The sequence below is a fragment of the Alosa alosa genome, chromosome 7 (assembly GCF_017589495.1).
Source record: "Alosa alosa isolate M-15738 ecotype Scorff River chromosome 7, AALO_Geno_1.1, whole genome shotgun sequence".
In the NCBI taxonomy this organism is placed as follows: domain Eukaryota; kingdom Metazoa; phylum Chordata; class Actinopteri; order Clupeiformes; family Clupeidae; genus Alosa; species Alosa alosa.
This window is the reverse complement of record NC_063195.1, coordinates 3,072,344-3,131,871: the sequence shown is the minus strand read 5'-3', so window position 1 is coordinate 3,131,871 and position 59,528 is coordinate 3,072,344. Positions and strand designations below refer to the sequence as shown.

Genomic DNA, 59,528 nt, shown 5'->3' with positions numbered 1-59,528 from the left:
ATGGACTAACATCACAAAGTTTCACTCTTCACCGGGGAACTAGACAGGTGCCCCCTCTCCCCCTCACTATTTACAATCTTCATTGAACCCTAGCAGCTGCCATCCGTCAGAACCCCCTCATCAAAGGTGTCCAGACTCCATATATGCATCACAAAATCAGCCTTTATGCTGACGACATTCTTCTCTTTCTTCAAGACCCCACAACATCAGTAGAAGAAACCATCAAACTCATTGACACATTCTCTAAAATTTCTGAATACTCAATCAATTGGAATAAATCTGAAGTTCTCCCATTACATCCCAACAGCTGGGATGTGACAATAACTCTTCACCTATCCCCTCTGCACTAACTATATCACTTACTTAGGGATAAAAGTCTCCCCCAGGCTGTCAGACTTATTTAGCCTAAATTATTCCCCTCTACTCACTTCAATAGATGATGACCTTCAACGCTGGAAGAACCTCCCATTATCCATCATGGGCAGAATCTCAGTAATCAAAATGACAATACTGCCCAAAATAAACTATCTATTCTCTATGATTCCAACCCAGCCCACCACCCTCTGGTTTAAGTCTCTCGATTCATTAATCACTAAATTCTACTGGAAAGATAAGACCCCAAGGATCAAACTCGCCACTCTCCAAAAACCAAAAGCAATGGGAGGACTAGAGGCCCCACACTTCCAGCACTATGCCCTGGCCAACCAGCTCCACTTCATCCACAAATGGCTACACCCCACCCCCTCAGACAACACCTGGTTAGACCTAGAACAAACAATCTGTAAAGAAATTAAAATCTCAGATCTCCCTTTCTGCAGTCAGTCGGTCAAAAAACATCCATCCTTCAAAGCCCCAACAATTTCAGCTACTCTGACAGCCTGGTGGAGATTCTACCACATCACTGATTCACCTATAGCACCATCAATTCGCACCCCGATTTGGAATAACCCAGATTTCACCGTCAATAAAAAAACACTTAACTTTCACACATGGATGGGAAAGGGCATCACTCACCTTCAACACATTCTTCAAGACAATAATCTGGCCTCATTTTCCTGTTTGGTCCAGAAGCCGCGGCATCGAGTAAACACTTCTTACAATACCTGCAAATTAAATCATCTATCCTAGGAAAATTAACATCAGACAGCTAACCTTGACATTCCCCCACCAATCTCAGAGCTGCTTAATATTCCCTCTCCCAAAAAAATACTCTCCCAAATTTACAAAATTATATCTTGTTCAGAAAAAACAATTGGCCTGCCATATCACAAATGGGAATCAGACTTATCAATTACTCCCGGTGCCGACTTCTGGACCAAAATGTGCAAAAACATCTACCTCATGACAAAGAATAGTAATCTACAACTAATACAATACAAGGTTCTTCACAGATTCCACTACACTGCACATAAATTGGCAAAAATGGGGTTTGGCTCGGATCTTTGCACTCACTGCACACAAAATAACCCAGATACATACATTCATGCGGTTTGGCATTGCACTCCAATCAACCACTTCTGGGTGAGTGTCACAAAATCTCTCTCTTCCATCTTTGGCTGTCACATCCCAGCATCCCCTTCCTTATGCATACTTGGTGATACATCCACAGTCAATTTAAGCAACTCCGGCAATAAAACACTACTGGTAGCGCTGACTATCGCCAAGAAAACAATCCTCATGAACTGGAAATCTAGGAAAAAAGCTCACATCACTCATTGGAAAAACTTGTTAACAGACTATATATCATTAGAAAACCTATCAACTACAAACTTAATCAATACTCAGGATACAACCTCTCCTTGGTACCCCTTTATCACCTACTTACAGTCCTGACCCTCTTTGCCTGAGTTCCATCTCCACACGATCATAACACACTTCATCAACAGATACACATATCATCGAACACTAGGCAGGGGAGGGTAGCTGGAACTATTATTGTTATTATTATTATTATTATTATTATTATTAGTAGTAATATAAATAGCATCCCCTTCTTTCCCTCCCCCTTTTATTTACATTCTCTGATAACTTTACTAATTTCACTCTTTCTCTCTGCCTCTCCCATCGTTATTCTGCGGGGCCCCATTGGATGGCTTGGGAGACTTCGGTCCTGTGGGTCGCTGTGTGGTTTTGGCATTGGTTGGGTCCTGTGGGTTATCTATTGGCCCTGGGCCCCGGTGTGCACCCTCCTCATGCGGCTCATGCACACACCTTGTCCTGGAAGCACACAGCACGCTTTACTCTCTTTTAATCGCACTACATGTTAGGTGACATACATAAACAAAAACTACAAAACAGGCTAGGGTAAGAGTGGAGTGCAGGTAGATGCCTCATCAGGTGTCTATCTGCATGCCTCACTTATTTTAATGCACACATTGTTGAGGCATACATCTTACACAGGGTAAGTGTGGTGTGCATGGGGAAATCCTGACAGATATTCACCATGCATGCCCACTTCTTTTAATGCTACATTCTAGATAGACCCCTCAACCTAGCCATTCACATACTGTACATATTTAGGTCAAGAGTGGCGTGTTGGGTGAAGGTCTGGGGGCGAGGTGTGGTTGGTCGTGGTAGTGGGGGATGTGTGCATATGCTGGGGGCCTGAGGCGATGGGTGGCACGCAGGTCCTCCCCTCTGTCAGCTCGTCGCAGTATAACTGCAGGGGCTGGGTGGAACTGTGGCCATTAATGGGTGCCCAGGTTGGCAATCAGTCAGGCAATCAACCAGGCAATCAGTTATTCCTGTTATTATACTTATCATTAATAGAATAATTACAACTCCTCTCCTGAAACCCTCCCTCTCTATGTTCCAGCTTCTCTCCTCCTGGCCCAACAGCAAACCAGCCTTATACATATCTTGCACACACACACACACACACACACACACACACATACATCCTCACATACTCACTACCCCTCACCCCCATCCCCACCCCCATCCCAACACCACCTCATTCACACTCTTAGAGCTACCATCCGCCCCCCCCCCCCCCCATCCCCCCTTCTTTTCATTCCGGTCATCAATTTCATCCCTGATAATCATATCTGTAATCATCCTGGACATAAAATCATCCTTAGCCTTTCTGTTATTAATGTTATGTTGTGTTATGTTTGTGGAAGCCAAGTCAATGTGATGTCTTGTTAAGTTACAGTATGTGTTTATGTAATGTACGTCTGTTTGTAGGTATGTAGTATTCATGTGCATGTCGTAGTGTTGCATTTTCTGTAATGTCAATGATGTTTGCAAATAAAAAAAAAAAAAAAAAAAAAAAATGTGAATAAATATTTACAAAGTAACTTATGAATACTTTCTTGAAGAGGACGGGTATTTTGGGTTTCCAACATCCAACTTTACATTTAAAATGTGAATAAATACTTACAAATTAAAAAAGTATATTGTTTAATAGAACAATTAGGCCCAGGGGCGGAGCTTGAGGGGGTGCGGACGGTGCGGCACGCCCCCGGCCCGGGACCCGCAGGGGCCCGGTGCGAGGGCGCCCCTCCCCCACCTCCGGGTAAGGTGGGACGGGCCTCTCCCACGGCACAAGGCCGGAGGAGTTAAGATCCTGCAAACGGTTTCTTTTCAATCATTTTCATCAGAGTGGGACGTATTAGGCTTATAGGTTGCCCCAGTCAGGACGAGTTATGACTCACGGTTGCTGAAAAGTTTTGAAATTTACTTTGATGATTTAGTAGGTGTAAAATATTGAATAAAATGTTCTGCTGTTTGACTGGCTTTATTTTAACTCTCATATTGAACTTTACGACGTGCAAATTTACAAAATTGGATCAACGATATTGTCTCCTACAGGCGTCAATGAGAGAACACTTGTACATGATTTTGGTTTCAATTTTCTAATTGGAGTAAGTCTTTGTGACAACACGTCATGATACATTTGATAATGTTTCATCATTGTTTTGGTATGAAGCATCTTATACGTAACCTAATGAATGTGCTCTAGAAAGTGAAAATAGCCTAACCTAGGCCTATATGCGCTCTGTGTCTGAGCTGTCTGTGCACGTCCGCAATTGATTACGTTCCTCAAATGGAGAACACATCAATCATTTTTTGCCCTAAAATGCATGAAACATGCAAGTTCAAAATCCCGCCGGTAGCCACGTTACATCTCCGTTTCATATTTGCCTAGTCTACTAGCCTACAATAAATGAATTGAACGAACTCAACTGACAACAGGTATATCTACTGATTCGGTCATTGAGACTACAGAATACAGTACAACTCTGAAGTTCTGAAGTTTATTTTTGTATTCCGGGGTACAGTAGCCTAATTGCCTAATGTCTTGCCGCTCTGAACTTTCCTGCCAGGTTTATGACGTAAACCGCTACATCTCGTCCTAAACTCATCGTGTGGGAAATCAGATTATCTGTCAATATTGGGCTTTGAAAGTAAGTGATATTTGCTCAGTAATAGTAGGCTACATTTTGTAACATTTATAGAGAAACCGAGGGGAAGTTACATTAGAAAGAATCGTTGGAAATTGAAAACACATACAAAAAAAAGATTCGGGGGTTTTGAAAAGAGATTCGGGGCTTGAGCCCCCGAAGCCACCCCCCCGCTCCGCCAATGCAACCACCCAGCAGTAACTTCTGCATTCAGTGAGATTTGCACCGGCCTAATTTTATTTTTGACTCTTCCCGTCACCGTTGCAACCTCTGAGCGCTCATTCTCCAAGTTAAAGATCATTAAAAACCACTTGAGGAGCACAGTGGGACAGGAGAGACTGAGTGGACTTGCCATGTTGTCCATAGAGAATGAGAGAGCAAAGAAAATGGACATAGGCCTACACAGAGCATCGTGGACGAGTTGGCGGAGCGCAGGGCTCGTCGTGTGCTGCGTATTATTGTTGATTTATTATTAGGGGCAGGGGCGGACTGGGACCAAAAATTTGGCCCAAGCGGCCCTCAAATCGGTCGGGCACACCTAATTAAATACAAAATCTTTGCATTACCCGTAAATATGCATATATTTCCAACTGTCATGGAGCACTGAAAGTGATGTAGGCCTCATTGGCTATCACTCTGACTGATCAGAGCCATGGAGCACATGATCTCCATATTCAAGTAGGCTACAAGCAATTATTAAAGAGTTTCTGCTTGAATTCAAAGTATCATTTCAAATAATTCAATGGGCTACATTTAAACTATACAATGCTCAATTGATAGGAGCACCAAATTACTGAAGCCTACGTGTAAAGAGCTAAATTACTTAGATTGTCATAGACATTAATGTAATTTAGCTATCACTGTAGGACAACTGAAACAACACAAAATAAACAGGGCTGGAAATATTTTATTCCTGTAGGCTATACTACCTACCTACATTGCTGGTACATTTTGGAACAGTATAGCTACATGAACTAATTATCTTTAATGTCTTCCAGTAGCCTAGGTTATATAGTTTGCTTGTGCATGAATAGGACTTGACGTTTCGTAGCCTTCATTTCCGTCAGTCTACAGTCTTTTAGATAATCTTTACCATGATAACCCAGATAGAACCCAACGCTCTACTTTGAGAGACCAACCAGCACTCATGCCATCGATGTTGAATTTTGGGCGTCTGTATGCTACAATATCGCAATTAATAAGTCATCATAATCATCATCGTCAGCATGGCATCATACATAGCCTACCTGCTCCACCACTGAGTTGTTATCATGTAGCTCTACACTCCACCACCTGCTCAATGTCCCTCTGCTCTGTATGCTTGCTTACATCTCCTCGTTCAAACTCAACGAACTTCAACATGTTGCTGACATATGCTAGCCTACTTGCAATATTGTATTTTTGATATATGATATTGTAGCTTCTACATTGGTGTTATTTTGCACAATTGTCACTACCGGCAACTGCCGCAATTTCGTGTAGGCTACTTCGATTAACTTTTGATGCGCGCACAGAATCCTGGCTCTAAACCAAAATGGGAGGGGTGGGGCCCAGGGGCGCCTGCAGAAATTAATGCTATGGTATGCACCTTCTCTCTCTCCTGCTCAAACAAAATGTGTGCGCGTTCATTTTGTTAACGTGTTCACTAACTTCAATAGAAAATTGTAAATTGTAGCCTGATGGCATGCATGTGGGATAATGGGATACTGTCCATAGTTGGGAAGGTATGGTGGGCCAAAACACACACACACACACACACAGGAAATTTTCTTTTGTTGAGTAGCCTGATGGTACGCACAGTGCGTACGGACGTACACCTGCAGGCGCGCCTAGTGGGGCCTGACGTTAGCTGTTATTGGATCAGTCTAGTGTCAATATGGAAATGTAACCAATGGGCTGCTGATTGTCCTTCTCTTGGGCCGATCGTTGGCCAAAAGTATTAAATTATAGCATATTCTATCAGCCCAAAAGGTGCGTCGGCCCACCGGGAAAATGCCCGGTATGCCAGATGGCCAGTCCGCCCATGATTAGGGGTCATGTAGCCTAATGTTTTTTGTTGTTGTTCTCTTGGTTACACTTCATGTACGTTCGATGGACTTCAAAATTAGCCTACATAGTTGCTCTCCGTGGCGCTGACGCTTGTAAGACCCGCTGTTGCGGGCATGTTTATGTTGTAAAATTATGTTATGATGAGTTTAATAAAGGGCCCCGCCCCCGGCCCGGCTCTGACTTGTTCCGCCACTGATTAGGCCCAACACATTTGTCAATAATGTATTCACTTTAATCTACTATTTATTCATTAAAATGAGTATTTTACCTGGTTGAACCACCTGACAATGCGGTTGTACCACCAGGTGTTGTGGTCATTTGTCTGGGGTGCGGCGTTGGTGAGGGTGTAGGTGGACTCCTCCTGGTCCTTATCACAGGTGTTGTGGTCATTTGTCTGGGTGTTGGCGTTGGTGTGGGTGTAGGTGGACTCCTCCTGGTCCTTATCACAGGTGTTGTGGTCATTTGTCTGGGGTGCGGCGTTGGTGAGGGTGTAGGTGGACTCCTCCTGGTCCTTATCACAGGTGTTGTGGTCATTTGTCTGGGTGCGGCGTTGGTGAGGGTGTAGGTGGACTCCTCCTGGTCCTTATCACAGGTGTTGTCTTCATTTGTCTGGGGTGCGGCGTTGGTGAGGGTGTAGGTGGACTCCTCCTGGTCCTTATCACAGGTGTTGTGGTCATTTGTCTGGGGTGCGGCGTTGGTGAGGGTGTAGGTGGACTCCTCCTGGTCCTTATCACAGGTGTTGTGGTCATTTGTCTGGGGTGCGGCGTTGGTGAGGGTGTAGGTGGACTCCTCCTGGTCCTTATCACAGGTGTTGTGGTCATTTGTCTGGGTGCGGCGTTGGTGAGGGTGTAGGTGGACTCCTCCTGGTCCTTATCACAGGTGTTGTGGTCATTTGTCTGGGTGCGGCGTTGGTGAGAGTGTAGGTGGACTCCTCCTGGTCCTTATCACAGGTGTTGTGGTCATTTGTCTGGGGTGCGGCGTTGGTGAGAGTGTAGGTGGACTCCTCCTGGTCCTTATCACAGGTGTTGTGGTCATTTGTCTGGGTGTTGGCGTTGGTGAGGGTGTAGGTGGACTCCTCCTGGTCCTTATCACAGGTGTTGTGGTCATTTGTCTGGGTGCGGCGTTGGTGAGGGTGTAGGTGGACTCCTCCTGGTCCTTATCACAGGTGTTGTGGTCATTTGTCTGGGGTGCGGCGTTGGTGAGAGTGTAGGTGGACTCCTCCTGGTCCTTATCACAGGTGTTGTGGTCATTTGTCTGGGGTGCGGCGTTGGTGAGAGTGTAGGTGGACTCCTCCTGGTCCTTATCACAGGTGTTGTCTTCATTTGTCTATGCTGGTTGCTAGGGTAATTTCACAATCAGGGTGTGTGCTTTGTTTCAAAAGGGTCAAAAATGAAACCATCTAAAAATGGAATTTTTGGGGTTTTACACATTCCATATATGTCTGTAGAAGGGTATAAAAGTTGTTTTCAAGGCATATGCACATGGATAGCTTTAGTAAAAACACTCAATAAGGGATGATATTGGGAAAAACTTATAAAAAATCAAAGTATTAGATTATCTGTCTACATGAGTAAATATCCCATCTGAAGCATTTTAAATCTTACTTATGGGTAGTACACAGTCTGTCCTGCAATGCATATTAGTATTTTTTATGTGAATATGCCGTAAAATATGCATAATTAAGGTTTTTGTGGCAAATACACCATTTTTATAAATATTCTTGTGTAATTTGTTTTGCACTGAATAGCCATACCACTTTTAAATGATTACTTGTCTCTTATTCGAAAGCTTCTGGGGCCGTATTCACAAAGAATTTTAAGGCTAAAAGTAGACAGCTTAAAAGAAGTCGAGAGGACTCCTAACTCACTAAGACCTATTCACAAACTGCTTTTTGTGGCATTTCGCGACGCAATGTTTTGAAATCCTATGCGGCTACAGGAGCTTCCAATCGCGAGGGAACAATTTTGCATTGTAGGCATAACTAATGGATGTAATAGCACCACCAACAACCAAAACTGCTCATTGTCAACATGTAAATTAAATGTAATGTCTCATTGTGAATCAAATTAAAATGTTCTCCTCTTTGCAAACATAGGCATATGGTGACAGATTCATTTAATAATGTTGCAAAGATACTGCATCAATCCGTAGGCCTATGTTTTATTAGGCTACTAGGCTATTTGTTTTGCCTTACTCTTTATTCATCTAGGCCTTTTTATTCAGTTCAGTTTGTTCATCATCTTCCGTCCTTCGCACTACTTGTAAGGATGCTGAACTCTCTCCCTCCTCTCCCCCCTCCACCCTCAGCTACATAACATCCTGGACATTGGACCCACAATGGCCGCCTGCACTACTCCACTTGCACACTTGAACACTTGCACACTTGTACACTTTACAACTTGGTGTTGTTGTCCTGAAAACACAACACTTCTGCTGCTCTTACATAACTTGCACCACTATGCCACTTTCTTTATTACTTAGGTCAAACAGAACTACCCAAGCCTTTTATTGGCCTGACTTTGCACTAGTATTTTATTGACTGTCTATGCACAATTTCAACCACATTTTGCTGCTCTTATTTTTTTCATTATTATATGTGCCCTCTTATTTACTTATTTACTTACTTTTTTGTTTACTTGAATGTTATGTTTGTCTGTGGACTTAAATTGGCAAAATATGTCTTGTCTTCACCGTGGGATAGTGAGAAACGTAATTTCGATCTCTTTGTATGTCTGGAACATGTGAAGAAATTGACAATAAAGCTGACTTTGACTTTGACTTTGACTTGTGTAGCGCACGCATTCTCAGACCTGTAACCTATCACTCATCATCATAAGGATTCCCGCGTTACAATCATCAGCCAATCAAGGTGGTCACTTCAGTCAAGCTCGTGCATGAGTAATGACGTCATCCATAGCAACGAAGACTCACTCTTAGTTTAGGAGTTGTCATTTTTCCTTACTAAGAGTAGGTCTGAAAGGCTTTGTGAATAACTTTTAAGAGAAAACTCCTAGCTAAAATCTTTTAGTGCAATTTAGGAGTACTCCTAGTGGTAAGATAAAAGGCTTTGTGAATACGGCCCCTGATGTTGTTAGACAACAGTAAAAAAAAAAAATCGATATATCTTGATTGAGCTGTGTCTGATTGAGCTAGGTGATCCAAGATGGCGGCGCGTACACACACAGCGACCTCTCTCTGTCCCAACCGTCTGATGGACTGTCAAACATTTGAGTTGGAGTGGACATTTTAGTATTTCTTTGTCTAAACACACAGATAATGAATATTTTACTTCTAAAATGGTAAAATGCTGACACTGTTTATCTCAAACACTTTTTTTGGATCATATTAGGGTGTCACTGTGCATGTTTTCACAGGTGCATAATTAAGCTATTTTTTTTATGTATATTTTTTGGGGCTTTTTATGCCTTTAATTTGATAGGACAGTGGAGAATGACAGGAAGTGAGTGGGAGAGAGAGTCGGGGTGGGATTCGGAAAGGACCACGGGCGGGAATCGAACCCAGGTCGCCAGCGTACGGTGCAGGTGCCCCAGCCAGTTGCGCCACGGCTGGGGCCATAATTATGCTATTTTAATTGCATTTGTAATTTCAATCAACTGTGCTTCACCCTCTGAAGGTGAAGAAGGTGATACATAGAATCAAATGGGTTTCAGTTTCATTAAGTGAGCCTTTGCGTTGACTAAAAACCTGAAAGTGTCAGGTTTCGATCAAAACCAAAATCACCTGTGAATTCCATGACAAAACCTCATTGTTAAAGCAGACAGGGCAGTGTATGTGTGGAATCTAAAGAAGAAAAATCCCTCCGAATATGAACAAATGACTAAAAGGGACAGATAAGGTGGCACCAACAAAAGGGTCTTATGATATGAAAACATGACTGTTTATCTAATCTTTTGAGGGGTATATAGCTTGCCTGGTAAGCCAAACTCATTCATGAGTGAATAGCCAGGTCACTCACGATTGGGAATTCTTTACAATGCTAACATAGTGACGGGCATAGAAATAAAATTACCTTTGAAATCATTGGTCAATCACATTGATCAGAGTCACCTAAACTTTACAAACTATAAACAGAATAGGCAGTCAGGAAACAATGCATGTGAGCTTACTTTTGGTTTAAATACATTTCTGTAATTTTCCAACTACAATGTTTGATGTTTGCCGTTTTGCAGGATTGCTTCTACCATTTACCACAGTCAGTTTTGATTTTGTCATCCCCTCTCATTGTTGATTGGCTTGACATTTTTTTTGTTTGACGGAAACTGAACTATGGTGTTCCAGACTAGTATCTCCTTGAAAGGAGAAAGGTGGGCGTGGCCAGGCTAGTATATAGCACCGCCTGGTAAAATATGCTTGCTAACTGCATTACACAAGATAACTTCATTCTGAAAATGTATGGTTTACCATAATCCTAAACACTACACTTGAAATGTGTTGGAGTGGACAGCAGAAACAAAACTTATTTATTTCCATTTGCATAAGGTTAAATATTGATGCAAACTCTTTGTATGGTTTATTATTGTTCCTTATGGTATCACCATCTATGTAATGTAAGAAAAAGAACATTTGGCAACATATATGTGGAATTCACATAGCATATTCTCATGTGCTGGAGTGAACAGCGTTTGACGGAAAACGTTGGTGGTGAAGTTTAGGGTGATTTCCCAGAAGCATACATGCTTCTGATGTTCAAATTGGTTCTGGGCATGTTGTTGGGAGGTTGTTGCTTGGTATGAAGTATAGCAAAGGTATACCCTCTGCCAAATGGGGTCAGTCTGTTGAGCTCTTTTTAAGACTAATGTCAAATTATTGTTGGACAGAATTTTTACCTATACTTACAACACCCACTATGTCTGTTGACATTATGTGTTCACTAAACTTTTTTCACTTTTTTTGTAAGATGTTACAAAATGGCCTGATGTGGCCAAATTGTCTGTCCATAGTCTACTTTTCCTAATATGAGTTGTGGAAGTGGTTTAGATTTAAAATGAAACACCAATTTGTGCATAAAAATGACTGAAAGGTGCATTTTGTGCCAAGACATTGTATTTTTAGCGTTCTTTGTTCCAGTTGTCAAGGTAACCCAAAGTCTAGCCATTAATAACAACATATAATGTTGGAATATTATGACTTATTCCACTGCTTGGTTGAATTTCCCATTGTCCTACGTAATTTAGAACGACCATTAACCGTATGTTATCTGCACACCTATGAAGTAGATCCATTTTTTGCCGTATCACACTTGTATATTAATTCGCCAAACTCGTTGTGAAGTTTAAATGAACTGTCACGTTGCATCCGAGCTGTAAAATGCAGACGTTCAGAACATTGCAACATTGTAGCATACTGTATGACGAAGACGGCTTTTAGCTAGATGAATGACAGCAGGCTAAGTAAAATAGCGATGTTTCAAAGCTAAAGTTCATCAGAATCTTGGGATACGCCCGCTTGACAACGGGAGAGATAGAACTAACGACTGGCCTTTGGCCGTAGCAACCATCCGTTTAGAACTAGTAACAGCAGTTTGTCCTGTGAGTTGAGAAATTAGTCGATATGTGTCGGAAGAAATTAGTTCTACAAACAAGACAGTTTTAGCAATTAAAACGTTTAAATTGTAACAGGAAATGAACACAACGCAAGTGGCAACAATGGAATAAGCGGGATAATGGACTCCACGGTGGTCTGTTCACAGGGTACTTGAGGTGGTTGCTAGGCTGTTGCTAGGTGAGTTGTGGTGGTTGCTATGCTGCTGCTAGGGTAGTTATGGTGGTTGCTAGGTTAATGTCATTGGTTGCTAGGTTGTAACTGTGGAAGTGGTTGCTAGGCTGTTGCTAGGTTAGTTGTTGCTAGATTAGGTTGCTATACTGGTTGCTAGGTTAATCTCATTGGTTGCTAGGTTGTAACTGTGGAAGTGGTTGCTACGCTGTTGCTAGGATACTTGAAGTGGTTGCTAGGCTGTTGCTAGGTGTTACAACCACCCGGCTCGTTCTGGGTGATTTTAACATAGGGAGGCCACACGTGGATAAAGAGTTAACAAAAAATATGTATTTATTAAAGTAATCATGTATGCAAGATGTGAAGTGCAGTCAGTATTAATGAGATGGTAAGAAAATAAAGGTGTGGTGTACATCAGCGTAATGTGCTAAACCCAAACAAAAGACAAGGGCGACGCATGTAGCAAAGGTGTGGTGTACATCAGGGTAATGTGCTAAACCCAAACAAAAGACAAGGGCGACGCATGTAGCAAAGGTGTGGTGTACATCAGGGTAATGTGCTAAACCCAAACAAAAGACAAGGGCGACGCACACTGCAACGGAGAGAGGGAACCCTGAACTTCAGCCAGGTAGCCTCTTTTATAGTGCAGTTGCCCCAATCAAGTGATCAGCAGCACCTCTGTCTTGACTCCGCCCTGCAAACCAGAGAAAGACAAAGACAGGCAGGTAGGCAGAGACCGGCAGGGTCTTAACACTAGGGTAGTTATGGAGGTTGCTATGCTGGTTGCTAGGTTGTCATCGTGGAAGTGGTTGTTAGGTTATTGCTAGGGTATTTGAGGTGGTTGCTAGGCTGTTGCTAACTTAGTTGTGGTGGTTGAAGTCATGGCCATGCCAGTTACTGTATCAGGACCAGTTACTGTATTAATACCATGGCCATGCCAGTTACTGTATTAGTGCCAGTTAATGTATCAGTGCCAGTTACTGTATCAGGACCAGTTACTGTATTAATTCCATGGCCATGCCAGTTACTGTATTAGTGCCAGTTAATGTATCAGTGCCAGTTACTGTTTTATTAGCAGTTACTATATTAGTGCCAGTTACTGTATCAGTGTCAGTTAATGTATCAGTGCCAGTTACTGTATCCGAGCCAGTGTTGGTAATACAGCTGGTGTCCATTCTCTCATTCCAGGAATCAGTCTCTGGAAGAGTGAGGATATCAAAAGCAAAACACATGTCAGTCCTCGGCCCACCACAGGATTCAAGGTGTCAGCGTCGGACTCCCTCAGTGAGAAGACCAAACTGCTGGACGTGACCGCCTCAGTGAAGCTCAGCCTCATCGGTGGGCTGATAACAGCTGACGGTTCTGCCAAGTACCTCAACGAGAAAACTTCCTCTACTCGTCAGTGCAGTTTCACACTAGACTACCACGAGACCACAGAGGGTAGAGAGCTCATGATATCTGAACTGGATGTTCCAAGTCCTGAGGTCTTTGACAAGACAGATGCTACACATGTTGTAAGTCTGGTAATCTATGGGGCTGATGCACTCATGGAATTCCAGGAAACAGCCAGCGATGTTTCAAGCAAGCAGGAGATCGAGGGAAATCTAAATGTTATGATCAAGAAAATCCCAGGAATTGAGATCAGTGGGGATGGAAGCCTGAAGATGAATGATGAAGACAAGGAGAAGGTGAAGAACTTCAGCTGCAGGTTCTATGGTGACTTTCGACTGGAAGATCTCCCCTCTACATTTGAGGATGCTGTGAGGGTGTACAAACAGCTGCCCAGCCTGCTGGGAGAGAAAGGAGAGACGGCTGTGCCTGTGAAGGTCTGGTTGTATCCACTGAGCAAGCTTGGTGACACAAAGTACAAGTTGAAGAAAATGATCTCAGACGAACTGGTGTCAGCAGTAGAGAAGGTGATGGATGATTTCCACCAGGCTGAGATAAGATCCAATGACCTGCTGGAGAGGAGCAAAGAGATCAAGGCTGAAGAGATCATCCACAAACTGGAGAAGTTCCAAAGCAGCCTGAGGGATTTCACCACTGAGTTTCTGGGGAAAATAGGAGAACTGATCCCAGCCATTACAGAAGGTGAGAAGGAGGAAATGGCTCTGAGAGACCTCCTGAAGGTCCAGGGTGCATCTGGCTTCAGTGGGGAGGATGTGAAGCAGTGGAAAAAATGGAAAAGAGTCTGAGATCAATGTTGTCACAATGAACATAAAAAAACTGAAGTCTGACACTAAACCTCCTGGCCCTGAGCTCGACTCCGTCCTAATGGACCCAGATGTGACTGATGCTTTTGTGTTCAGCTTCAACTCTCTGAGTTATAAAGAACCATACCTGGACCAAATATCACAGGCAGCTGAGAACTTCAAGAGTGGTTCCACCATCTGTAGCACACCTGAACAGGACCCAAGAGAGGAAAATGATCTTCCCTGGTACAGGAGACCAGAAGTGAAGGAGGTCCTAGATTATGCACGTGATGTCTTTAACCAAGCATCCCTCAAGCACAAAGTCATCAGTTTCATATCTGCCCCAGAGTACCCAGGAGCATCTGTCCAGTGGTATCACAAGGCATTGTTGAGAGATCCACATGTAACAAACCCAGTTAAAACATGTAAGTTTGTCTTAATCTTTACAACACTTAATATACAATTTCCATCATTAAAAAGGGCTTTCCTTTAGCTGTAAGATCCACATGTAACAACCATCCCAGTACATCTAAGTAAGTTTCTATGATATTATTATGACCGCCGCGAAGCGAAGTGTCATATAGGTTTAGTCAGATGACCGCCGCGCAGCGAAGCGTAGCGTCATATAGGTTTAGTCAGATGACCGCCGCGCAGGTCATATTGGTTTAGTCAGATGACCGCCGCGCAGCGAAGCGTCATATAGGTTTAGTCAGATGACCGCCGCGAAGCGTCATATAGGTTTAGTCAGATGACCGCCGTGCAGGTTTAGTCAGATTTTTTATTTCTTCTTTTTCGCATGGCCAAATTTCCGTCAAGGATTCCCGGGACACTGAAAGACCGGGGTGCACGAAACTTGGTGGGCATGTAGCCCCACAAGAATAGCATGGAACCATTGTTTTTCGTTTTGATCTGTAGCCCCCCCGCTGGACTGGACCCCCAAAAGGAGGGTAGGGCGGACACAGTTTTCTGTGAATATCTCGAGAACCGTAGGGTTTAGGAGGACCACCTTTTTGTATGTTGATCTCAAGGGGCCATGTCAACCCATTCCATAACCACTCATTTCATGTATAGCGCCACCTAGTTAAAAACAAAAAAGTAAAAATGAGGTGTTGTCATCGCAGGTATCTGTGACCTAACATGGTCAAAACTGCACAAAATTGGAAGTGTATGATCATTATGACACCCTCTGAATGCACGCCAAGTTTTGTGGAATTCCGTTCATGGGGGGGCCATACAATAAACTAATTTATGTTACTGTACACCAACTGGCCTGTAGGCGGCCAGACACAGTTTTCTGTGAATATCTCAAGAACCGTAGGGCCTAGGAGGACCACCTTTTTTTTGTATGTTGATCTTAAGGGGCCATGTCAACCCATCCCATTACCACTCAATTCATGTATAGCGCCACCTAGTTAAAAATTAAAAAGCAAAGAATTAGGTGTTGTAATCACAATATCTCTGGCTGAAATTTTCAAAACTGCACGAAATTGAAAGTCTAGGATCATTATGACACCCTTTGAATGCATGCCATGTTTCGTGGACTTTTGTTCATGGGGGGGCCATACAATAAATTAATTTATGTGTACATTTAGTGACCGTACACCAACAGAGTTTTCTGTGAATATCTTGAGAACCGTTAGGGCCTAGGATGACCATTTTTTTGTGTATGTTTGCCTCCAGGGTCATGTTAACCCATTCCATATGCACACATTTTAAAAATTAAAAAGCAAAGAATTAGGTGTTGTAATCACAATATCTCTGGCTGAAATTTTCAAAACTGCACGAAATTGAAAGTCTAGGATCATTATGACACCCTCTGAATGCACGCCAAGTTTTGTGGAATTCGCTCATGGGGGGCCATACAATAAACTAATTTATGTTACTGTACACCAACTGGCCTGTAGGCGGCCAGACACAGTTTTCTGTGAATATCTTGAGAACCGTAGGGCCTAGGAGGACCACCTTTTTTTGTATGTTGATCTCAAGGCCATGTCAACCCATCCCATTACCACTCAATTCATGTATAGCGCCACCTAGTTAAAAATTAAAAAGCAAAGAATTAGGTGTTGTAATCACAATATCTCTGGCTGAAATTTTCAAAACTGCACGAAATTGAAAGTCTAGGATCATTATGACACCCTCTGAATGCACGCCAAGTTTTGTGGAATTCGCTCATGGGGGGCCATACAATAAACTAATTTATGTTACTGTACAATATACTATATAATTCGCTACCGGCTGTAGATAGATAGCCTAAAGCCAAAGCTGCATGGGGGAGTGACGAGGCAAAGAAAACATGGCTGAGTTGGATGTGGGCGGGACTTGATGTCAAGCCTCGCCTTCCCCGCAGGCTGCAGCGAGCTGTACTTGCTTAGATGGCAAGAAAAATCTTCACAATATAGGCCTATTAACTGACCGCCCGATTCACGTTGGCTGAGGGGCAGGGGGGCCATCAGACATTTGTGCCCAGGGTCTATGAATTGTTAATCCGCCCTGCCCCCAACTAATCACAACTTTCCACCTCTGGGACAGCTTAAAAGAAGCTCTAGAGGACTCGTGAACTCACTAAGACCTATTCATTAAAACCTATTTTCAAAGACATGCTTTGAAATCCTATGCGGCTACAGGAGCTTCCAATTGCGAGGAAGCAATTTTGCATTATAGGCATAACTAACATGCAATAACGCCACCAACAACAACCAAAAACTAGGCTACTCATTGTCAACATGTAAATTAAATGTAACTTTATTGTGAATCAAATTAAAATGTTCTCCTCTTTGCAAACGTAGGCATAGTAACAGATTAATTTAATAATGTTACAAAGATACTGCATCAATCCGTATGTTTAATTAGGCTACTAGGCTATTTGTTTTGCCTTACTCTTAATTCATTTAGGCTAGGCCTTTTTATTCAGTTATTCATCATCTTCCGTCCTTGTGTAGCGCACGCATTCTCAGACCTGTCACTTACCATCGTAAGGGAGGTGTTTGGAATTCCCGCGTTACAATCATCAGCCATTCAAGGTGGTCACTTCAGTCCATAGATATATATACTGACTAGATGTCGCCTTCAGCTTCTCAGCATGCGTCAACACCGCCGCCATCTTGTAGCGGGGATCTGAAGCTCTAAACTAGTTCTCCCGTATTGTCAGTGTTACCTATTTAGCGACGTTTGGCCATCCCCAGCGACAGAAAACCTTTTTAGCGATTAGCGACAAATTTGGGAAATACTCACAATGATGGCAAACTCGATTTCGTTGTTGTTGAAACGTAAGAAAATCACTTTTCTCATGGCTTTGTCATTTGTGAATTAAGCTACATCTTGTTAGGCCATAGCATTGGCCCATGATTAAAAAAGTAACGACTGGCGTATGAAGTAGCAGACGGAAGCACGGAAGTAAATGTTCTACAGATCTACAGCAACTTCTGGTAAGATTACAACTTACACGAGTAAACGAGACGAGAGGTATGTGGCCTCAACCAGAGCCTTTCTACGGAGAGTCTGTTTACTTTCATTGTATCGAACCTAGTTGCAGTTCACTCATTGTTCCTCTAGGGGCCGCCGCTAGCTAGTGCAGAATGAATGGGAGTCTATGGGGCTAGACGGGTAAAATATATCTTTATTATCGTCAAAAGCTTAGTTTTCTCTAGACTCGACCATAAATACATACCTGTCAGTTGGAACAACCCAAAAAACTAGATAATTGCTTGAGATTTTGACGATTTATGGTGATTTTATTTTCGCTAGATCTTTGCTCAGATTGACGTTAATGCATTATAGAGGAGTGGGCCACCGCGGCAAGATGGCGTCTCGATTGACGCATTCGTTCCAATGAACAGCAGTAGTCAAGGCGACATCTAGTCAGTATATATATCTATGACTTCAGTCAAGCTCATGCATGAGTAATGACGTCATCCATAGCAACGAAGACTCACTCTTAGTTTAGGAGTTGTCATTTTTCCTTACTAAGAGTAGGTCTGAAAGGCTTTGTGAATAACTTAATAAGAGAAACTCCTAGCTAAAATCTTTTATTGCTATTTAGGAGTACTCCTAGTGGTAAGATAAAAGGCTTTGTGAATATGGCCACTGGTGTCTACCCCAATGCATAGCCCATTTACACAAAATAATGGTTGAATATTACTGATGATCATTGTTATTTAAAGGAACACGCCACCCAAAATCAGTAGTAATATATGTTCTTACCTTAACTTTCACGAGTTGAGTCGTACCTCTCCCGCGTCGGTAGGCCTATGTGCACTCAAACGCTCTGGCGCGTGGCGCGAATGTGTTAGCATGTTGCTAATGGATTCTAAACTCTGTGGTGGATAGGATCTACAATTAGGTGTTAATTACAGTGCAAGGCTTTTTCTTCTTCTTCTTCTTCTTCTTCTTCTTCTTCTTCTTCTTCTTCTTCTTCTTCTAACGCAGCTAAAACCGTTTAACTTAGAAACTTCATTCAAACTATGTTACGTAGGTCTTACTTAGGACATGTGGGCTTTGTATTTTTCGTCTTTGTAACTTTTATACTTTTTAAACTATTAATTAAAAACTAATCAAAATTTCCCATTGACTTAACATTATGATTATGACATCACAATACGGCCGTTAAGCAATTAGAATCCTATGGCAGGTGTTCAGGCCACCTGGATCAAGGATACAAGGATACAAGGATACAAGGAAGTTTATTGTCACATGCATATAGTTACTGGAAGTAAGAAATGCAGTGAAATTATGTCTGGTGTCAGCCTATTTGTGCATTAATGGGGGTAAAAAGTGCAGTAGAAGAGGGGTTTAGTAGATTAAGTGGCAAGGGCTGCATAAAAAAGGTGGGGAGGATTGGGATTTGGGGGGGCACCAACAAGGAGCACCCAAGAGCAACAGGGGCAAGGAAAAACTCCCTTACCAAGGAAGAAACCTTGGGCAGATCCACGGCTCAAGGGGCTAACCCAACTGCCAGGGGTCTTGGTGTGTGTGTTGGGGGGATGACAGGGGAGATGGGATAGTGTGCTGTGTATGTGGGGAGAGGGCAGTGTGCAATATGTGTGTTGGATCAACTGCCAGTCTCAGGCTTTAAGCATACAAACTGGCCCTATTAATACTACACATCCTGTTCAACTGCTTCCTCTGCCAAAAACTGTTTCAAAATAGTCAAAAAGTCCTCACTACAATATTTCACTGTTAAACAATTTAACCCTTTAAACTACTGAACTTTTTAACTGTTCAGCCATTGCAACTGTTACTTGTCATCAACTATGAATCTTACCAACTGTAGCTAGTTAGCATGGTTCACATAGCTATCATGTTAGCATTGCTAACATTGTTAGCATTGTTAGCATTTTTTGCAAAACTGCTAAAAATGATTAGCTAAGTTAGCTAAGTAACATGGTAAGCATAGTTAGCATGTTAGCATGCTAGTTAGCATAGTTAACATAACTGCTAAAAATGTTTAGCTAGGTTAGCTAAGTCACATGGTTAACATAGTTAGCATGTTAGCATTGCTAGCATGCTAGTTAGCATAACTGTTAAAAATGATTAGCTAGGTTAGCTAAGTCACAGGGTTAGCATAGTTAACATTATTAGCATGCTATTTTTGCATTTTCATGCACTGTATTTCCTTCAGGAAATGCTTTTCTAGTTAATATTACTACCTAGGTCGAAGTACTCCCAAGTGCTATTGCACCAGACATTGTAGTTCTCCTGTTTATTCGCTTGGAAAATCGTCACGTTTTTATGTTGTGTGCCCTAACATTTTTAATCAACTACTTGTGCAACTGTATTTAAGTAGGGAAAACGTGGATGTGTTTGATTAATAGCATAGCAACATGCTAACACATTCGCGCCGCGCGCCAGAGTGTTTGAGTGCACATACCGACGCGGGAGAGGTACGACTCAACTCGTGAAAGTTAAGGTAAGAGCATATATTATTACTGATTTTGGGTGGCGTGTTCCTTTAAGGACATGCAGTGCGCGTAGGGCACCAAAAACATCTTGCTTGTAAAAAATCATCATACCGCATATTGTGGCGGGTCTGTTATTTAGCCTACTTACTGTAGGCTGTGCAAACCACAGGCCTCTATTTTGGGCAAACCTGCATTCGTAATCCTCCTGCCCCCGCTACCACAGCTGTGGATAGTGTGGCATGCTCACGCGTTATGTCTCCTTCTTGCAAATTTGACTAAGCCTATAGCGCAACCATTTCCATCTTCATAAAATTTCAACTTTCCAGATATGCGTTCATAGCTTTGGGCTTCATTCAGCATTTTGTTCTTCCACTGGAAATTACTCTTCTACATTTGCTGCCACTGCATCCTTTCTGTTTTTATTGTTTAGAAAACGTTTGACATCTTGAGTTAATGCATTAAACACTGTTTGCTGGTAACCCGCCACAAACAGCCTACAGATTCTTGCGTGCGTACATTCTCTATTCTCTCCAAAATGTGCCCGTTCTATAGGCTGGCCAAGTGCGTAATTCTGTGGCATAAAGCAGATGTATTTGTTTATTGTACAGAAAAATAAAAATAACCTGTCAAGCAGTCAATTGTACGACGGAGTATTAGGGCCACACATGAAGAATTTTTTTTTTTTGCCATGGCGAGATTAAACTCGACATGTTGACTTTAAAGTCGCCATGTCGACATTAAACTCGACATTTCGAGAATAAAGTTGAAATATCATATCTACTTTAACCTCGACGTGACGACTTTAAAGTCGACATGCTGACATTAAACTCGCAATACAGTTTAAACATAGCATACACAGTTTAAGCTAGCCTACACTAACACACAATATGTTACATGAATAATGGGCTTCAAATCAAATAGGTGTTATTTCAGATAGATTGCTAGATTGCAGATATTCAGATAGATTGCGTCTTGTCTGTTAACTACTCATTGCCGTCATCGTGAAGTGCTGTATCTCGCGGTTGGAAATACCATGCACTATGCCGTTTAGGCTATATAGCTAGAATAATACATGTATCCAATGATATAATGTTTCTATACAAAATGCTATTTCACTCTGTTTTACGTGGGTAAGGCCACCGCACATTCAAATAACTGCCCTTCATGAACCACAGGCCGTCACTCTCCATAGGTTAACTAATTTCTCTAAAACTGCTTTTCCATGTCTCACCTGCAATAAACATAGGAGGCTATAGCCTAAACAGAGGTAGGCCTATAGCCTAAGCATATATACTATTTTGATCCCGTGAGGGAATATGTGTGCATGTATACTTTATTTATGCACTATGTGTGCATATGTCATGTGCATATGTGCGCATGTAGGCTACTAGTACATGGGGTAGTCGGGAGGAGGACAGCTTCATTCGTCCCTAGACATTCAGCAATAGGCTGTTTTGCATCCATTACAAACAAGCAATGTGCAATTCTAGGATTGGGGAGAGCGCCTAGTATGCCTAGTCTAGTGCATAAGCATGAAGTTGAACCTTTAGATGAAAAACACTCTTTAATAGGCCTACAATAAATAATTAAACCGCTAATGACGTTTAGGCTACTTTTGACCATCGCATTTATCGCCTGTAATCCGTGATAAGGACCTACAGGAAAGTATTGGCTGAGCAACGGAGGTTAATGTTTTATGTTTTGTTCACATGATATAGGCCTATGTCTAATCATTGTTGCAGTCGAAGAAAACTGGAATGTTTAATTCGTCCTCCCTTTCAATCGTCCCGAGCGGTCGTTCTCTCTCCAAACTAACTTTATTCTCAAAATGTTGAGTTTAATGTCGACATCGCCGAGATTAAAGTCCATTAACGATATTTCAACTTTATTCGAAATGACGAGTTTAATGTCGACATGGCGACTTTAAAGTCGATACATTGAGATTAAAGTCGACATTACATTTCAACTTTATTCTCGAAATGTCGAGTTTAATGTCGACATTGACTACATTGCAGTCAAGATTAAAGTCGACATTACATTTAACTTTATTCTCGAAACCAAAACATGGGTCAGTTTAATCTTGTCATGGCAAAAATATTTTTCTTCATGTGGCCCTAATACTCCGTCGTGCAATTGACTACATTGCAGTCAAGAAGTAGGGCAAAAATTCTTAAACCAAAACTTGGGTCATAGTTGATAAGTATTTAAAGCCTGTTAAAAATGTCGCTAGATAGTATTAAATCGGCAACAACATTGTTTTCTGCAGAAGCCTACCCTAGGCTACAGATTAGTTCTGAACAGTTATTTCTCTACTGGCTCAATTATCAAAAAGGTGCTTTCTCTTCGCCCTCCGCAAATTAAACAAGTAGTTCCTGTAACAACGTTGTGATAAGTAGGCTATAACACTAACTTTGCAAAGTTAACTTGAATGCATCAATTTTGAACAAAGTGCAAAGGGCTGAGCCAACCTGTTTGAGGGAGAGAATGCGTGCTCTGTCCTGCGCATATCTCTACAATAAAATAATGTGTCTAGGCTAATCTATATTTTCAATAAGCAATCACTGCATGCCTATGGAAACAATAAGTCAATATATTAGAGATATCCAGAGTAACGCAGGAATGGACGTTACAGTTCCGCCTAGCTCCACTCATCCATCTGGGATCGCTCCATTGGAGAGGTGTTTCAGAAGGCTGGGCCTTATCAAAAATCCTTGCATATGATTGGATAAGCCACTTGTCCATCATCTTTATTGACGTGCTACTTTAACCACTGACATCGAAGCCAACCCGTGATACTGATGATACTTGCCTCCTTGATGCGAGCCGCAAAACAGTCTCACAATCGCGTCTCCACTACGTCACATCTATGAAACTCCCTGAAAACTCCCACATCTATGAAACTCGCCCTGAGTCCTGATTGGCTCTACCATAAAATCTGGTGCCGAAATCACTCCCAATGGAAGCGATCCCAGATGGATGTAAGTGGAGCTAGGCGGAACGAAATTCATCTGGCGAGAGTCAGGTTACTAGTCCAGTGCCAAAACGACAGAACATGGTCAAGCAAATAATTTTTGTTTCATAAAAATGTATTTGTTTTATGATACCTTTGCAGATGATTTCTCATCTTTTGCTACTGGGAATGTCCAACCGTTCCAGGTTACACAAATATGGGTCAGCTGAATGTAGTCTAGTTTACCTCCCAGTGTTAAATTCAGTGATTATGAATACTTCACAACTTGTATAGTAAAGTGACATTCAATGTAGACTTCATAAGATATTCATGAAATATTTACAAAGGCTGGAGAGAAAAACAGCAATGCTGCTTTGCGATTGTTGGACTTTTATTTTGACAAGTTGTCATTGTTCTGTCTTCCACATTCATAAAAGGTTTGGTATGAATGTTGAGTCATGTCTCATGAAACAGTCATGAATGCTTTATGTGCAGTTTATGACAGTTGCTATGAATGTGTCATGAACTCACCCGTCAAGTAAAGTGTTACCTATATTTTTTCATTTTGTGGAGTGGCACCGGTAGGCTATCAGAAGTAGATTTCAATTTTCATTACCACTGTGTAGCCAAGCCTTAAGCCATACCCAAGTAGCCTAAATCGAGGTAATGTTTAATTATGCATGATTTATTTTGTTATTGAATTCGTAGGGATTCCTCTCGGCAACAATTATGTTTAACGGTAGCCTCCTGCTTTTTCAGAAGGGGCGGCAGGCAGGCTACTGACAGAGCGATGTACAGTGGCTGAAAGTGGTACTAAAGTTTCACGCAGCTTCACGACGCGTAATGCACGACTGAAGTGGCCATTTCAAAGTAATGCCCACTGTACATAAAGACACACACATATGCACACACACATAAAAACACACACACACAAAGACACGTAAACACACACACACTACACATGCACACACACATACATGCACACACACGACACGCACAAACACGCACACAAACACATAAACACACATGCACACACACACATGCACCCATACAAACCTACATACATAAACACAAGCACACACACACACACACATACACACAAATAACACACACAAAACACATATACACAAAAACAACCACACACTCTGCACACACTCAATTACAAACACACAAAAAAGGAACAAAGTAATAAATGAACACAATTTGACAAGCGTGAAAAAAATTTGCTGGACTAGGCGGCGGTCATATTTTGTACTGCTCTGCGGTACATCTAGTTCTGTAGTGTATTTATTGAATGTGCTACTTTTTACGGTTGAAAGATGCTGTATATGTCTTAGTTCATTTCTAATGTCAGACTCGCAGCTAGTTTGCATGAGTCGGGGTCATCCCTATGTTCGCCAGGTCCTATGTTCCCAGCTCGGGGTTAGGATTATAGTTAGGGTTTTAAAAAAGGGTCCTATGTTCCCCAGTCCCATACTAAGAGGGGAACATAGGACCCGGGGAACATAGGTATGCTCCCCATGAGTCAACAACTCTCTGGGCCCTATCTTAACAATCTGAATACTGGCCTCTGGCCCGCCTATTACGTTGCTATGCTTGTTGCTAGGTTAATCTCATTGGTTGCTATATTGGTTGCTAGGTTGTAACTGTGAAGTGGTTGCTAGGCTGTTGCTAGGGTATTTGACATGGTTACTAGGCTGTTTCTAGGCTGTTGCTAGGGTATCGGGAAATTTTGAATAGTTTTTAATTAATTGTTTAAAAAGTATAAAAGTAATGAAAAATACATGGCACACATGTCCTAAGCAAGACCAACGTATTTGTTACGTTGAAGCTGCATTAAACGCGTTAGAAGAAGAAGTTTAATAAGAATACTTTCAGGGCTCAAATGATCTTGTTGTCTTTAAGGGGGTCTCTCTATCTCATAAAACGTTGCCACATCCCGCGCATAGCCTAAAGGCGACACGATGTTACCTGCGGAGGAGAACACGCGTTTGTAGCGCACAGACGTGGCTGGCACACACAGGTATTTGCGCGTCAATGTTGACAGAAGCGGGTATTTTTTGCAGCCCGTGTCCCTCCACCAATGCAGCGTGTTACTGTCTGCAGGGAGAGAAGGTTCAGTCATGTAGTTTTTAAGCTCCTGGATACCATTATTGGTACGTGTGTCCGAGTCGATAGAGTTATATATGTCCCCAAACAAGCTTCCCATGGCACCTAAGGCCGGCAGAGCCACGTCTTCAATCTCTTGCGCACAGTCGCCGTCAATCTCAGCTTCCCTCCGCTCCTGAGATAAGCTTTCAATTACAAGGTGTTTCTGCCCAGATGAACCAAGCGGCTGAACCGGGGGTCCAGAAGAGCCACTTTATTGAGAAGCATCCATTCAGGGTTGTTCTCACTGTAGCGCGCTTTGAAATTGTCGATCATCTTTGCTAAGAAGAATGGAAATAATAAAATGAATTAATCAATGATTGACTGACACTAATTGTTTTGTTTTTGGCTCATGTTATTAACTGTCATATTTTGATAGGTTATATTAATAAGCTTCGGAACTTAGGCTGGTCATGTTAAGCTTTAGCCTCTGCTAAAATGAATAGAAGACCTACACCAGCCTACCTTTCACTTCTTTGATAGCTGCTCTCTGTGTTGCGTCAGGAATGTTAAGCTGAGACAGCATAATATGTTGAAGAGGTAGGACCGCAGATGCTGTAGAGTAGGCATCGGTGGAGAGGGCCTGAGTAGCAATTTTGAATGGTTTCAAAGTGTCCTTAAGTTGCTCAACCACAGTCCACTCCGACGTGCTTAACTCTAAGTGGGACATTTTTTTTTTTCAAAAATTACTGCGGCCACGGCTGCCTGATGTTCGGAGGCCCGGCAGATCATGTCGTAGGTTGTGTTTTTCAATCTCGTGATGCAATCATTAATAAGTTTCTCCTTTTTTAGGCCCAGAAGCTCCTGCTTTGCCTCCAACAGGCAGTAGTGAGCGGGAGACTTTCCAAAATGAGCTGCCGTCTGTTTAAGACGAGAAAGGGCAGTTTCAACGACCCTCACCTCTAGTCCCTTGCGCACGGCTAGGTTTAACGTGTGTGCCAAGCAAGGCACATGTATGAGGTCTAACATACTAAATAACTATATAAAAAATGCGCTACACAACATTGCTCTTTAAAAAATGAATCGTTTATACATATTCGAATACGGATATTTCACGTCCAGGGTAGGAATTTTCGGCCACGGCGGCGACGCCATGGCCGCCGTGAGCCTTTTTTGCGTTGGCCGTGATGCCCCTTTGAAAATCAGAGGTTTACAGGCCACGGTGGCCTTGGTGCCCCCTTCTTTCAATATTCTGCTTTGCTTCCTAGCGATTTTTATTTAGCCTGTGGCCTGTCAAAATAATCTTAGCATTCACAGCGCAAATGCAGTGGAGAAAGTGACAGCGCAAGAAAGAAAGTGTGTCCAAATTCACCCATTCTTCTCAGTTGAACTACTTACGAAGTAGCCTACTCATCATCACATAGACATCATAAATTTCACATGAAAGAGCTTTTTTTCAGCTTTTAAACGATTTTAGCCACTTTGTTGAACGGTTCGCGAGAAAAGTAAATAATATAATTCAATTTAATCATACATTCTACTGAAGGTTTTGCGTCCATGATCTCCCTACCCATTCATCTCTTATACTTCACGAACCCTTCATTTAACACATGACAAACCATATATCAGAATAAACAGCAGACCTTACCGAACACAAAGGTGTAAAGCAGTCGTGGGCAGCCGTGGCCCACTGGTTAGCACTCTGGACTTGTAACCGGAGGGTTGCCGGTTCGAGCCCCGACCAGTGGGCCACAGCTGAAGTGCCCTTGAGCAAGGCACCTAACCCCTCACTGCTCCCCGAGCGCCGCTGTGGTTGCAGGCAGCTCACTGCGCCGGGATTAGTGTGTGCTTCACCTCACTGTGTGCTGTGTTTCACTAATTCACGGATTGGGTTAAATGCAGAGACCAAATTTCCCTCACGGGATCAAAAGAGTATATAAATACCTATACTTATACTTATACTTAGTCCCCTGTACAGTTAGCCGTTCCAGAGTAATCCAGTTTTGAATTTGCAGTAAATTTCGACATGCATGGATGTCTCCAAATTTGGGCTTTAAGTTTTACAATGTGGTTAAATTGTTCCACATGATTTCATAACGGGCCAAATACAAAATAAATGTCACAAATATCGCATAGATATTGGTAAATCAGAGGACAGCTGACTAAGAGTTTGTGAAAGTAGCCTTATGATCACAAAGCATGCATCTAGGCTATTTGAGTTTCTTAAAGCTGAGCTGTGCTTAAATTATTCAATACATGATTTCATAGCAGGCCAAATATAAAATAAATGTTATATATAGCCTAGATATCTGTAATTATTAGATGATCAGATGATTTACAGTTCTATGTAATATAGTCATGTAATAGTCATGTTTCATGTTTTTGTAATGTTTCATACAGTGATGGTCAGGTCTACTGCAGTGAATAGGCTAAATACAACTTTGATCATTTTTATATGCTACTACTGTATAGTTTTTACTGTATAGTAACTTTGGCCTTGGTGCCCTGACATGTGGCCTTTGTGCCCTCCACCAAATATGCCCAACTGAAGGCCAAGGGACCTTGCCCCCAGAACGGTGAAATTCCAAGCCTGTTCACGTCACATCTGAATGCTTAATCGGATAGTGACAGCCCTAACATGCACACAACAGACAGGGATTTTTCATATAAATGGATTTCTTTTAATTAATATCAATATATTATTGATTGCATTAGTCCATATTTCATTTCAATTTCATAATACAAAGAACTAGACTAAACAATTTATTCTGAGTGCCATTCTCAATTTCACAACGTAACTCATTTGAACCAGGCCACCATCTCAGATAGGCTATCATCATTGTCAAACACAATAATGCATGTAGTCTTTAACTTATACACAGGGAAAATGCACTAACTGGCAGACATTAATAAAGCCATTGCAGCCAAACTATGTTCTAGTATTATAGGCTAATGTACACATAGTGATATTAACACCTGGGTGTTCAGTCGTCTCGTGTGTTGAACCGTGGAAATAAATAGATGAACAATTTTGGAATTGGCACTGAGATGTTGTCAGGTAGCCATTGAATATTCTGCCAGTGATTGCTAACAGGTGTTTCAAAATATCTGGGAACTTTCCGGAACAGGACTTTTTCAGCATATATAAAACCATGTAGCCTAGCCCAATGAACGCCTATGTAAATAGACAAAACACTCGCATCAAAGCAGGGTGACTTCTTCGGACTTGCGAGTACTGTCAAATCGATCGTATGCAGTTTTCTCAGTCTAGTGGTTTGGTGGTGAAGTGCAGTCATGCTGCGCTCAAGAGCGTGGGGTATAGTAGTAGCCTATATTTTAATATAACGTCTTTAATGGTAAGAGATCGCACAGGGATGGATAATGAGCGTTGTTTAAGATTAAATTACAATGCCAAACACCTTCAGATATGAGAGACCCCTCAGATTTTTGACTTTGTTGTTTTCATGGGAGCCAGTCCTCACTCTAAGGGAGCTCGGCTCCCTCTGGCTGCCACGTAATTCGAGCACTGAATACTTTGGAAGAATAGTACAGTGCATTTTCATTCACTGTAATAAGGATAACAGTAGAGTGCATTTGCATGCACTCTAATAAGAAGAAGACTTTGGAAGAACAGTACAGTGCATTTTACAGTGAATTAATAGATGTGCATAGGTAGATCGTTTAATGGATGTTGATAGACATAGTTTAATGGATGTTGATAGACATAGTTTAATGGATGTTGATAGACATAGTTTAATGGATGTTGATAGACATAGTTTAATGGATGATGTGAAAAAAAGAAGTGAAAGAAAACAAAAGTGAGCTATCCAGAAAACAAAAGTCCAGTTCAATGGAGAGAGACACAGAGAAGAGGTTCCATTGAAGTTGCTGCAGTCAGTGAGAGCGCACAGGTGCAGTTGATTGCATTCTAAGTCGTTAATTGGCTCTGTGAGGGGGCCTAATTGAACAGCTGTCAGTTGATACAGGTCCAAATCAGTTTGATTAGCCCATTGTGATGTCATAGTGCCAATGCAAAGTCTATGGGGAAAAATAAGCTTGATTTATGTTAATATCTCAAAAGGTATAAAGTTTACAAGAACGAAAAATACATTCCTCAAGTGTCCTTTTCAAGACCTATGTTACAAAGTTTGAACGGAGTTTCTACGTTAAGCGGTTAAAGCTGAATTAGATGCAGAAATTTGGTGGGAAGAATAATAATAACTAGAAAAGCATTTCCTGAAGGAAATACAGTGCATGAAAATGCAAAAATATGATATAAAATATCATAAAGAGTAAAAACAAACTATATTGGTTGCTAGATAGATTAGGTTTAATATAGTTGGAATGACTGAACAGTTAAATAGGTGGATAGTTTAAATGGTTAAATTGTTTAGGTAGATAGTTGACGATAACTGACAGTTAGAATGGCTCTAATGTTTGCTAATAGTTATGCTAACTATGTTAACAAAGATAATAATGATAACCAAGTTACTATGCTAACTAACATGCTAACAATGTTAAAATGTTAACTATGCTAACCATAAAACTTAGCTAACCTAGCTAATCATTTTTATTAGTTATGCTAACTATGCTAACTAACATGCTAACATGTTAATTATGCTAACCATGTGACTTAGCTAACTTCGCTAATCATTTTTAATAGTTATGCTAACTATGCTAACTAGCATGCTAACATGTTAGCATGCTAACTATGCTAACCATGTGACTTAGCTAACTTAGCTAATCATTTTTAGCAGTTATGCTAACTATGCTAACTAGCATGCTAACATGCTAGCATGCTAATTATGTTAACCATGTTTCTTAGCTAACTTAGCTAATCATTTTAGTAGCTAAAAATGCTAACAATGCTAACATGCTAACTATGCTAACCATGCTAACTAGCTACAGTGGGTAGGAGTCATAGTTGATGATAAGTAACAGTTACAATGGCTGAACAGTTAAAAAGTTCAGTAGTTTAAAGGGTTAGACAGTGAAATATTGTAGTGAGGACTTTTATTTTGAAACAGTTTTTGGCAGAGGAAGCAGTTTAACAGGATGTGTAGTCTTAATAGGGCCAGTTTGTGTGCTTAAAGCCTGAGAATGGCAGTTGGGACAGGTGGCCTGAACACCTGCCATAGGATTCTAATTGCTTAACGGCTCTATTGTGATGTCATCAGCCCATGTTAAGTCTATGGGGAAATTTTGAACAGTTTTTAATTAATAGTTTAAAAAGTATAAAAGTTACAAAGCTGAAAAATACATAGCACCCATGTCCTAAGTAAGACCTACGTAACATAGTTTGAATGAAGTTTCTACGTTAAACGGTTGAAGCTGCATTAAATGCGTTAGAAGAAGAAGAAGAAGAAGCCTAGGAAGAACAGTACAGTGCATTTTCATGCACTGTAATAAGAAGAAGACTTCGGATAGAACAGTGCATTTTCATGCACTGTAATAACGGTGACCGGATAGGGACATTTGTGAAATACAGCGTCGTCTTTGGCATGCAAAGAAAAACTTTCTTGGATTCATCTGCTGAATTGCCCTACATTCAGCGATGTAAGTTATGAACCCATTTTCTACAAGCTACATCTTGAATTTCCCCTTGGGGATCAATAAAGTATCTATCTATATATCTATCTATTTACATCAGACATGGCCAACATACGGCCCGCGGGCCATATCCGGCCTGTGGCCTTTCCCTGACCGGCCCGCATAAGGTCAGTGAAAAAAGAGTAGTCAAGGGCCTAGCATAGAGATAATGCATGCAAATCAATATCTTTGCTTTTATTTTGAAAGCGACTGCTATTTTTACGCCCATACATTTGTGCGTGGAGGCATACGACGTAAACACCCTCACTGATGTGCTGGTGAAGTTTATGGTTCTGCGTCGACACAATGCAGTTGCCTTTATCTTGGCGTAAACATTTCAAAGTTTTGTGTCTCCTGTGTCTGTATTGCTCACCACCGCAACAGTTGTCAGAATGTCGAACTCCTACTGCTGCTCGTTGGCGATACGAAGTGTTCATTTCAACGTTACTGACAGATAGACAGTTTACAGTCGGATAACCCCATCAATGTAACCAAAATATGTCTGAGTTTATTTGCAAAGTTTATGTTAGCAAACTAGTATAATGCTAGCCTACTACCCACAGGTTGCTTGAAGCAGCCGGCTCAACACACAGGGCGAGTTGACCAATCACAGTTTTGTGTACTGTATAACGTTAAAGCAAAAACACAGCCTACATTTTCAGAATAGTTCTCTTTGTGAATGTTGATTAACTAATGACATACTGTAGCCTACTATCGTCTGCTGCACATTGTCATAGTCTGATTCTGCATAGAGTAATTTAATGATGGTCTTTGAAATATTGCTGAGTGTTGATTAAATGGTGGCACAGGCCTATGGTTGTGCTCCTTCACATTTTCATGGCCTAGCCTAATTATATAGATATGGTACTACTTTTTTGTATCAGTCTTTGAAAACTGAAACAAAAAAAAAAACATGTACCGTAAATGTCAAAAAATATTTTTTGAGAATGAGGATTAAATACTGGACATAGTTTCATTTTCATCTGTTCTTACGAGTAGTAACCAAAACGATTTACTTAATGTTATACAATAACAGAATAGAATTTAACAGAATTGAGTTCAGACTTAAATTCGGTATTTTGGGTCTGGCCTTCCTCAACAGTCCCAGTTTGTCATGTGGGGAAATATGTTGCCCGCCCCTGATCTACATGTCTTCCTAACATTCCGACATTGGCATTGTATTTTCCAACGAAACAAAGAGAAAAAAAATAACTTTGTTTGTGATCTGTCACTGTCTCAGCAAAGCTCTTGTGCACAGCCACCTGTTCAAAAGCTCTAGAACCAGAGACAGTTGATAAACTAACCTACCATAGTTTTGCTAGAAGTAGCAGACTACCACAAAGTTGCTGAATGTATGTTATTTCAGGTTAGTTTGCAACAATGTACAAGTAGTTCAGGATTTTGGACATATGACCTCATTTCCGTGTTAGCCTGCACTAAAAACAGTCTTACCCACTCCACAGTACACCCGAGGAAAATAAATTATAACGCCAGACTATCGATGTAAATGTCTATGTTGATAGTTTTATTTCTACCATTATTCTATCCTTGCATTTCAATGAATGCATTACATTTTGAGGGACTACTTTCTTAGCAGCGGCGGAATTATACTTGCTCCGGTTAGCAGTACTGCACCAAAAAGTAAACAGAGAAGCCCACTCCAATCGGGACACCTAGTAGTAGCCAAGTAGTAATATCAGTCCGCCGCTGCCGTTGCTTATATGCCTACTACCAACTTCAGGGAACAAAGTATAACTATTGCAATATGCGAGGGTAGTTTTCAAGGGTAGTTTTATTTCTAACACTATTCTATCAACACAGACATTTACATTGATTGTCTGAAATTTGCCTCGGGTGTACTTTGGAGTGGGTAAGACAGCAGTGGCAGTGTGGCAAGTGGTAAGTTCTCTCTTTTGCGAGCTGTCAACTTCAATCAATTGGACTATAATTTGTTACCTGAAGCCCAACCAGGCAACACAGGTTCGTGGTCACAGAAAACCAGAGGCGTGGTTCCAAAAAATAAACTCTGTATTTATTTACATTCATTAAAAATGTACAGGGAGTAGGTTCTCTCCAGACAGTCAGAACCTAACTACTAAGGCACTGACACAAATGGCCTACAAGGCCTGGACACACATGTATACACACACACACAGTCACACACACACACACACACACACACACACGCACACAGACCAGAATGTGCTCAGTAGACTACAAGGACGGGAAGAGCTAGGAGCAGGGCTGGAGAGTATATCAGAGTAGAGGGTCTAAAGACACACCACACGTGAACATGTCAATACCAAATACTCAGATGCACCACAGCAGGAAAAGTGAAGGGACGCCATCACCTTGAGATAGCCCGCCACTCCAGATGGCCTGCAGCTCCTGTCCAGCAAGAGAGAGAAAGATCGAAGAAGGAGCCACTAATCATAATACACACAATACACAGTACATGCACTCACAAATACTAGTGGGATGAATATCGTATCTTATACAGCAAGGCCTAATGCTCTTCTCGCACGTTGGCATGACGCAGGCTACTAGGCTTGTGTACTCTTCTGGTTAATGTCCATTCTCAATTGGAAACTCAAATTCAGTTCACAACCACAGCTTCTATTGACACTTAACACACAGGGCGTTCAAGGCCCCTTTAACAGACATTATAACGCTGGACGAGAGCATCCGGTGTACAGTTCTTCTCCCGTGTGGAATGCAAACATACAGTAAACAAAAACAACAAACATGTAAAATAGACCAACACAACTTGGGTGCAGACAAAACAGCAGCGTTCAGAACTTGGACCAAAGTAGCCTTGATGTTGCCGCTCCTTGTGTTACCGCCAAGCTCTGCTACTCGAAAAAGATACAATTAAAACCTACGCAAGCTACATATTATTTTGACGACAGTTAAAATTGCATACCAATCAGATGAGGTCGGTAATAAGGCCCATGTTCTGCGACCGACAGCAGTTCTAAAACCCCAAAGTTTGAGTTAACTATACTAGGCCTACATGATACCGGAAAAGTTACTACAAACGCAATGCCACAATAACCTACCAGGAATGTAACTGGATCCATGCGCAGCTGGCAGGAGGCCAAAACAGCACAAGGAATCCTGCGGTGAAGGCAGGAGTCAGGTGGACGAACAACGTTAATTAAAAGTTGAACTTGATATAGCCACTCCTATACGCTGATTGGCTTGCCTCTGAATGCCAACAGCCACTTGCAATGGAACTACCGGGCTAGACAAAGGGCGTGAACCTTGTCCTGTTACATTTACAAACTCAAACATTTACTGCATGAACTGAAAAATGTCTCAAGATTTTGCTTTACTTTGAATCACTGCACTAATATCTAGTTGCATTACCATTATTTCTGAGAATTGCTTCACATCTGTGTTGCATGGAGTCGACCAACTACTGAGACCTGTGAACAGGTATTCTAGCCCAGGATGATTGAATTACATTCCACAATTCCTCTGCATTTCTGGGTTTTGCATCAGAAACATCATTTTTGATGTCACCCCACAAGTTTTCTATAGGATTGAGGTCTGGGAAGTGGGCTGGCCACTCTATAACGTCAATCTTATTAGTCTGGAACCAAGACTTTGCTCACTTACTGGTGTGTTTTGGGTCATTGTCTTGTTGAAACACCCATTTCAAAGGCATTTCCTCTTCAGCATAAGACAACATGACCTCTTCAAATATTTTAATGTATTGAAACTGATCCATGATCATTGGTGTGCGATAAATAGGTCCAACACCACAGTATGAGAAACATCCCCATAACATGAATTGTGCATCATGCTTTACCACCTTCACAGTGTACTGTGGCTTGAATTCGGTGCATTCAGGGTGGTTGGATGTGTAAGTGTGCCACCTTTTCAGGGTGGTTGGGTGTGTGGGTCGTTGGTCAAAACTGTCTGCAGCCCCCATGCACTGAATTCAAGCCACAGTACACTGTGAAGACTGTAAAGCATGGTCAATTTGGTCATGATCAACTACTTGCTGTCTACTTGTTGTTTGTGTGTACAGTTGCCTGTGAGCTCAAACTGGACCCGAACACGGCTGAACAACATGTCCTGCTGTCTGACGGGAACAGGAAGGCGACGCGTTTTAATGTGCAGAAGTATCCTGAAGACCCAGACAGATTTGTAGGCTGTTCTCAGGTGCTGAGCACAGAGCCTCTGCCTGGACTCTGCTACTGGGAGTGTGAGTGGCGTGGGCATGTTGCTGTGGGAGTGGCCTATACGAGCATGAGCAGGAGTGAATGGATCGGATCCTCTCCCAAGGCCTGGTGTCTGGACTGTTACCCTGACAAATACATAGCCATGCAAAATGGAAATGAGTTTCCATTACCTCCCCCCAGAGGCTCCATAAGAGTAGGAGTGTATCTGGACCGTGAGGTCGGCACTCTGTCCTTCTACAGGGTCTCCTCTGATACTCTCACACACCTGCACACGTTCACCACCACATTCTCTGATGAGCCCCTCTATGCAGCGTTTTATGTTGAATTTGCCTGCTTACTGTCTCTGATCTAGATCACATGGCCTCCTGACACACACACACACACATACACCACACCCACACACACAAACTCCTATACCTTTACACACACACACACACTCTCTATCTAACTCTGCAGCTCTGTGACATCTGTCAATAACAACACACACACACACACACACACACATGACTATCTAACTCTGCAGCTTTGTGACATTTGTCAATATCAAATTTCAAATCTTTGGTTGAAGAGTTTATCTAACAGTAGTGATTACTAATACGAAGTTCTTAGTATTAAGAGCTTTACTAATGCAACATATATATGCGTCTCCTGTATTACAGTTGTTCTCGATCGTTTTGATGCTTCAACTCTGACATCACATTCTCAAAACAGTTAACACCCGTGTCTGACCAAAAGCACTCTGGACAAAATTATACATATTGCTTGCAAAATGCTGTTACTCTCTCAAAACACTTAAAACATGCAGCAAGACATCCTGTCTTCAAATCACTGTGTGATTTCAATCAATCATTACACAAGCATCAAAATGATCTGCAGAAGGTTATGTCTCAGTTTTTTGGGCAGCCGTGGCCCACTGGTTAGCACTCTGGACTTGTAACCGGAGGGTTGCCGGTTCGAGCCCCGACCAGTGGGCCGTAGCTGAAGTGCCCTTGAGCAAGGCACCTAACCCCTCACTGCTCCCCTCGCCCGCCCGTTAAAGCAGGCAGCTCACTGCGCCGGGATTAGTGTGTGCTTCACCTTGCTGTGTGTTCACTGTGTGCAGTGTGTTTCACTAATTCACCGATTGGGTTAAATGCAGAGACCAAATTTCCCTCACGGAATTAAAAAAGTATATATACTTATACTTCAGCAAAGGCTAACCAGAGATGGCTACAAAGGCAAACTAAATACTATTGTTTTGGTTGTTAGTTCGCTGTCGGCGGTATTTTCATGAAACACCAAGTACATGTGCATACTCACAAGGTCTGCCACCTCTCTGCGATTGACTATTGAGAATAAGCTTTGTTCGAAATCAGACACATTCTCCCCACCCTATTTTCCCCTGAATCCAGGCGTATTCCTCTAAACTACACTACACCGAATCGGTTTTGATACGGGGTTCCGATCAAATCCGATCTGCGTCCACAAACACTGTTGCCTATCAGTTTGGGAAGCCTTAAAAATCCTTGAAAATCATGACAAACGCATAGTCAATAAGTATGGATACAAGTGAATAAATAACCATCAGGTAAAATCTGAAAACTGGGGGGAAATAGGATGTTTGCCAAGTTTAGGCTACTGCCTGGGTGCAAAAGACAGCTACTTTTATAGAAATTCACATTAGCAGGTATTTGTCGACAAACAACAAATGAACACTAATAATTAGGCTATGTTTAAAGTTAGCTTCTCGGTGAGCATTCTGCAACTTGGCAGTATACAATGTACCCCAGTCTTGCATAGTATTGTAATCTGTATAATTGGGTTGATGGCGAATTTCATGTGACTGCGCTGCACGAACATATTACTGTCAGAGGTTATTGCTCCCACTCCGTCGTAGGTGTTTGTCTGCATGTCAACATGCACGGTTTCCAGCAGGCTGCATGAGTTTTTTTCAGTCATTGTATAAAGAACAACAACGAAATCAACTAAAACATATTTTTCGTTGCTTCTTTACATGCGCCTATTGGTCGCTATTGCAGTGGAATAGGCATAGTTTAGGCTACACAGAATGCCAGGTAGCCTTACCCGGGAAATCCAGAGTTCTCGCAAGAGCACAATGGAATAACATAATGACCTCTACTTATTAATTAGTAGGAAGTACCAAAAGAGAATATGTATAACCAACTAGTTTACTGTCTGAATAAATTCCGAATAGTGGTAGAATAAGCAAGTATATGGCTCAACCTCATTGCTGTATTTCACTGCCCAGGTTGCTGTGTCAAACAGCACTTAACAACTGGGAGATTGGCTCCCATTCTAAAGTGGAAACTGGTTCCTTAGCACGTACATTATCATCAGTAATACCTATGCAGTATGTACTTACTAGTCATGAATTGGTTCCATATTCTAAAGTCAGGCATTACTCTCCCTCTGATAGAAAATACATGGTGGGAACAGTCTAGAGACTATAACCCCTGGTCAATACAGACATTCTTTACCTTTAATACATTGCTAGTAGTTGGGAGTGTGTTGACAATGGAATATTAGAAAAGTGCTAGTCTTTACTGTATGTGCTTTGTGAGCTGTGCTTATCGTTAAGAGGACATTAAAACATGTTTACAGAAGTAGTCAAATAAACATTTTCAATGCTGTCACTTTTATCATCTTTTTTCCATTGTCAACACACTCCCAACCTCTACTTTAGAACAGGGACCATATTTTCAAGGAATAATGGATGTACTAGCAATGTATTAAAGGTAAAGAATGTCTGTATTGTTATAGTCTCTAGACTGTTCCCACCATGTAGTTTTTATCAGATATATATATGTGTCTCTTGCATTAAGAGCTTTACTAATGGGTCATTCCACGACAACTCAGCCACCCATGTTCATGACACCTCTGAGATTTTGCTGAAAAGTGGTGCAAATATGCCTTATGTTATCAAACAAAGGAATCTGAATTTTCAGGTCAATATCTCAAACGGTTTGCCCGCATGCCTATTTGAATTTAGGTGCTAACGCCCCTAATTGACACATTGGAATTTCACATTTCATCTTTTGGCATTTTTGGAAGCCCATAACGTCTGTTCTAATAGTGGTAGAAGGCTGGAAACTGGTGTGGCACCCGAAATTCAAATGGACCGTTTGAGATATGGCACACTTACACATGCACACATCCAACCACCCTGAAAAGGTGACACACTTACATACTTACACATCCAACCACCCTGAAAAGGTGGCACACTTACACATCCAACCACCCTGAAAAGGTGGCACACTTACACATCCAACCACCCTGAAAAGGTGACACACTTACACATCCAACCACCCTGAAAAGGTGGCACACTTACACATCCAACCACCCTGAAAAGGTGACACACTTACACATCCAACCACCCTGAAAAGGTGGCACACTTACACATGCACACACCCTATTGTCTCACCACTGTAGTAGAGGTGCGACTCATATTTACTCACATTTACTCCTATTTTCTTTTATTTACTCTGCTGACGTACTTAATCCTGCGTAAGAAACTTCAGTTTTAGGGGATTAGCCCCCACCTGCACAGCCATTCAGGATAACTGAATTGAACTGCTTGCACAAGAGTTGTAGAAGACAACTTTTAGTTTTTTTTAAAAAATGTTTTCTGTATATTTCGGTGTTAGCCAATAGGGCATAGTAGTTTTGAAGGTTATATTTCGGTTTTAGCCAATCATAGGCCAAGAAGTTTTGAAGGTTTTCTTTATATTTCGGTGTTAGCCAATAGGGCCTAGTAGTTTTGTTGCAGGTATTCTTGGTGTTGTTGTTAAGTGTCAACCTCCATTAGTGCTTCATGACGCTGTATAGTCCATTGATGGCATCCCTGGCTGTTAAAATAATGGTAGTAATTTAGCTTGCTGCATAGGATTGTGCTCATAATGCTTATAAAAAACGTTTCTGCTATATATATATATATATATATGTGTGTGTACGTATGTGAGCAATGTATTTAGGTGTGTGTCTATGATCACATACAGGTGTGTGTGCGTGTGTGTCTATGATCACATACAGGTGTGTGTGCGTGTGTGTCTATGATCACATACAGGTAATTACATACAGTTGTGTCTATGATTACATACAGGTGTGTGTGTGTGTGTGATTACATACAGGTGTGTGTCTATCAGGGTTGTGCACAATTCAAATTGCAATTCTGCTTCCTGTTTGCTACCTCAATTGAAATGCAAGTGAAATTCAAGAATTTAATTGAAATTTAAGAGCCAGTTTCAATTCAATTCTGGAATTTTGCACAACCCTGGTGTCTATGATTACATACAGGTGTGTGTGTCTATTAGTGTGTTTCTATCCAACTTCCTAATGCGCATTTAATCTATTCGAATAAGAAATCCCGGTTGGAAACACGTGAAATGCGCATCTATATTTGATTCGCTAGAGGGGGGTGGATTAACTCTCGATGCGCATAGGGTATAATGCGAATAAAGTTGCTGTAAACGGTTTATTCGCATCATGTGACCTTCAAGTGTTCTCTTGCTTGTTTCCGTGGAATAAAACAAACTCAATACACACATCGGTGCACAGTTGTTTTGCTGACGCTAAAGTTTTCGCCAACAACTCGATCGGCACACATCGCAAGTTTATACAACTAGTGCAGTGCCCGTTCAAACATGTAGAAAACCTGTAGCCCGATTACATGCCCGCAGGTATGCCCGCTTTAACAATAGGATGATGGGGAAAAACATCATTCCAGCTAAGCATTCAATAATGTATACTGAATATCAGAATATCAGAATATATTAGCCTATAATTAATGTGCAGTAAGCAGAATTTAGGCATGACTGCATGTGATTTCTACAGATCAGAATGGCATAACAAATGTTTTGAGTTAAGGCTATAGGCCTAGCTTATTGCATAACTTTCCTGATAGTGAAGACAAGCCATTTTGTGATCGTTTGACATTTGCAACGATGTGACTCAAAAGCAGTGTTTGGTAGCATAAGTGACGTTGCTCTGTCTGCCACTTGTTGTCTAGCTGTGTGGCACGTCTTCTGAAACGTTAAATTCGGGACCATTAGCCTATCGCTTGTTTCAATTTGGGACCTTGCAGTCGGAAATGTAGTTTGTTTATTCAAAGTCTCACGTCCAATGTAGCCTGGGCTATTCAAAGCATCAGTTTATTGCACATACTTTTCATGTAATTTTGAATAGCCACTACATACCCGTGTTTGTTGGCGTTTTGTTGCAAAATCCGCGTAATCATTTTATGCAAGTGTGACCGGATCAATAGTGGAGATTGTTTGTGTCGACTACGCCACCCTGGACCTAATGTCCAGGGACCCTAGAACAATACACCAGGTATCCTGAACCCAGTTTAGTCATCAATATGCACAGGTTCAAATACAAAAAGGCAGACACGTGGATTCCAATCAAATCAAATGTCCGTTTATTGAAAGCTGTCAGACACCAAACAGGACGAGGACCACAAAAGCGTCACGTTAGAATGTTTATTTAAGGGTTGGGGGTTACAGGGGTTTCAGGGGTTCCGGGAGTTCCAAGAGTCTGCGTGTGCGTGTTCCCCCAATAGCCGAGCAGCAATGGCAGGAGCTGGATGATCCGGGAAGTCCTGGGGGAAACACACACACAACAGCAATTGAAACGAAGCAGCAGTACAGTCAAGGGCTAGGCTGTATTCAGAGAAGAGAGACGGAAGGCAGGTCAAGATTACGGGGCTGGAGATCAAAGAGGTAGTCGAGCGGGTCTGGGTTCACAGGCAAAGAGTCAGAGTCGTTTTCCAAGACAGGCAGGTAACTGGTGCGGGTTTGCAGACGATCTGACAAATGTGGACTGAAAAGCAAGGCTTTAAATACAGGGCATGATGAGTGGTGAATGCAGTGCAGCTGGTAGGTAAACGAGGGTGAGGCAGAGCAGAGCAGGAACAGGTGGAGGTCATCAGGCTTTAATCAGTGCGTGTTACCAGGCAGAGAGAGAGCTCATGACAGAACCCCCCCCCTAAGGGACGGCCCCAGAAGTCCCCAAGAGTGACACCACGCCGGGAGGGCGGAGGGGAGCCGGTGGAGGGCTAGAATTCCTCCGAGCGGTCCGAGTGAACATCCTCATCCTCGGAGGGAGCTGGAGGGTCGTGGACAGAAGACGGGACAGGTACCGAGACAGGGTCAGGGTCAGGGTCAGGCACAGGACAGGAAGCCGGGCGGGCAGGGACGGTTAGGGACCCCTCTGGGGCCCTCACGGATTGCAGGTTGATCAGGATGCAGACGGTGGAAGTCGGCGATGAGTGTCCGGTCCACAATCCGACTGGCTGGCACCCAGGTTCTCTCCTCAGGTCCATAGCCCTCCCAGTCGACGAGATACTGGAGGCCCCTACCTCGCCGTCTGGACCGAAGCAGGCGTCGAACGGTGTACACCAGCCCACCGTCAACGAGGCGAGGAGGAGGAGGAGGAAGCGGCACGGGGACCAGCGGGCTTTCATGCGTCGGCTTGACTTTCGAAACATGGAAAGTAGGGTGCACCCTCATGGAGGTTGGCAACTGGAGCCGGACTGCGGTTGGGCTGATGACCCTCTGGATAGGGAACGGGCGAGGAATCGAGGTGCCAGTTTACGCTGATTCCACCCGCAGTGGGGAGATCCTTGGCTGACAACCACACCTTCTGGCCAACACGGTGGGCGGGTGCGGCGATCTTCGGGCGGTTAGCCCCAGTGGCATAGCTGACAGCTGACTTGAGTAGCGTGGCACGAGCTTGTGACCAGGTACGACGGCAACGGCGGGCATAGGCGAGGGCAGACGGGCAGGACACATCTCCCTCCTGGCTGGGGAACAGGGGGGGCTGGTAGCCATACACACACTGGAAAGGTGACATACCAGTGGCAGAGCAGGTGAGGGAGTTGTGAGCATACTCTATCCACGTCAGTTGTTGTGCCCAAGCCTGGGGTTTGCGAGAAACCATGCACCGCGCCTTCTCCAGCTCCTGGTTTGCCCGCTCGGATTGACCATTGGACTGGGGGTGGAACCCAGAGGTGAGACTCACTGTGGCCCCTGGAAGGCAGCAGAACTCCTTCCAGAATGTGGAGGTGAATTGCGGACCTCGGTCAGAGACAACATCCCTGGGCAGCCCGTGTAGACGGAAGACATGATCAAGAACAGCCTGGGCAGTCTCTCTGGCAGATGGCAGTTTAGGGAGGGGAATGAAGTGTGCCATCTTGCTGAACCGGTCAACCACAGTGAGAATGACCGTCATCCCACCTGATGGTGGGAGGCCAGTTACAAAGTCCAAGGAGACGTGGGACCAGGGTCGTGTGGGCACAGGCAAGGGCTGGAGTAAACCAGCGGGGGGCCGAGTGGAGGACTTGTTCTGATTGCAGGTGGGGCAGGCACGGATGAATTCTCGGACATCCCTTCTCAAAGCAGACCACCAGAAGCGCTGGGCAAGGAGATGGCAGGTGCGGGCGGAGCCCGGGTGGCAGGCAAGGCGGGAGTTGTGTCCCCACTGTATGACCCGGGACCTCAAATTCTCTGGGACAAAGAGACGACCGTCTGGGCATGCACTGGGACTGGGATGGTCACGGAGGGCCTCCTGAATTTCCTCCTCGATATCCCAGGTCAGGGCAGCTACGACGCAGGGATCGGGCAGAATTGATGCAGGTTCCTGGGAAGGGGCGTCATCCTTATGAAACTGACGGGAGAGAGCGTCCCGCTTGGTGTTCGAGAACCTGGGGCGGTATGACAGGGTGAAGTTGAATCTGGTGAAAAACAAGGCCCAGCGGGACTGTCTGGGGTTAAGACGTTTGGCGTTGCGGATGTATTCGAGGTTTTTGTGATCGGTCCAGACCAGGAACGGAACTGTGGACCCCTCCAGCCAGTGACGCCACTCCTCCAGGGCAAGCTTGACTGCCAACAGCTCGCGGTCTCCAACATCATAATTGTGCTCTGCAGGTGAAAGCCGGCGAGAGAAAAATGCACAGGGGTGCAACTTGTTGTCCTCCTCTGCCCGTTGAGAGAGTATGGCCCCGACTCCCACGTCCGAGGCATCCACCTCGACAACGAACTGCCAGTCTGAACCGCATCTGGAGGATGGGGGCAGTGGTGAACCGGGCCTTGAGGGTATGAAAGGCTGTGTTGGCCTCTGGGGTCCAGGAAAAGGGGTGTTTGATGCTGGTCAGAGCTGTGAGGGGAGCGGCGACGGAGCTGTAGTTCCGGATGAATCTCCGGTAGAAATTGGCAAACCCGAGGAATTGCTGCAACTTCTTCCTATTCCCCGGAACTGGCCAGGAGGTAACTGCCGAGACCTTTGCGGGGTCCATCTGGATATTGCCTTCAGCGACAATGTATCCCAGGAACGACACAGTCTGAGCGTGGAACTTCGATTTCTCCGCTTTGACATAAAGGGAGTTCTCCAGGAGCCGTTGAAGAACCAGCTGGACATGACGAGTGTGTTCGACAGAGTTCTGGAGAAAATTAAGATGCCGTCCAGGTACACGAAGACAAATTTATTCAGCATGTCCCCGCAGCACATCATTCACCAGCCTGGAATACCGCTGGGGGGCGTTGGTGAGGCCAAATGGCATTACCAGGTACTCATAATGGCCGGTGTGGGTGTTGAATGCAGTCTTCCACTCGTCACCCTCCCTTACTCGGACTAGGTGGTAAGCATTTCTAAGGTCCAGTTTGGTGAAAATAGTGGATCCCTGGAGCAACTCAAAAGCAGAGGTGAGTAAAGGCAGAGGGTACCGGTTCTTCACTGTGACATCGTTCAGACCTCGATAATCAATACAGGGGCTTAAGAGAACCATCTTTCTTTCCCACAAAGAAGAACCCGGCACCAGCTGGCGAGGAAGACGGGCGGATGAGTCCAGCTGCCAGGGAGTCCCTGATGTAATCCTCCATAGTTTTTCTTTCAGGAGGGGATAGTGAGTAGAGGTGACCTTTGGGTGGAGCAGTCCCAGGGAGGAGATCAATGGCACAGTCGTACGGACGGTGTGGGGGGGCAGAGATGTGGCTTTGGTCTTGTTGAACACCTCTCGGAGGCCATGGTAACATTCAGGGACATTAGAAATGTCGGGGGCAGTGCTGGGGGGTACTGAGCCGGGGGGCAGCGAGGCAGCACGCAAACAGGTCAGGTGGCAGGCATTTCCCCACTCTTTCACAGTTCCGGAGGCCCAATCGAGGTGAGGATTGTGGAGACGGAGCCAAGGGTAGCCCAGGATTAGGGGTTGGCCTGGGGGAGCTGAGCAGGTGGAAGCGGATGGTCTCGGTGGTTTCCTGACACCATCATTGAGATGGGGCCTGTGATGCTGGTAACTGTGCCAATTACGTGACCGCCCAGGGCCCGGCTGGAACAGGAGTGGACAAGCGATGGCTCTCCAAGCCCAGCTGACGAAAGCAAGTCCTGTGTCAATAATGTTTGCTTCTGCGCCCAGAGTCCACCAGGGCTGCCAGGGTGTGGGTGGAATCAGACAGGTAAAGACAGACTTGGATGAGGGGTTTACGGCTGATGGAGGGCGGAATGTTCATTGAGCTCATCCGGATTCCTCCTACATCTGGTGAGCTCCGGCCTTTTGCTGGACAGGTGGCGACTCGATGACCATCACCACCACAGTACAGGCACAAGTTGGAGGTGATGCGTCGCTGGCGCTCTGCAGGGGTTAGGGAGGCGCGGCCGATCTCCATCGGTTCAGACTGGTCCGGCTGGTTAGACGGTGTGGCAGGTGCGGACAGAAGGGCAGTTGGGACACTCCGTGTGCTGGTGGATGGACTCTGGCGCCCTCTCTCTCGACGACGGACCTGGATCCTGCGGTCGATGCGGACAGCCAGAGCAATGGCTTCATCAAGAGTGGGGGGTTGATCATGGGAAACCAGCTCGTCCTTTATGTAGTCCGTCAGGCTGTGGAGGAAGGCATCCACCAATGCTTCCATGTTCCAGGAGCTCCGACTTGCCACAGTTCGGAAGTCAATGGAGTAATCCGCAACAGTCCTTCTGCCTTGGCGAATACTCATCAGGGTCCGAGATGCCTCGGCTGTGGTGGATTCCAAATCGAATACCTTGAGCATCTCCTCTGCGAATAGGTTGAAGGTTGCACATGCTGGGGTCTGGCGCTCGAACTCCGCCGTTCCCCAGAGTCGAGCTCGGCCCGTCAGGTGAGTGATCACGTAACCGACCCTCGCCCCTTCAGTGGCAAAAGTCCTGGGTTGCAGGGTAAACTGGACACGCAGCTCGTCAGGAACGCCTGCACCTGGGTTGGGTCGCCGCTGAACCGCTCTGGGTTGCCGATCCTGGGTTCTGGGGCTCGCAGCCACGGCAGCAGTGGACTGGGCAGGAGACTCGGGTGCTGGGCGGTGAGCAGGCTGGCTGGGGCTGGGCGGTGGGAGGAGGCAGAGGAGAAAGGTTGGTGAGAAGTTGAATGATCATTGCAAGTTGTTGCTGTTGCTGCTGGAACTGCTGAAGCTGTTGGTAGGCGGCTTGAAGTAGGGAGGCAGTGTCAGCAGTGTTGCGGGTTTGCCTCTCTCAGTCTCTTCCAGGCGTTGCATGGCGGTGGGTGGTTCTGGTTCGCCGGGTTCCATGTTGGTTCGACCGTGCGCTGGGTCCATGTTTGGTCAGATCGCACTGTCAGACACCAAACAGGACGAGGACCACAAAAGCGTCACGTTAGAATGTTTATTTAAGGGTTGGGGGTTACAGGGTTTCCGGGAGTTCCGGGAGTTCCAAGAGTCTGCGGTGTGCGTGTTTCCCCAGCCGAAAGCAGCAATGGCAGGAGCTGGATGATCCGGGAAGTCCTGGGGAAACACACACACAACAGCAATTGAAACGAAGCAGCAGTACAGTCAAGGGCTAGGCTGTATTCGTAGAAGAGAGACGGAAGGCAGGTCAAGATTACCGGGGCTGGAGATCAAAGAGGTAGTCGAGCGGGTCTGGGTTCACAGGCAAAGAGTCAGAGTCGTTTTCCAAGACAGGCAGGTAACTGGTGCGGGTTTGCAGACGATCTGACAAATGTGGACTGAAAAGCAAGGCTTTAAATACAGGGCATGATGAGTGGTGAATGCAGTGCAGCTGGTAGGTAAACGAGGGTGAGGCAGAGCAGAGCAGGAACAGGTGGAGGTCATCAGGCTTTAATCAGCGCGTGTTACCAGGCAGAGAGAGAGCTCATGACAGAAAGCACTGTTGGGGAGAGGGAGGGGGGAGTGTGGTGTGATCTGTTGCTGAAACTGAAAATAACTGGCAGGGGTTAGAAACATATAAAAATATACTTTATTTTAGTGTTCTTATTGTATCTTTCTACTGTCGTGTAGGATGCATGACATGAGTTAAATAGCACAAGCACACATCAGCTGGGAATGTTGCACACACCAAAATAAAACAGAAGATTATACTGGCAGGCGGGGCTTACCTGGATGGGGGGGGAAGCAGACTATCAAGGAAGGTGTCCACACGTGCACTCTCACTGCAGAAAAGTGTTACACCATTGTCACAGCAAGCCACCACCGATATTCCATAGTACAGTCCAAAGTGAAGTTCACAAGCCCGCCACCAGGTGACTAGCTACCCCCCGCCGAAGATAACCCACAGGCCTGCCAGCACATAAACTGATCAAAAAAAGGAGCACAGCAACCACAAACACCAGCATGTAGGTTATACCAATTAGAGATTTAAAGCTTGAGCCAGGGAAATAATCCTCGCTGGGATAAAAGCTAGGCATGCAGACACACTACAAACTCAGAAAACACGATCACACACACACACACACACACACACACACACTAAGGCAAAAGCACAACAGACCAGCAAACAAAAACAAACAAACAAAGCAAACCCGCCTGGGAAATCCCAATCAAGCAAAGAGCAACACAAACAGGTCAGCTACCGCGACACGGAGGAGCTGTGATGACGTACACATAAAAATAAATGAAAAATAATACTATGGACAAGACAGCAGCGTGACCACACTAAACAAGCAAACTTGACGAAGCCATGCTACCTGTAACATAAATAGTCAACACTTAGAGTGTATCAGTGTCTCAAATGCCACACCAAAAGCTACAACATTCCGGTTTCATACATACCAAACACTTGCAGTCACTGATTAGCCAGTAGGCCTAAAGAACGCTTAAAAAAACACACGCCGTGCCATCGTCATAAGCTGCAAGCATACATAAACAAAAGAGCAATTAAGACTCCGTAAGGCTAATAAAGGGAGATACTAAATATTTGGAAATGCATACCTGCAGGGGAGAGTTATCTAATGCTAGACAGGTCAGGTTCCATACAGCCACGGCAGAGTAAGGGAGACGCAGAGCTACAGATGGAAAGAGTAAAGTATTAAAACTAGGCATGAATAGCTTAACCAATACAGCAAAATTGCAACATACCTGGCGATTGGCTCCTGCGTGAAACCCAGGGACAAACCGAGCGAGAGACAGAGAGGAAGACAGTCCGACCTACTAGGCACCTTTATACCAAAGATTGTTAAGGCGGAGCAAGATATTTCATCAGGAGACACTTCCGGGAACCCGGATCGCACGAGGGGGGGGTCAAAATCCCCCTTTATGCAGAGCAGAGGCAGCGACTGCTCCATTGAAGTCTATGGGCATAGCTCAGAATTTCACCACATATGCTAAGGTCTTGGTTCTATAGAGTTAGGAATGTGAATTTCGGGCACATTTTCATGATCCTCAAACCCTTCTGAACATTTCAGGTACATTTTAGCATTTTTTGAGCAATCCAGTCTGGAGAAAATCAACCTTATATCAGGTGTGTGCGGTTATTTCTGCCGCTGCTGTTGGCGGGTTGCAACGTGACGCCACAATCAATACGCCATCGACGCGCCTCTTTATGCAGACAGGATTCGATCCCCATTTCGCGCCCATAGACATGAACTACGACGAAGTATCTTGCTCCGCCTTAACAATCTTTGTTTATACCATGGCCTAATACCAGGATCTGAATGAATGGCTAGCTACATGCCTGCCCCGCCCCCTTCGTTAGAGACCAGTGTGTAAGGTAAGCAGGAGGAGACAGACAGAGCGAGAATGCAACTGGCTACACAAGCAAACATATAGGAAGTCTTTATTGTTGAGGTCAGAGAGGATAATCAAACATCTTACATTTTAACCGTGATTTAGTGCTGCCAAATCTCCGCTTATCCTCTCTCTGGTCCTGCGCGCAGTGCTGTGTGAGAGGGTGGCTATGGTAGAGCGGAGAAAGCCAACGTGTGCTTCTTTTACCTATATGTAACTATATATTTAGCTTTTCTTATCCAAACAATGTCAAACTATGCACTGCACTTACTCATGCCAGTAGCAAGACACTACTCATGCCAAGTTTGAAATCGAACGGACCGACGACACCCAGACAGACAGACAGACGTTCCTGCAATTTATGGATAGATAGATGCGATGGCTTGTTTGTTGGGATAGGCATCCGACAACGAGTACTCGGGGCAACAGCCAGGTCTATCATTCATCATAATTCTTCAAACCCTGACTTGTGAATCTAAAGGTCTTCACCCACTGTTGGTCAGTGAAGTAGGCTAGAGCTATAATCGGGCCTTTAAATTTAGGCCCGACAAGACCCGAGCCCCACAGAAATCATCCCTAGCCCTGACCGAGCCTGTGACTGACAGCTTTTTAAAAGCCTGAACCCCCCAGCCCGACATTATTCAAATGTCCGCACGCACGCAGCTCTTTTGCCAAGAATGAGTAACATTTGACATCATTTATTCATGACTAACGTAGCCTAGGCCACTTGGAAGTTGGAACAAAGAAATAAAATAGTCCAAGTCCTCTCAGCATTCTGAAGTTTGCAGGAACCCTCCCATACGCAGCCCCGACATTAAATAGTTATTGCTCCAGCTTTTCAAACCCCTCGCCATTTACAATATTAAAAGGCCTAATGCCTTTACAGCGAAAGCTGACACACTTCTTCTCCGTAACCATTTGTTTCACCTTTGCAGGGTTTGATTTTGTTGCTGTAGCCTAACAAACGATGTGATCAGCTATGATCAACATGCCTTATCAGCGACAAATTCCCTGTCGTTGTACAGAATGTTGCATCCTTTGGATTTTACATAACCACTGGCTCATTATTCTCATTATGCACATGATCAAAACTTTTCCACACCTCAGACTTTGCTTTCTTTGCAGGTGCAACAAAACATTTGACAAAAAAAACTGCCGAGACCTTGGTCGTTCCCAAGTGTATAGCGGTCTCCGGCGACGGCAAAATTCGAATTGCAATTCTGCTTCCTGTTCGCTACCTCAATTGAAATGCAAGTGAAATTCAAGAATTGAATTGGAATTCAAGAGCCATTTTCAATTCAATTCAAGTCTTCGATATTCTGAAAATGTTCTGAAAGTTTTGAAAATGAAAGACAAAATAGCCTAGTGTCTTGTCATAATAGTCTAAGGACTTGTCATAATAGCCTGTCTTGTCTTGTCATAATAGCCTAGTGTCTTGTCATAAGTGGTGTGGCTCCTTTAAGAGCAGAATAGCCTAGTGTCTTGTCATAAGTGGTGTGGCTCCTTTAAGAGCAGAATAGCCTAGTGTCTTGTCATAAGTGGTGTGGCTCCTTTATGAGCAGAATAGCCTAGTGTCTTGTCATAAGTGGTGTGGCTCCTTTAAGAGCAAAAAGCTCCCTTTTTGTTACTCGCTGCGTGTGCAGAGGGAGAGAAAACGCATAAGCAAAAACTAATAGAAGTTGGGCTGACGACTGCGGTAAAGTTAGTGAATCGGTGGTCACTAAATAAAGCTGCAACTCTTTTGATTGTAGCTGTATCTGCTTGGCCTACTAGCCTAACATAAAGGAGAGCCGGGACAATTTTAAACACTTTTTAATTAAATGTCTTCCACATGCTGCACCTGTGGGCCCACTTTGGGAGACTCAGATGATCCTGGAAAGAAAGAATTCTACACGTTACGGTAATTAAGATAATTAAAATCAAAACAGTAATTGTTATCATCGAGAATTTTATTGTGGTTTACCGTTACACTGGTAACCGTTACATCCCTATTGTAGACTGTAGAAAGGTTCTTAAAACTGTTGATCATGTCAAGGTGAACTTTATTTTATGTCGGAACATTCTGGTGATCAAGGTGCGTACGTACGTCATAAATCAGATGTAAATAAAACAACAACAACAACAACATAAATCAGTGTAAATAACAATAACAACACCAATCAGATGTAAATTAAACAGAAACAACGCAATGGAGCGCATCGTCCCTCACACATGTTTCTGAAGATGGACTTTCAAATTGGTTGCCTTGGTGAAGCTCCTCCCACACCTGTGACAAGAGTACGGTCTTTCTCCTGAGTGAACACGCTCATGGACTTTCAGATCGGGCTTCCTGCTGAAGCTCTTGCCACACTGGGAGCAGGAGTATGGTCTCTCTCCTGTGTGAACTCGCTGATGGACAGTCAGATTGAACTTCTGGTTGAAGCTCTTTCCACACAAGGAGCAGACGTACGGTCTCTCCCCTGTGTGGATGCGCTTGTGTACAGTCAGCTTACTCGCAGACAGAAACCCCCTGCCACAGTAGGAGCAGGGGTATGGTCTCTCTCCTGTGTGAAAGCGCTGGTGGTGGGGGGCCGTCAGACCAAGTTTCGGCCTGAAGCTCCTGGGGGCAAACTGGGAGCGGGAGAACGGCCGGGCAACAGTCTCTCCTGGTAGAAGGCGCTCGTGGACAGTCAGTCGGCTTGTAGATACAAAGCTTCGGCCAACGACAGAGCGGCTGGGTTCGTTCCCCGCCTCGTAGCCGTGGTTGGAGGAAGAGGAGGTGGCCCCTTCACCAGAAACACACACAAGGACACGACATCAGCAAAAAAAAATCTTTACCAGAAACACACACAAGCACACGACATCAGCAAAAGCATCTTTACCAGAAACACACACAAGGACACGACATCAGCAAAAGCATCTTTACCTTACACTTTACCTCAAAATCCGCTCTAGTGTATTTGTGTACAAGTGTGTGTGTGTGTGTGCGTACAGTGTTTTTACGCTGAAAAAACGAAGAAAAAAAACGCTGACTCTGGACAGCCCAGGTTCCAATCGGCAACAAAAACAGCTGGTCCAGCCTGGACCATGAAACAAAAGAAACTGTTCCAGCCAATCACCAAAGAGATGTGCGTTCAGGTCAGTTTCAATTGCAAGCTAGCTCTCGGTTTTGTTTGAAACATTATTACGGCTGGCTAAGAGGTGAGACGCACACAGGTTTTAAGCTTGTTCGAAAAGGGGTAATTTATTAACAAAAATAGAAAACAGTAATCGCTGGCCAGTCAATAATGGCCTTCACGCTGAACAAGCAAACAAAGAACAGGCCGCCGAACGGAGGCCTGAAGCAGGACGTCAGAGACGCAAACGGAATGGGATAGAGAATGTAGTCAAAAGTGCGCCCCCTAGTGACCTCTATATATATATATAGAGAGAGAGAATGGGATAGAGAATGTAGTCAAAAGTGCCTCCCCTGTTGATGTCCTGTGACCTCTGGATATAGGGTTTCTAGTGACCTCTATATATATATATATATATAGAGAGAGAGAGAGAGAGAGAGAGAGAGAGAGAGGGAGAGAGACGATGACAGCAGAGGGAGCCAGAAATAAACAGTATAAATAATATCATCAATATAACTCTGTGTTGGCTGGCCACCAGGGAAAGGGAACATAACAAACGTCAACAGAAATGACGTTACCCAACCGTGCTTAGAGAACCTTTAATAAAATATGCTTCATGGTGGTGGAGCCACACATACGGCAATAACAATGCATTATATAGGCCTACCCCTAAATCCTCAAATTATGGCTGGAATAATAATATCCAAGTAGCCTAGCCTATGACTATCAGTCCACGAGCACAAAAAAACGTTGTTTCGATTTAACTCAATGAAATTAAAGAGCTCTTCTTAATAGTTTATATTGTTGGTTGGTTTAATAGCCTACTGTTGCCAATGAAAAGTTGTTGTCCTAATGGGTCTCAAGCTACCAATTGCTTGGGCTACTACATTTAAACACAATTGTTGCCGCGAGGCATTCCAGCCTACGAATTTAATAAAAAAGTAAATCATGCACAATAAAAAAAAATCACTCAATTTAGGCTACCTTAGGCCTACTTGGCTACGCAATAAGGTTTCCATTACAGCAGTGCACGTTCCATGACTGAAAGCGACTGCCTATCTCGCAATAAACACAGCGGGTGGAAATCCCGACACTCTTTCAATTACATGAAAGTTAATAGTGAAACATCAAATTCCCCCCAGATTTCAGTCCCAACATTTGGCAATATAATCAAAAAGTCCAAAAGTAAAATAAATCCCAAATCAAACCGAAAATGCTTTTGATAGCCTACCGCCAGTATACCGCTCCAAACGAAACGGATGCCTCACAATAAAACGCATAAATAAAGGCTCGATTACAAGCCTGCCCCAAAAAAAGCCCTGTGCTTTGCGCAGCCTAAGTAAATAATAGAACCCGGCCATAATTTGAGGAATTACGGCATTTTAAACATTGTTAAAAACGTACAATTCATGGCACATTTTTTATTATTATTTTTTATGCTTTCTGCAGAGAAGGGAGACTGGCATTGGTCACGGTTTGGAATGAAAGGGAAAAAACTGGGGCCTAGAGTAACATGGCGGATATCGCTCATATACCTATAAAAAACATTTTTTGACGACATAGTTAAGGCGGCAGGCGTGTGTTGCTAAGCCTTAGCTGCAAAGTGCTGCGGGAAACCCTGCAATGCCAAACAAAATTAACTCCCTCATTCAGGATGTCGTCATATTAGCCATGTAACTTACTGGGTGGTTTTTGGTGACAACGTTACACACAACCTGGATTGACTATCTGAATGGCTACTAAGATCTCTTACGGGTCAGAGGCCATTCTCCATCTCTGTTGTCTGTGTGTGTGTGTGTGTGTGTGTGAACTAAGGTCTCTTAAACGTCCCACATACTCGACGCACCCGAACTGTAGCGCGACAATGTGACGTCACAGAAGCACCGTAACCATTTATACTCGTGCGTGGTGGTTGCGACACTAGTTGCAATATTCTCTTGAACAGAGGTGTCGCTGTTGTGAAAATATTAACACTAACTACGTTACACAGCAGAAGAAGCTGCAGTAAGAAAAACTAGTAGCTAGCCTCTGTGATGGTACTTCTGACTTTGGTTGCTACTATTCACAACTACCATCATCATTATCATTTAGTTTCCAAGGTGTGTGCACAGGTAGATAGATAGATGGATATATAGATAGATACTTTAGTCATCCCGAGGGAAATGTTAATAATTTAAACAGTTTAGTTAGCTGGCTAGCTAGTTAGCAGCTGGCTGAGTTTGTGTTATTTCCTGAAGTGGAAATAAATTTTGTTCAGGCCTAGATATCCTTTGTTTAAAAAAAAAATCGTTTCTATTCTTTCCTCTTAATTCCATGTGTTGCAACTCTCGCTGGTAACTTTGTTAACGTATCCAGCAAACTATTAAAAATTCACCACTGTAACAAAACAATGCAACTCTCGCTGCCCCTCAACCAGTCCATCTTCCTGTTTCCGCTTTTGTCGCTACTGCCTGAAAAAAAATGAGTGGTGTGCTACCTCGCTACCTGGCTAAAATCCTGGCGCCAGCCAGCAAGATCTACGCCATTTTGATCGCCACGCTGTCGCGCCACCGGGTCGGGTGCGGCCGCATCATGTAGAAACCCTTACTGGTCCCAGGCTCTGTGTGTGTGTGTGTGTGTGTGTGTGTGTGTGCGTGCGTGTGTGTGTGAACTAAGGTCTCTTACTGGTGCCAGGCTGCGCTCCACCTCCCTTGTTTGCTCCATCAGTCCCTAGATGTGTCCGTGTCCCAAAGCGGTCCACCAGCAACAAGGAGACCAGAGACATTGGATCTGTAGGAGACGGGTCCATTTCGGAACCACGGACCAGAGACATTGGGTCTGTAGGGGACGGGTCCAGAGGCTCGTGGTCTGTAGAGAACCAGTCCATCTCTGAACTGAGGACTGGAGACATGTCTGTTTTCGTCTCGTCTTCCTAAAACACATTGAACAAGGGATAAATAATCAACAACAACAACAAGCACATTTTGTCTACAGAAGTTTTTTTTGAGTGTGTGCGTGTGTGTGTGTGTATGTGAGCAAGTGAGTGTGTGTTTGTTCGGCAGTTTGCCAGTTTGGCAACTACTGGGCCCTAATTTAAATGTAAAACTTTAAACAACAACAATAACAAAACATCAAAGGTGTCAGGTTCACAGTCATTCAAATTAGGGCCAGACAATGTTCGACTATTACACTGAGGTTCACAGTCATTCAAATTAGGACCAGACAATGTTCGACTATTACACTGAGGTTCACAGTCATTCAAATTAGGGCCAGACAATGTTCGACTATTACACTGAGGTTCACAGTCATTCAAATTAGGGCCAGACAATGTTCGACTATTACACTGAGGTTCAAAGTCATTCAAATTGGGGGCCGACAACGTTTGACTATTACACTAAAGTTCACAATCTTGTTATTGGGTAATAGTAAATGGTCTGGAATGAACTAGAAATCGTCTGGAATGTCTGACAATGTGGTTAAAATGTTCTGTCAGCATTAGCACACACACACACACACACACAGCACCTGGATGAGTTCAATTTTGATGTCTGCAGCTGAAGAGATGGTCTGTTCTGTTCTGGGGTCAGCTCTCTCTACAGGATAAAACAGAACAAACAAAAACAAAAAGAAAAAAAAAGATAACATAAAACACACAAGGTATATGCGAGCATAAAAGGGCAATAGTTTGAAAGTGTTTAAAAAGTAATAATTAAAAGACATTAAAAAAAACAACATAGAATGATTACTCAGTCTAGCACCCAGTGTGCAGCAGCACTCTATGGAGATTCTTGAAGTAGTCCCAAACTGTGCGCTGACACATATATTTATTTCCTTTCTCAATAGTCCCCCTTGTGTAGTATTAACACACAAAATGGTTAACACTTTGAATGCCGCGCTGTTTTCGGAAGCTTTTGCCCAGCAATCTAGATCATTGTTGACGATTTTTGTAGAGCCACAGCGTATTCTGTGTTATAGCTATGGACACATACTATGGCTTGTTTGAAAGGTGAGACTTTAAGCTCTCAGTGGGTACAAACCGTTTATTTCTACATGCCTCTGTTCCTAAGAAATCCCAAGCTAAACAGTGGCTAGTTTTCATCAAAATCCTTGTTTTATTTCTAGAAATGGAGATGTAGCGTCTTTGATGAAATATGAAGTGTTGCATGTAAAGTTTCCGGGAAGTGGCCTAGCGAGACCTGGCGAGACTGCCACCTAGTGATAAACCCACGAAAATTGCCTGGTTTTGACCTGACGTGCATGTGTCACTGATTCAGCCCAAAGCGGCAACCATCAAAAGCAGAGTTTTAAGATTTAATGTCCAGATGTCCAGGTGCATTTTCATGAGTTTTCGATCGTCATATATTTAAATTCCATTCATGACAGAGTTCCCAAAATCATATATAAGGTGTTTTAGAGTGTCTAGTTTCGTAATTAAAAAAAAAAGTTAAAAACGTAATATTACGTTTTTTGGCACATAACGCATGGGAAGGAAAAACATAATATTACGTTTTTGGCACTCAATGAGTTAACACTCAGAAGTCGTTTTTACATTGAGATCACGCAACATTCACAGGAAGAGAAGACGTCTTAATGCCACATTGTGTGTCTCTGACTATGCCCGATCTGTTTATTCTGTTAGAATGACAGGACAACTACTTCACAGAATCCCCGTTTGCCCAACTTGGACAGCAATAATGTAAAATGTAAAAGTAAATCAGGTTTATAGGCATCTCTGCATTTATAAAAGCTCCAATTTCAGCCCTTTTCTTTGGAAATTCTAAAATAAAGATGTTTTTTTAATACTTCAAAATAGCATTTGATAAATGAACCATTCCAGTAGCCATAGATCTCTATCCTATTTTCTTTACTGTGCTGGGCTATTGGGTGCCATCTCAGGCGGCACATCAACGTGAAATCAAAATTCCACTGGAGCTCCAAGAGAATTTGAACACCCAGCCTGACAACACTCTTTGACTAAGAATACCCCATACTGTTCAGGGTAGCCTGACGAGCCAGACCCACATTAAATCCTATATAGGGGTAGCCTGACGAGCCAGACCCACATTAAATCCTACATAGGGGTAGCCTGACGAGCCAGACCCACATTAAAATGTAGGGTCTGGGCACTCACCGTTCGCAGTGCTCAGTCCGAGGGGCGGGATAATCGGTTGTCTTTCAAATTCCCTCTGCACGCAATAGGACAGCGTTATGAGTCCCATGCGTTTCCCACCAGCGGGGCTGGTTCAAACTTAAAAAAAGCTTCACTCGTGTCACACTGTTCGCCAACAGCAACATCCATCTTCTTTGTTTTCAAGTAGCAGGGAATTCAAGCCAAACCGTTGCAACTCTGCCATCAATCATTATGTTAAGCCCGCCTTACGACTCTGTACACGATTGGCTAGCCCTGGCAGCAAATGTAATTTTTCTTAGATGTAATGTAATTTAATGTAATTCTAGGCTAATATAGGGGAGTAATGGGAAAACATTTAATTCTCAAAACTCTAGCAAATGGTCTCCTCAGTTCCTTAACATTTACAAAATGTTGTTAAATAAAGAGGTGAAGCAGCACAGTGTTTTAAACAAGCTATACATGCTCCCATCCCAACTTTTTTTGAAACATGGTGCTGGCATCAAATTAAAAACTAACATATATTTTCCATGAAATAGTCCAAATTTGTATTTTCAACATTTGATATGTTGTCTATGTACTTGCTGCTAAATATTGGGTTTACGAGACTTGTATATAAATCACATCCTGTTTTTTATTTGCATTTTACGAAACCTCCCAACTTTTTCTGTTTTGGGGTTGTAATTTGTGTGACAAGATTTTGTTTAGATTTGTAGACTTGAGATGACAAATAAACAATTTACTATCTGATAATAATAATAATTGTTGTAACCATTAATGGCATCTGGTCTGATTTATATGCCGGCCGTAAAACAAATTTATACTGTTAGCCTGCTAGCTTACGTAAGCAGAAAAAAGCAGACTTTTGAATCGTTCAAAAGTTTAAATTTCGATTCCTAGTTTCGATTCCCAGTCCGCCGACCGGAAGAAGAAACGGCTGAACACCAACGAAGAAGCGCATAGTTCATAGAATTAAAATTCTTGGAGAAGGTCAGACTATTTCATTCAGAAAGCAGGGTTCCCGTAGCCTAGAAATCTAGGAGCGTCCCTAGCGCGTCTAATTACATTTGCTGCCAGGGCTAGGGTTCCCGCGGATCCTTAAAAAGTCTTTAATACAACTGAATTTTCGAAAGAGAGGTATTAAATGTGCGTATGGGACTGCCAGCGAGTGCAAGAGAGCCAGTGATTAGAGATGCACCGATAGATCGGCTGGTGACCGGAATCGGCCGATTTTCACGTGATCGGCCATGACCGGCGACCGGCCGGTCAGTCTGAGACATGCCGATTTTATGCCGGTCAAATACACTCGTGCGCCGCAATTGTAACAACACCCAGCTGAGTTTGCAAAGTCTGAAGAAGCTAGCAACCAGGCCAACACTCAGGGCTGGATGTAGGGCTACAAAGAAAGTTTAATAGGCTACTGAGTTTTTCTATGCAGCAAACGCTGTGTTTTTTTACCATTGGCTTACCGCGTGGAATTTACTAAGCGGTCACTTCATTAGGGCTAACGTGAAACATAGCTCATCACCATCACTGCCACTAATTGCGTGCCCACAGCTGAACCACAAGCCTGCTGAACGGAGATAAACGACTGCGACATTAAAAATAATCAAAGATGTCAACAAGCAGCGACATACAGTAGCCCTAGTAGTTCTACTCCACTGAAAAAAAAATACTCTAACTATTTACTGCACATAGACTAGGGCTATGTCTTAAAATACCCTAGTCTAGCAGATTGAGAAGTGGATGTCGTGAAAGTGAACAAACGATAGCCTATTAGAAAGGCAAACAAACGTTAAAGTTGCTTTTGACATAGTAGCCTACAATGAAGAAAACTGATGCTCTGAATACTGAATCAGTCGTCTCTGAAAGTTTCTATAGCCTAATTGATGCATTTAACCGGAATTTGGATTTAAATCTTTCACCGCAAAACAGACGTGCACTGTTTTCATATGGTGGAGCACCTAATCGCTATTAGCACTTCTCCCCTGTGTTTGCGTGATAGCCTAGGCTGCTACCACTTTTCCCTCGCCCTCCCATAAATTCATCAATGCATATGAAAATATGTTACATGGTAGTATGTTCAAATGTATCATGAAAATTGTTCTTAAATCTTTAGTTGGATATTGGATGTGAGAAGCATAAAATGGGTGTTCCATAACTTAACTTAATCCATAATTTGATACTGGATCTGAAGTTAGACTTGAAAAAGAATCTGTCTGCTCACCGGTTCCATTTTTTTTTAACAGCCATTTCATCATTGATTGATTACACGTCTATATTAACATGTTCTATCAAAGAAAAGATAGAAAATAACTATTTGTGTGTGTGCTGTAAAATGGTTAGAAGAAATGAAATCGGAATCGGCTAATATCGGTATCAGCCCAGAAAATTGCAATCGGTGCATCTCTACCAGTGATGTCTCCCTCCAGTTTCGTGTATTTAAAACGCAATTGTATAAGTGACTAGGCTATTAGGCAGATAGTGGTTGCAGAGTGAAGATGTTTTTCACGAGTTTGGTTAAAGGTGTGAAAACGGTAAAAATACAGTAGGCCTATGTACAAAATAATATGCCTGACGTTTTCGTGATGTAGCTGAGGCCTGAGAGATAGACAGGTAGCCTACGTGGAATGAGGGAGCCTACGGTAGAATGAGCGGGAGAAAGAGTTGGTAAGCCAGTTAGCGATAGGTTGGCCATATGTTTGAATTTAGGCCGGAAATATAACCGCATATTTTTTGAATGTCGGCGACTGCTACATAAAAAAAAATAAGTGCGTTCATAATACGTGCGTGCTTGAGATGAAACCAGCAGTTTTCAGCAGGATCATGCGAGGAGGACCTGTCTCTTAATTAATTTAAAACAAGTTTTGCTTGGTTGGTTTAGATACAACTGGTATGCAAAATGTAAAGTAGTGGATTAACTTTAATTTGCTGTGCTGCATATTGGACAATAGATGCACATAGTAAATTATAGGCTTATTAAAATATGTAAATAGCTTAGTCTAACTTATAGAAAAATATTGAAGGGAATCCAGTCCAGTGCACGTCTTTGGCAAGTAGCCCTAGGCTACTACAGACACAGGTGAAGAACAGTTAGCCTCAGCAGTAAGCAAAACCAAATATGTACAGCCAGCTACAAAAGCATGCAGCCCAGACCCTAAAATAGGGCATTTATAGCTTTGAACGTAATTCACACACAATTATTTTTCTTTCACCAAAATATATTTGGTA

The 59,528-nt window shown here is 43.3% G+C and overlaps 3 protein-coding genes and 1 long non-coding RNA gene across 5 annotated transcripts in view; 2 read left to right on the top strand and 2 right to left on the bottom strand.

The window, feature by feature from the left end:
• Positions 1-9,618: 9,618 nt before the first annotated feature.
• LOC125297682 (cytolytic toxin-alpha-like) lies at positions 9,619-14,359 on the top strand (the record flags this gene model as incomplete). Its single annotated transcript, XM_048248121.1, has 2 exons — positions 9,619-9,628; positions 13,353-14,359. Coding segments are annotated over exons 1-2 (1,017 nt in total), but the record flags the coding sequence as incomplete, so codon positions are not given.
• Positions 14,360-14,373: 14 nt separating this feature from the next.
• LOC125297677 (stonustoxin subunit alpha-like) lies at positions 14,374-35,449 on the top strand. Its single transcript, XM_048248117.1, has 2 exons — positions 14,374-14,805; positions 34,944-35,449. Exons 1-2 carry the CDS (start codon positions 14,400-14,402, stop codon positions 35,447-35,449), a joined length of 912 nt encoding a protein of 303 aa, XP_048104074.1. The 5' UTR covers positions 14,374-14,399.
• Positions 35,450-47,076: 11,627 nt separating this feature from the next.
• Positions 47,077-47,527, bottom strand: LOC125297446. Of its 2 annotated transcripts, none has more exons than XR_007194034.1 (3): positions 47,448-47,527; positions 47,301-47,374; positions 47,077-47,184 (listed from the first exon to the last, which is right to left on the bottom strand). It is a non-coding gene; the product is annotated as an uncharacterized LOC125297446 (long non-coding RNA). The 2 variants fall into 2 exon arrangements; XR_007194033.1 differs by lacking the exon at positions 47,077-47,184 and adding an exon at positions 47,189-47,218.
• Positions 47,528-50,026: 2,499 nt separating this feature from the next.
• The window catches only part of LOC125297676 (zinc finger protein with KRAB and SCAN domains 1-like), a 30,026-nt gene continuing 20,524 nt past the window's right edge, over positions 50,027-59,528 (bottom strand). Inside the window, exons 7-9 of the mRNA XM_048248116.1 lie at positions 54,695-54,762; positions 53,855-54,101; positions 50,027-50,860 (exon numbers count right to left, since the gene is read on the bottom strand). Of these exons, the coding sequence (XP_048104073.1) occupies positions 50,301-50,860; positions 53,855-54,101; positions 54,695-54,762 (875 nt within the window). The 3' untranslated portion in view covers positions 50,027-50,300. The remainder of the gene's footprint in view (positions 50,861-53,854; positions 54,102-54,694; positions 54,763-59,528) is intronic.

Excerpts from the sequence above, each read along its gene's own strand:
- LOC125297677 (XM_048248117.1), top strand. The coding sequence starts at position 14,400 with ATGAACATAAAAAAACTGAAGTCTGACACTAAACCTCCTGGCCCTGAG. Across the intron at positions 14,806-34,943 it reads AACAAACCCAGTTAAAACAT|TTGCCTGTGAGCTCAAACTG; the intron begins GTAAGTTTGTCT and ends TTGTGTGTACAG.